At 35.2% G+C, this 72,089-nt stretch overlaps 3 protein-coding genes across 4 annotated transcripts; 1 reads left to right on the forward strand and 2 right to left on the reverse strand.

Moving 5' to 3' along the window:
* The first annotated feature begins 11,454 nt into the window (after positions 1-11,454).
* ARGAH1 (arginase) lies at positions 11,455-19,049 on the forward strand. Its single transcript, XM_088102509.1, has 7 exons — positions 11,455-11,616; positions 13,271-13,413; positions 13,560-13,719; positions 14,193-14,326; positions 15,200-15,409; positions 16,073-16,183; positions 18,529-19,049. Exons 2-7 carry the CDS (start codon positions 13,273-13,275, stop codon positions 18,787-18,789), a joined length of 1,017 nt encoding a protein of 338 aa, XP_087958635.1. The 5' UTR covers positions 11,455-11,616; positions 13,271-13,272; the 3' UTR covers positions 18,790-19,049.
* Positions 19,050-30,477: 11,428 nt separating this feature from the next.
* Positions 30,478-31,128, reverse strand: LOC148191084 (uncharacterized). The gene has a single exon (XM_088101278.1). It carries the CDS (start codon positions 31,126-31,128, stop codon positions 30,478-30,480), a length of 651 nt encoding a protein of 216 aa, XP_087957404.1.
* A 24,631-nt stretch (positions 31,129-55,759) lies between these two features.
* On the reverse strand, positions 55,760-58,929 carry LOC124834395 (uncharacterized). 2 transcript variants are annotated; one of them, XM_088102139.1, is made up of 4 exons: positions 58,167-58,929; positions 56,728-58,068; positions 56,204-56,625; positions 55,760-56,048 (listed from the first exon to the last, which is right to left on the reverse strand). In XM_088102139.1, the coding sequence occupies exons 1-3, from the start codon at positions 58,789-58,791 to the stop codon at positions 56,243-56,245; spliced, it is 2,349 nt and encodes a 782-aa protein (XP_087958265.1). In that variant the 5' UTR covers positions 58,792-58,929; the 3' UTR covers positions 55,760-56,048; positions 56,204-56,242. The 2 variants fall into 2 exon arrangements, with proteins under 2 accessions (XP_087958265.1, XP_087958264.1); XM_088102138.1 differs by having other exon boundaries at positions 55,760-56,625.
* Between the last annotated feature and the right edge of the window lie 13,160 nt (positions 58,930-72,089).

A 72,089-nucleotide genomic window follows, 5' to 3' on the forward strand; every position in this document is an offset into this window, starting at 1 on the left:
CACGATAGACATGGTGAAACTAGATGGAAATAATGAAAAGAATGAAAGATAGAACCCTAAAAGTTGAAGATCAGAGCTTCCGTATCAAAATCCGCCTCCAAGGGGTGAAAGGAGTGTAATTTCGCCTCTTTTTGTCTAAAGATATCAACCCTAGGTCGACTAAACCCTTAAATAGTTTATTAAAATTATAGAAAATTGGCCTAAGCCCAAGTTAACGGCGCTCAGCGGTAAAATGGTGCTGAGCGATGAGTGCGACACTCAAAATTAGCCCTCAACGATGACGCTTAAGCGTGAGACAATGTACTCAACAAGCAAGCTTGGCGCTCAACGGTGAAATTGCGTTGAGCGGTGACTACGATACTTGAATTGTGCACTTTTCCTTCCTATCCTGAGTCCAACTCCTTGCTACTTCAACTTCTTTCATCTAATTCTTCTAAATTCCTTCCAAAACAAAGAAAACCAAGCATAAAACCCATCCAACTCTCTTATTTCCACAACTTAGCAAAAGCATGATTTCAAGCTAAATTCTTAGTCATAAAGGGTGTTTTAGATGTCAAAATTAAGTATAAAAATAACAGTTTTTCAATTGTTATCACAACCCCAAACTTAGAACTTTGCTTGTCCTCAAGCAAACAAGATGTAACTCAGTCTTCCACCAATCAATACAATGGTTCAACACACTCAAAAACTCTTCCTTTCAAGACAAGTAATTACTTAAATAAGCTTATCAAATAAAATTCAGTCAAGATGCACACATGCCTTGATTCACAACTACTCATCACGGTATTCACATAATCACATATTCTCCAACAGATGTTTTTCTCATCAATGATCAATTAACTAAGCATAGATGTAATCAAGTGCTCATGGAATCATTCTACACCAGATAAAGTGTTTCAGTCATTCACACAAGTGTATATAGAGGTCTCTCATTCACTCTACTATCACAATGTCACATGAATCAACTTTGCCTTTCATTTAGCCACCATCAAACACATTCACAAGCAAGCATCATCACAAGGACTTTTCTATGGCTTATAATGTGGCTGGGTTAAGAAGAAAATTGGTTTTTCTAGATCACAAAATCGTTGAGTTAAGAGATTCATTCACAACCATTTTCACTTCTTCCCAACTTTTCCTTGCATTGAGCTTTTCTTTTTCTTTCTTTTTCTTTCCTTTTTCTTTTGCCTTTCATTTGCTCAACACTTAGCTCAATGCGTGTTTATTTTCCCTTTTCAAATTTCCCAACAACCCCAAACTTGAACCTTTATCAATACCACAAATATTCTCAACTTAACTCAAGGTAAAGATTTTCAAAAAGGGTTTTCATATCATGTCCAAGGCTAGAGGTTCAAAGGATAGAACACCTTGTGCTCTCTTTTACTGGGTTAAAATCATATATTGGCTAAAAAGAGATAACAACAAATGGCCTTGATCATATGACACATGCAAGCAATTGATTCAATCATTGAAACCTGGGCAAAGTCATTCATGCTTTCAAAGTAATAGTCATCATTCACAAAAACTCTGGAGTTGAAAACCTCACATATAGGCTCATTTAACATTCCTTATATTACAGATACAAATTCTGCTTAGCATCATAATCACAATCACAACATCATGCATCTGTTCACATAGCTTGTGAACAACCACTTGTATATCAGCATATAGGCTCATTTAACATTCCTTATACCCTAAGCTACGCTTTGGCTTCTCTTTTCAGATTCTTCTCTGAACATACACTCCTACTTACCTTTTCAAAGGTTTTCTACAATTTTTCCCTCATCCATTTTAAGAAAATCTCTTCTCCACTCACTTTCTCACTAGTTTCCCATCTAAGTTTGGGGTTGGAAGAGAGCATCATAGCTTGAAAACATTCTCCATTCATCTAGCATCTCCACCCAAGTAAGTCAAGCATTTTTCATTCTAGGGTTCTTGAGTTTGAATTTGATTGTTAAAGCATGAATTTTTAGGGGTTTTGATTTCTATGCATGATTTGATGATTTAATTGATGTTTGAACCGATTGAACTGGATGATTTTGATCTGGAAAACTGAAAATTGCATGTGGGTGGAGTTAGGACACGTTAAAAATGAATTTTGCAAAAATTTGCAGAGTCACCGCTCAAGGGTAAATTGTCGCTGAGCGGCACTCTGACATACATGCTGTTTTTGCTGAGTTGCGTTCTGGATTGCTGCATTAGTCACGCTGAGGGGTGATTTTGACCCTCAGTAGTGGTTAAGCTTCGAAATAAGGTGTTGTCTGTGTTTTACTAATGCTTAACAACATGTTTTGTGGTTTTTGTATCTGTGTTTGATGTAGGAATGACATCCTCTTCAGGCAAAAGAATGAAGACCATGGCATCCAAAAGAAAAGAAAAGGAACCAGAACAACCCCACTCTAGTAGGTTCCTATCTCGCAAACATGAGAAGCACTTTAAGGTGGTCCAAGATAGGAGACTCCTTATGGAGAGAAAGGTGGGAATGATACCTAACTTTGCTCCTCAATTTGGAGAGCAATTGTTAGGGAATGATTGGGGGAAGCTAGCTACATACCCTACACCTACCAATATAGCTGTGGTGAAAGAATTCTACACCAATGCAAGGAAGATTGGTGATTATCCGGCTGAGAATTACCTAGGCTATGTTAGAGGCCATGCTATTAGGTATGATCCTGATTCCATCAACAACTTCTTGGATACTGTGTGGGCTGGTGAGTAGTGCCAGTTTGCTCTTTGTATGGAAGAAGGCGTTGATTTTGATGATGTGGAGAGAGTTTTATGTGTACTTGGAGGACATTTTCAGAGGAATAGAACTGGCTTTGTGGTGAACATTAGGAGGACTGACTTGACTCCTCTTGCAAAGTATTGGATGGCGTTTTCTCATGCCAACATTCAACCATTGATGAGGCCTATTACAAACAATACTGTAGAGGTGAGGAGGCAGCTCAGCCAGTTCCGCCACGCCGTACTCGTAAAGAAAGAGGGCAAGCACAAAGTCAGGCATCTGCTGAGACACATGAAGCAGAACCTTTCCAAATGAGGGACATGTATATGTCTCTTATAGGTGCACAGTTACAGTCTATCCACAGACTATGGAGGAGTTTCATAATGTGGTAGCTTGGCAAGAATAGCAGGTACAAGGAGGCAGAGCTGGAGCAGCTGAAGCTTCAGCTATGGAGATGGATGACGATGATGATGATGGTGATGACGATGATGCATTTGAGGATGCCGAAGATGAGGAAGAAGAGGAGGATACAGATGACAGCTCAGATTGATGAGGAGCTGAGATAGCATTCACTAATGAATGCTATCATAACTAGAGCAGGATTTATGTTTTTGTTTGGTTTTTTGTTCTGAACTTATTTATTTGTCTTTTTAGAATAGGGTTTGATGTACTCAATTGAAAACTTTGTCTGTTATGATGGTTTGCTTATGCTGATGATTGTTGTTTGATAAGTAATGCTTGATGATGCTTTGATATTGATTGATGATTGAGATGTGCACATTAGGTGCTTATACATGTGATTCACAAGTTGAGAACAAATGCATGATGTTGTGATTGTGGTTGTGATATTAAGCAAGATGTGTATGTCAAATGTGAATGAGCTTATATGTGAGGTTTTGAGCTCCATACTTTTTGTGATTGAATGCTATTACTTTGAAAGCATGAATGACTTTGCCCAGGTTTTCTATGATTGAATTACTTGCTTGTTTGCATCATATGATCATGGCCATTTGTTGGTAACCCTTGTATTACCCAATTTCATGAAATTAGCCACTAAAAGAGAACACTTTGTGTTCTATCCTTTGAATCCCTAGCCTTGAACATGATTTGAAAACCCTTGTTGAAAAGCTTTACCTTGAGTTAAGTAGAAAATATTTTGTGGTATTGACAAATGTTCAAGTTTGGGGTTGTTGGAAAATAGAAAGGGAAATTGAAAGCATTGAGCTAAGAGCTAAGAATTAAGTATGTGAAAAGAGAAAGAAAAAGAAAGAAAAGAAAAGAAAAAGCAAAAGCTCAATGCAAAGGAAAGTTGGGAATAAGTACAAATGGTTATGTTTATATGATTCTCTTAACTCAAGGGTTTTGTGATCTAGAAAAACCAAATTTCTTGTTAGCCCAGCCACATTATAAGCCACAGAAAAGTCCTTGTGATGAAGTTTGCTTGTAAGTGTTATTTGATTGTGGTTAAATGAAAGGAAAAGTCAATTCATGTGACATTGTGATAGTAGAGTGAATGAGTGATTACCTCTTATACACGTGTGTGTGAGTGAAACACTTTACTTAGTGAGGAAATATTCCATGAGCATATGAACATCCATGCTTAGTTGATTGATCATTCATGAAAAATAGCATTTGTTGGATATTAAGTGACTTTGTGAACACTAAAGCATGTGTATGTCTTGATTGAAGTCTTTGTCATGAGCTTAATTGAAGTTTTTACTTATCTTGAAAAGAGGATTTTTGAATGAGTAAACCATTGTATTGATTGGTAGAAGATTGAGTTACATCTTGTTTGCTTGAGGACAAGAAAAGTTCTAAGTTTGGGGTTGTGATAACAGTTGAAAAACTGTTATTTTCAGGCTTAAAATTGATACTAAAAGCAACCTTTAACACTTAGAAACTAGCTTGGAATCATACTTTTGTTCATGTTTTGTGAAATAAGAGAGCTCGACAGGTTTATGCTTGATTTCAGTGTTTTATGCAGGTTTTAAGGTGAATTTGGTGAAAGAAGTGAAGAAGGATAGAGAGGGAATCAGAAAAGACATAAAAAGTGCAAAAGGAGAAGTCGCAGTTACCGCTCAGCGGTAGTTTACCGTTGAGCGGCACTCAGAAACCCACGTTGGCTCCGCTGAGGGGTGAAAAGGCCGCTAAGGGGGAAGAATCAACTCACGCACTTACCGTTGAGCGGCACTATTTTGGGCTTAGGCCTAATTTTCTATAATATTACGAATAGTATATAAGCTTTAGGTGTTCCTAGGGTTTGTATCTTTGGCTGAGACGAAGCAAACACTCACTTTTCTACCCCTTGAAGGAAGATCTTGGATGCTCAGTCTACCTCCTCATCTTTCTAGGGTTCTATCTTTCTTTCATTCATTATTGTTCATCTAGTTTCACCATGAATATGGTGAACTAAACCTTGTATTGTTGTTGGGAAATCAATGTAGTCTTGTGAAACTCTCATATATGGAATTTGTGTTAACATCTTATTTTAAGATACATGCTTTCTTTCATCATTAGTTAGGGTTTTTCCTCTTTGCTTAAAGCTTGCTTTGTTTAACTCATTCAATGCCATGATTATTGATTTTGTCGATATGGGAACATACGGGGAAATCTAGATCCGGGGAAATTCTCCCAATAGCATATTGCCTAGACATAGGAATATGAGGGTTGGTTGTCGTTAAGCTTCTGCACTTCAAAATTAATTATTAGGAATGTTAGGAATTGTATGAACTCGTAATTAAGGATAGGCCTTCTTGCAAGGTGATTTAGAGAGTGGCATTAGCAATTGATGAAAAGAATGATGAATTCCTAAAGTATATGAGAGTGGATAAGATGAAATTGATAACCCCAACAACATACTCATCCATATAATTCATTAAAGTGTTTGTATTCCTCTTTTCCATTGATCAAATTCATGCGTACATGTTTAATTATTGTCTTTTGCATTTAAACCCTACAATCAATTGTTAACAAGTCTTAAATAATCAACAAGTCATATAGCTAACTAGGCCGTGAGTCCTTTGGGAAAACGATACTTGGTCTTACCTAGTTTTATTACTTGATACGATTCGGTCACACTTGCCGATTGTTAAACATGTTTTTGGCGCCGTTTTTCGGTGTTCATAAATTTGTCATCAGCCACCAGGAGACTGTGTGGAGGCGTGTCGATGGCGTGGATGCTTCGACTAGTGTGTGCGGCGTGGAGGGCATGGAGCGCGAAGTGTTCTGTGCTCTAGGATGAGACCAAAAAATGCTCTGCGGAACGAGAGATTGAGATTGGAAGAAACAAAACGGTGAAGAGAAAGAAAAGCTCTACTCGTCGAGTTGGAACAAAAGCAGTGCGAATTGGAAGAAATGAAATGTTTTGTGCTGGACTGCGAGATCGAGAGGGATTTTGCGCATGTTATGATAGGTGTTTTAAAATGTATCATAATATGTTTTTTTCATAATTTCAATTTTGTCACCGCACCCAATTATTATGATAGGTGGTCTTTTACCTATCATAATATATGTATCTTTTATTATGAAAATGTCACCGCTATACTTATTATGATAGGTTTCTTAAAATACATCATAATATATCTTTATTTTATTACAAAATTGTCACCGGTCAATGTATTATGATAGTTGGATTTCACCTATCATAGTAGCCCGTCATGGAATCCTATTTTTCCACTAGTGAATGTAATATATAATTTAGGTTTTAATTTCATAATTCTATTTTAAAAAACATTAATTCTTTGTAAAGGATTTCACCAATTAATTATATTATATGATTTCATAAATTTATCTAAATAAATAAAGTAATTCTTTAATTTAATATTTCATAATAACTTAATTTAATTTTTGAAATATAACATTTCATTTAGGAATGCCAAATAAACTTATTTTTGTACATATTATTCGAATTTATCTCCATTTTGACGAAGAATTCTCACATTGAATGAGTATGATATACATATGAGTAATACTTGATTTCTTATATGGGTATAAAGACGAGAAGGGGTATGTATATATCGACATCGTCCTCGTTCCCCATACCTATCATGATACTTACTTTCTTCCTCATACATCTTTCTATTTAAATTATTAAAATACTTATAGTATATTAAGCAACACTATATATATATATATATATATATATATATATATATTACACACTTTCTATTCACATCTTCGATATACCTTTTTAAAGATCAGAGAGTGCCTAAGTGATTACTGAGGCAAGGTTTTCAAGTCTATTCAATTAGTTTTTGCAAACAAGTAAGTTAGTTTTTGCTCTTTTCACTAGTTTGTGCGTTTTCCCATCCATCTGAGCATTGTTTTGTCACATGTGTCATTTGAGTCTTTTATAAGTATCTTTGTTAACCAGCGGTACCAATTGTATGCCTTGATCATGATTTTGTGATTTGTAGGAGCAAATAAAGTTCCTTGAGCTAAGGGAGTCGTTTTAGGTTTAGTAGAGCATTTTGAGCTTCAAACATGTAAAAGAAGCTAAATACCATTATTCATAAGTTCTAATATGATTAGAATTGTGTGTGCATGTTTGATGGTTTATGATTGATTGAAATTACTGATTTAGTTGATTGGATGACTATTAAAATTTGTTTTGATTCTGATGATGGTGTGTTGTTTGACACACTTGATTTGGTTTACAATTGGTAGTCTACTATAGGGACATTTTATTGTGACTACTTGTTGAAAATGTTCCTGTTGTTGGTTGTTTGAAATGGATGAAATATATAAGTGTTAGTTTGTTAAATTTGGTGTTGAAATATGGTTATTTAGTATGTGGTGTGTTGTTTAAAATTGGTTGAAGTTGGAACTGAGTTAATGGATTGAGTCTCTAGCTAGAGGAGCAAATGGGTATTCACTTTGACATTAAAACATATTTTTGGACTAAATAATGAGTCAGGAATACCAATTTGATCATTTGGATAGGTCATTAGTTCAATTTGATCACAGTTTGAAATGTGCAGGTTTTTGGTACGACGACGCCTAGGGCCAGTTTTTATTGTTGAGTAGCCAAAATGTGAATGGTTTGATGACGAGCGATGATGTGGCACCATTGAGTGTCAGTTACCACTACAGGTTTAAAGTTATTATTTTGTCTTTCGGCGTTGAGCACTTTCTTTTGCGAGAGCTTCTACATTGAGCGTTAGTGTGTTGTTTTGTGATTCTCTGATCTTTACTTATCTAAATTCTTTTTTAGGGATGTTATGTATGTTTAGTGTGAAGTTTACAATGCCTTATGAGTTATATTATGACTATATGTATGTATCAAGTATGAGGTGAAAAGAATTTCAAGGAGAAGTTATTGTATGGTTTCAAGTTGTATGTATTGATGTAAGGATTTCGTATTAAGGGTTATCTTGATGCTCTAATAATCATTCAATCTCAAGTAGAAAATGGTGAAATATGTGGTGAGAGGAGTAAGAGCTCCTAGTCTGGGCTTTACCTTGGCCTAAGGTGTTAACGGACTAACCTTGGGTGTGGTAGGTTGAAACTCATTGGTAATAGCTCTGTAGAATAGTAAAGGCCACCACAAGTGCATAATCCCCCAAAGTTTGACATCAATCATGTATTCAGATGGTCAAGTCTAGAATTAATGTTTATATGCTTAGGATTTGTTTAATTGACTTGTGTTTAATTGTTGTATTCATAACGCAATTGTATGTATGTTTCTTTGGTAAATTAGCTTACCCTTTTATCTTTGTTTGTGTGTTTACTTGTTTTGTTGTTTGCTTTGATCACCTTAATGGTGTGAGCATATGAGGATATTTTTGTAGACCAAGTACAAGATGGTGATGCAGCAAGGAGTGTAGAGTAGGATTTCAAGTTCATGTGTGAGTGTGTGTGTATATATATATATATATATATATATATATATATATATATATATATATATATGTAAGCTTTTGTGAAACTCTAGTATTGCACTTTAGTTTTCAGTGTAATAGAACTCCTAGTAGGATATAACTCTTGTATATAGATTTTGGTGTTATATTTATGTTTAGATAATTATACTAACATTTTATATGCCTTCTTTTAAGTTAATTGTTCTCTTTTTATTGGTTATGTGATGATTTCTATAGTAGTGTCAATACTATTAAAATGAGATTTACATTTTTGGTATTAGAGCAATTATTCCTTATGAAACCTATAGGTTTAGGTGTGCTAAGTTTTTCTTGTGTGCTTTTAGCCTTGTTTGGTTAATATGTTAGTTTCTTTGAGTTAGATTGATAACTTTTATCTATGTGCGTAGAATATGACACCTAGACCACCTCTTCCTCCACCTCCAACATCAAATATGAATGTTAAATTACTCTTGGTTGCACAAAAACAGAACAAACTCAGTTTCCTTACTAATGTAGTTAAGGGATAACCAAGGATTAATCCGTGGACTCAGCTAAAATTAAGCTTAGAAAGTAATGTGAATTGTTTCATTATTTACTACTTAATAACTAGGCAAGGTTGGGAAATCTAAAAAAAAATGAAATTAAAAAGGAAATAATCAAAATAAAATCTCTTTAAAGAAAAAAAGGCCATTTATGGCCTATAAATAGCCAAGGGGGAATTATGCACAAGAAGAAGCGAAAACTAAGTTAGAAAGGAGAAATAAAATTAGGAAGAAAGGAAAGTATGAAAGAATTTGAGTTGAGATTCGGGAAGGTTTCTAGAAAACAATCTTCAATCAAGAAAATAATTCGGGAATAGAGGTAACGGGAGCTAACCTTTATAGGCTTTTAGATTAATGTTCTAATGATGTTGTATAACTATCTATGCTCTTGAATTTCTGTGTGGAAGTTGTTAATAGGTGAGAACTTATATTAAATCTGTGAAATCCATGCTTTGTAATATATGTATAAATATTGTTAATGGAAAATCTATGATCTTCTATTGAATTTGTGAATAAGAAATTCATGAAAACTAGTTGAGGAACACTTTGGCTAAGGAAATACTTGGTACTTAAGTTGTCCATTGGTACTAAGGAGGTCCTAGTCTATGCATCGATTTTGGGCATAGATGTTAATGAACTAACCTTGTGGATGGTAAGGATTGTTGTATTGAAAGTGTATTTGTAAAGAAAAGTTGAGGCCACCATAAGTGCATAACCTCATGTGATCGCACATCAACATCTCATTGAGTGTATTTGCATGATTATTATATATTGTGACGATTAAGTCTACTTTAATTACTGCATGATGATATAATTATTGTTATGTGAAGTAATATAACTAAGCATGATGATATAATTATTGTTATGTTTTATCATTAAGAGTCCATTCGCATTATCTCTTCCTTAATTTTTAATATAACTATCATTTCTTATTATTATTATTATATTCAATAATTATATTTCATTTTAACATTTCTTTTCAGTTATTAGTGTTATTATTACTATTAATAATATTATTATAATTATAATCAACTGTTATATTTTATTTTAATTTCTTTATTTATTAATTTATTTTATTATTATTATTAATTTAAATATTAATTATGTTGTAATTTTCTTGAATTATTAATGTTAATAATATTAATATTATTTATTATTATTATTAAAAAATATAATGTTAATAATATTATTACACTTTCTAAAATTAAACTTATATTTTGCATTTACTTGTAGTCAATTAGATGTGGTTACTTTTAGAGTAAAAGCAATAAAAGACATCATTTTTGTTTTATATAACTTTTTTTTATTTAGGTATCAACCAATGCCATTTTGTTAATATTTCAAAGTCATTAATCAAATACACATCTCAAATTGTTTTAATTGGTTGTAATTGATGCAACGAAATTAAGTGAGAGAATTGTAAATTATAAATATTATAAATATAAAAAAAGAAGTGTACTCCTTTCAGTTATAATTTAAGTTTTTCTTTTCCTTTTTTATTAAGAAAAAAAATAGAAATATAACATTTAAAATTATTTAATTGTTCCAATTATAACAAGTTTTTATTTATTACTAAATTTAATTTAAATTTGTAAAACTTGTTTATTTTAATGTGATGAAATAGAATAGTTAATAACATGTAAAATTATTAATTATTACTTTATCTAAATTTGAATTTTTTAATTTGATTAACTCAATTATCATATATTATTTTAAACAATTAAATAATAAAATATATTTTATTAAAAGAATGTATAAACAACTTAAATATAATAAAAATATTATTATTTAAATAAATAAAATATTTATATTAAATTTTAATTATATTTTCATAAATCTAAATTTATTAAATATATTCTTTCTTTTTTGTAAATCCCGTGCAATTCACGGGTTATAATACTAGTTATAATATTTTACAAAAAAGTAATTACAATTACAAATTTGGGCAACTATTTAAAATATTTTTTCAAATAGTTATAAAGTTTATTTTTTTATCGTGAATAATACTGCATGAAATGAAAGTGATATTTAAAAATATTTGTATATAAAAGCCAAACTGGATGTATTCTTATATTTAAAAGTTGGCTTACTTAATCTTTCTTCTGGCCACTTTTTTATCTACATAAAATAATGTTATTTTTAAGAATTTTCTTAAAAAATGTTCTTAACTCTATTTTTTTTTTCTCCAAAAGAATAAAACTATGTAAAGTTAATAAGTCGTACATAAATATCACATATGATAATTATTTTATAAATAAATAGTGATGAAAACACATGCTATTGCCCATGCTTTTACATCTTTCTATACAATAATAAATACACTTTATCATTCCACTGATGCAAGAACATTGGTAGTGATTTGGCAGATTTGGTTTGGTGTGTGCACACAAAACAAAACACAACCTGGGAAAGAACACATCACAATTTCACTCTATTTAGCAAAAATCAAACCTTCTCAAACTAAAACTACACTTCATCTTCTTCAATAACGGTGAGCGTCTTCTTCTTCTTCTTTTTCTTCTTCTTTTCTCTTTTATCAGCCCTAACTATATTCAATCCCTCATTATGTACCAACATAATTTTCTTTTGTTCCCATTTATATATATATATATATATATATGTAAGACTTAGGAGCACTTTACTTTGAATAAATGAAAAAAAAAAGATAAAGCCTTCAATTGTTGATTCGTTGTTATTTTTTTTGTATAATGTGTGGTACCATGTTCATGTCAGTGAGCAAGCACTGAGACTTTCTTTCATAGATCATTGTCAGGTCATGTTTATTATGTTTGGAACTAACTCAGATTCTGATACCCTTAACAACAACCCTAGTTTTAGGTCTCCTTGAAAAAGTGTGACACTGTAAGAGAACAGACAATGGAACTTACTTGTTGATCATTGTCGAGCCATGTTTATTCTGTTTGTGAGAAAAGTCAGATTCAGATACCCTTTAAAAATCTCATTTTTAGGCTTCCTATGTTCTTTGTACACTCATTCTTGTCTGTTATTGGAACACCTCCCACATCTTCTTTTGAAACAACCCTCACTTGGAAAGGCGTCAGTCCTTGTTCAAGTTGAATCAAATCCTGGGTCAGATGAATGGTTTTATTGTTGAAGGCTAAGTTTATAGGATTCTCTGTGAGAAAAATTCCTACATGATGCGTACAAAAATCTAATGATGTCATGTAAATCTTGAAGAATACTTACATACGTTGGAGTTTGAATTCCTGTACTCTACTGGAAGAAGAGTTCAAGTTAAAGAAATTTTGAGTACTTGTATATAAAACTCTTGGCTCTCGTACATACATGAATTTTTATCACAATTGCAATTGAAAGCCTATGATTTTCTATAATCAATATACTGCATCAACAAAGCAAAAAGAATATTTTTCTAAATCATATTGCTAATACTTCTTGTTTCTACATGTTGGTTTCATATGTATTGCTTGAAGACATGATTCATATGTAATTAATCATTTTTCCTTCCCTGTATTGTTCATTTTTTAGTGTATTTTCCTGCTGCTACATGTGTAGTATAAATGTCAACAACTAAATAAGTAATATGTTTGATTTTAATAATTAACGGAGAAAGAATAAAAGGAAAGCATTCTGATCAACATTGATGTTGAATAGATTCCCTGATGTATGCCAGTGGTTTAAGTCACATGTCTGTGTTTGTGGGTTTAGGACTTTAGGTTGAGAAGAGGTTTGATCAGGGAAAATGTTTTCTGTTGTTATTTGATTTCACCTTTAATTGCATAAATTTCACCACGTTTTCACTTTGTTTCCCATGTTCAAAAGTTTGTACAAGTAACATAACTTATTAATAAGTTGTCTGTTTTTTTGTCTCGTATACAAACTTTTGAGAACAAAAAGTAAAGTGAAAATAAGGTGTTATATTTTATTTTACTGAAATTGCAATTAAAAATGTTCTCTAAAACCGAATGGTCCCTTGATCTACGGATTTCTGTATACTGGATGTGTATAGTGTCATTGGCACTGATACTCTAAAGTCTGCATTGACATTTGCAAATTTCTCTGTTCACTTCTCTTCAATAGAAAAATCCATTTGTATGTAATGAGTAAAATTTACATATATGCTTGGCCTCTAAATATATATTAATTGTTTTATTTGTTTGACACAGAGATGTCGAATATAGTACGCAGAGGCATCCATTACATGCCAGCACTAAATGCAGCAAAAGTATCTGCTGCTATGCTAGAGAAAGGCCAAAGTGGTGTCATAGATGCTTCACTTACACTTATTCGAGAAAGAGCAAAGCTAAAGGCATGTCATATTTATTTTTATCCTTCTTTCCTGAATTTGTGTTTGTTTAGTGTTGTTTCTTTTGTCCCACAATTTTATATTTTATTTCAGTGATTTTGAGCTGTGCATGAAAGTAATGTGAATGCAATTGTTCTCTTTTTCTCCAGGGAGAACTTGTGCGTGCTTTGGGAGGTGCTAAAGCAACTTCAACTCTTCTTGGAGTTCCTTTGGGACATAATTCATCATTCCTACAAGGACCTGCATTTGCACCTCCTCGCATTAGGGAAGCCATTTGGTGTGGTAGCACAAACTCAACAACTGAAGAAGGTATAGTCATATCGTTTTCTTTGGATAGCAGAAATCTTTGGAATTGTTTTTGGTTTTAGCACAGGCTAAAGTTTGCATTGTAAACTCACTCAAATGGTAATTGGTTATTTGCATCAAGTTATCTTAGTAGAAGATTTAAACTAATATCCAATTGGAAATTGAAATAATGGATGTTATTTCTTACGTTGTTAAAAATTCTGGCATTTTATGTTGTTTGGATTTCTGTTACCTCCCTTCTCTTTTGGTTGTATTCTCCTAGAATAGCATGGAGTTGTGTAAGATGCCTGCTCAACCTGTATCTAGTTATCCTTTGTTTGTGAATCTACAGTGTCCATGGAGGCAACTTATTTCATGGGATATAGATCACTGACAATTTTACTTCGCAGTGCCCTCATTATTATCGTTTTTGGCCTGCAATTACTGGTAAATTTTGATAATAAGTAGCTTATAATATGACAATTCTTATTATGCAGGCAAGGAGTTACAAGATGCACGGGTTCTTACTGATGTTGGTGATGTCCCAATTCAAGAAATTCGAGATTGTGGGGTAGATGATCACAGATTAATGAATGTAATTGGTGAATCAGTGAAGTTAGTGATGGATGAGGTAAATTTTAAATTTGTGAACTTGTGCTTTGAATGCTGTCACATTATTTGGAATTATTAAATCACACGACCCACAACTTGCAGTATATGTCATTTCTTTGTTTTTGGTTCGTATTTCCTTATTATTTTAAATGATAGTGATTTACACCCGATAAAGTGTTGAAACAGTGAGGAAATGAAAAACTATTTGAAGTGTTTTATTTTTCTAGTATCAGATTATTTTTTGTTGGTAGCTTGATTGCATCTCCCCCTACTCTTTAAGTAATGGTTTTTTATGCTTCTGTTGGTCTTTTGTTCATGTTATCAATTTTTTGTCGTGAGAAATTTGTAATTAATTAAACTATAATTAGGGAATTGAGTAGAGGATAATTGACACTCCCTTTTCTACATGCTACAGTCGTTTCTATAAGCTGGTCATTCGTAGTGTGAATGCAGGTGTAACTAATTATAAACTATTGTCGTATCTTTTAGGTTTGATACTGGCATTAGTTTTGAAAGCATACTGTCATTAAGGATTGTTTGATCAATGTAATATATTGGTAAGAGAAAACTTCATTTTAAAGGGAGCTAGATACTCTGGTTTTCAATCCTGATTTTCTGAAATGAAGAGTGGCTTCTTGGCAATTGTTGAACGTGAGTAAGGAAGGATCCATGTGTAACATGACAAGAGAAAATCTTTGAAGGTCCTTTTATTTTATATTGGATTTGTTTATCCAAAAAATTGACTTGTTTTTGGTGCTTTTTTGTGAAAATAATAGCATTCTTTCCATCAAATCTACTTTGAATTTTCATATTTTTCTCATATTCTGTTATCTGATAATATTCTCTTTGAACTTCGCTTTGTTTAATTCTCATAGTGTCTACATTATTACAGGATCCATTACGCCCCTTAGTTTTAGGTGGTGATCACTCAATATCATTTCCAGTTATCCGAGCTGTCTCTGAGAAGCTTGGAGGACCTGTTGATGTTCTTCATCTTGATGCGCATCCTGATAACTATGATGCCTTTGAAGGAAACATTTATTCACATGCTTCTTCTTTTGCTCGAGTCATGGAGGGCGACTATGTTCGACGACTTTTGCAGGCAATTATTTGATGTTTGCAGATTTGTTTGTAATATAAATGGTTTAATTTGTTAATACATTGCAATAACTTAAATCTCATTTAGCCTTTATATTCTGTTAATTTGTGCATTTTGGCTGATTATTTTTCATAGAATAGGTGGGATTTTGTTTAGAAGTTAAATATAACTTGATCAGGACTCAGGATGTAATCATCTGGAACCCTTGAAAGAGGACAACCAATTTAGGTGTAGGACATATGGATGATGTGGCTAATCCTTCACGTATCTGATTTCACAAATGAAGGAATCTAATTCCCATTTTATGATTCGTTTTTGCACAGTTATGATCTATTATTCATTATCTGAAACAGTGTGTAACTTGTCCACAAAGTTAATAGAACTGTTAGTTGAATTCCTTAGAACCTTTTACAAAGCAAAACATGCTTTGCTGAAATTACTTCATTATATTCAACCATGCTCTCAAAATGATTTATTCTCTTGGAGTGAATTTATCTGATAAATCTTTGACTTACATCTTAGTCTGCACATTTTTTTGTTAATTTGTTTGGATAGTTAAGTTGATGCAATTTTCCTCATGAATGATAGTAAATATTTCATTCATCTATGTTGTGCGTGACACATTAGTATTCTTCATATTGTTTTTAACTCGTTAATCTATATCAGGTTGGTATAAGATCAATAACAGCTGAAGGGCGTGCACAAGCCAAAAAATTTGGAGTTGAGCAATATGAAATGCGGACATTTTCAAGAGATCGTCACTTCTTAGAAAATCTGGTCTTTCTATCGCTCTTTACCTCTTTTATACAACACAAACACACCTACACATTAATTCATATCTCTCTTCATCTATCAAGCATGAATTATAAACCTTACATATTATATCCATGTTGACTACCTGGTAGGTGTCAAGGCATAGTCATACATGTTAGAATGATTCACTAATCAATACTGTTAGGTTCCTGGGTCTGAAACCTAACTATCAACACTCACATTAAGCAAAAGAACAATGAAAGAATGGGTTTCTGTTATTGATACTTAAAGAAAATACACAGATAGCGCTAATGAAGGCTAATCCCCCTCTTAGTCCTAACAGAGGCCTAATCCCCCTCTTCTGGCCAAAGTCCAGATTTACAAAAGAATATTCAAAAACCTCTCTGACAACATAACAGAGTCCTATTTATACAATTCCTCTGCCTTCTATCCTAAACCCATCTTAAACCCATTACCCATTATGCTATGCCCTACACCCTATAACTTATCATTACACCCCGCTGCCGAACAACCTTGACCTCAAGGTTGGAACCGAAAAGCTTAGTCTCTTGACTCCTCTTCATCATCTTGTTATCATATGAAGGGAACCCTCTGGCAATTGCCCTCCAATTCAGGTCTGGAGGTTTGGGTGGTGGCAATTCCTCCTCCAATGACTTCCATTCTTCTTGGATTTTATTAGCTTCCAACATTCTGGTCACCTCTTTTCCAGAATCATAAACCCTGAGGAAATGGTCTTCGATGTCTTTCAATGCTTCAAACAACTCTCTCCCCTCTGCGGCTGTATCAAGAACGACAAGGCCCTTTTTTTTTCGTTGGTCCACCTCTTCACAGAATCCCTCCTTCTCTCTAGGGCATTGGTTCTTCCATCCACCTTTCCCTCCCCAAGCCTTCATTCTAATTGTAAGACCGTTCCGCCAATGACTGAGAGACCGTTTTGACTATAAGATCGTCCGACCTTTGATTGTAACGGTAAGACCGTTCGGTTCCGGCCGTCCTCTCCCATTTGGATTCGGCGGTTCTCTCCCGTTCGGGTCCAGCAGTTCTCTTCCGTGCGAATCTGGTAGTCCTCTCCTGTTCGGATCTAGCTGTCCTCTCCTGTTTAGATCCGGCAGATTCCGGGTGTTCAGTACTGACTCCACACTCTCAGTGGCTCCCGATCTGCCTGAGTGATTGGCCTCGGACCGCTCGGCAACTCCCGATCTGCCTGGGTGATTGGCCTCGGACCGCTCGGCGACAACCGATCTGCCTAGGTGATTGGCCTCAGACCGTTCGACGACTTCCTGATCGGCCTGGGTCATAGCGATTGGCCTCGGACAGTGTCCCCTCTCCGCTCGTTCGTCCCCAATACGACTGGTCTTCAATGGCCTCGGACCACTCGGCTACTCCCGATCGGCCTGGGTTATAGCGATTGGTCTCGGACTGTGTCACCTCACCGCTCGTTGGTCTCCAATATGACTCGTCTTCTATCCCGCTCCCGTTCTCTACCTTTTCGCCTCCCTGGAATTCTTCAGCATCCCTTGCGATCCGCATCGCCACCATCAAGTCCTGCAGTTCATGCCGTTGGACTTGATTTCGGATGTCCTCTTGCAATTTAACAGTTGTTCGTTTGGCACCCTCTTCGTTCGACCCGCAAATTTCTTGAAGACTTGTACATACTCTTCCACCGTCCCCGTCTCTTTCGATGCCGCCAAACGCTCAAGCATGGTTCCAAACCTTATCACCAGGGCTTCCTTCAAACCATCCCATGAACGATTCTTGGCTTTCTCCTACCAGGCCTAATCCCCTTCTTAGCCTTAACGGAGGCCTATTCCCCCTCTTTTGGCCAAAGTCTAGATTTACGAAAGAATATTCAAAAAACCCCCTCTGACAACATAACAGAGTCCTATTTATACAATTCCTCTACCTTCTATCCTAAACCCATTACCCATTATGCTCTATCACCCTATAACCTATCAAATACTCTATAATGATATTTCCTTAACAGTCAACTTTTGGAAACATCTGAAAATTATAGAAGTTTTTTAGAGAAACCTTTGGACCGGAATCAAATTGTGTTGTGCAAATGAGCAAGGATATCTGTTGACATTGTCTCTGAAATGTCTTTGAATATAAGAAATTTCAATCATTTTACTTGGCTGAACTACTTTTTATTTGATGATAAAAAGTCATAACTATCATTGGAGAGTTGACTTTTCTGCATTTCTGTATCCTATGAATGCATTTGTTTCAGCAGGGAAGGGAATGAGATTCTGTTGAAGCAAAAAAGTTGTGTCTGATGGAATTTAATATCTTTTGTTCTGAGATTTGGTGCTTTTGTGATATGTAAACCTGGGGATTTTCTTTTGCAGAAACTAGGGGAAGGTGTTAAAGGTGTATACATCTCAATAGATGTGGATTGTCTAGATCCAGCCTTTGCTCCTGGAGTGTCTCACATAGAGCCAGGAGGTCTTTCTTTCCGTGATGTTCTCAACATCCTGCACAATCTTCAAGGTGATGTTGTCGCCGGAGACGTGGTCGAATTAAACCCTCAACGTGATACTGTCGATGGAATGACTGCCATGGTAGCTGCTAAGCTGGTGAGAGAACTGGCTGCAAAGATTTCCAAGTGATGATCTTCAGCCTCAACCCTCTCAATAACTAAAATGCACCTGGAGGCTGGAAGGTTAATTCTTCAGAGTGGCATTCAATTTTACCATGCCTTATTTCCAGTATTCATAGAACATGGTCAATGATTCAAAGGTTTTTCTTAAGGATTATTGGTTTTCTATTTAGTTGTAGTTCAACTGTTGGTTTTCTATTTAGTTGTAGTTCAACTGTTGGTTTCTTAACAGGACAGACACTCAAAGAACGGCACCTTTTTGAATCTTTATCTTGATTCTTAACAAGTGTGTTGAAAAAGAACTTTCTTTCTCTAAAAAAAGGAATAAGCTGTTTCACCACTGCATTATTTGTAGGCAATGATATAACGAAATTAAGACGAGGGGTGAATTGTTTTAACGTGAAAAATTTTATTTTCAAAACTTTTGAGCTATTCAAAACTTGTTTTTAATAAATCTTAGGTTTATTTTAAGCTTTGTTTGCTAATATCATAGTATTAGATCTTTGGAAAGTTTATAAAAATTTAATCTTGCAAAACAATGATAGAGTAAAGAGAGTAAGAAATTGAGAAAGTTACACAATTTTTATATTTAATTCATTGGTCAAAACTTTTACCTAGATCTACAAGATGGTTGATGATGTGAATGAATTTCTTGTGCACATCATAAATATTTTCTCTTTGTTGCGTTAGAACATTTTATACTCTTGGATTAGAGTGTTTTTTTAGTTCCTTTGACATCATTTGTGGCCTCATAGATAACTTCAATAATTTTTCACATTTCTTTGACACTTTTACATATAGAGATTTTGTAACTCTTACATAGGAAATAAGAATATCCAATTAACTCTTTTATTTTCTTGTGTTATCTTATTTATTTCTAACTTGTAAATTTAACAAAATACCTTTTATTTGTTGCAATGCAATGCCTCTACCAATAATATGTGAACTTTAAAGAACATAATTTTAAACTCTAGCTCGGTTGAGTGATTTTAAATAGTTTAGGTTCATAGTGTAACAACCCTTGAGTGTCTATTTGTAGTATAATGAAGTTATCAAGGATAATACTATTACTTTCTTACACCATGTAGTTTCTTCTAATACCTTCATTGGATGTGGAAAAAGCCTTAATTGCACCCAATAGTTTCTTTTTTTGTTTAAAATTTTTATTTTAAAACAAAATTTTTAATAAATTACTTTTAAAATGAATTATAATTCAAGAATATATAACCTATTATAATAAAAGAAAGTGTCAACATATAATTCATTAAAATTGTGTTAGGATTGAAATGATGTCATCGACCCGCCATGACATTCTATCGACATGAACATCTCGGTTGTAGTAGCAACGCATACCTTGACCATGTTGGATTCTCAAAGAAAGGTTAGTATGTCTGATAAAAGGATTAGAGAATAAAATGCATTAGCAAAACCCTAAATTGTCTAAGAAAGGTATCCAACTTGAGCGTTAATTTTTACTTATTCATCCAGGTCCATCCAGGTAAACTGTTCACGAGATAATTTTTACTTATTCATTTTAACATTTATTATTGTCTTAGCACATACCTAACTTGAGCGTTAAAGTATCTTTGTAGGCATCTTGGATGTTCAACCATTGAAGAGTTCATAGGAGGTACATCTTAGACTTACACTAATGAAGTACAAGATTGAGGAGTGTTTCTTACGGAGACTAGTAAATATATTTCGGCTTTGCAAGATCAAAAACATTACTAATAAAGGTAACTCTTATAAATTTTTACTTATTCATCTAGGTCCATCCAGGTAAACTGTTCACGAGATAATTTTTACTTATTCATTTTAACATTTATTATTGTCTTAGCACATACCTAACTTGAGCGTTAAAGTATCTTTGTAGGCATCTTGGATGTTCAACCGTTGAAGAGTTCATAAGAGGTACATCTTAGACTTACACTAATGAAGTAGAAGATTGAGGAGTGTGTGTTTCTTACGGAGACTAGTAAATATATTTCGGCTTTGCAAGATCAAAAATATTACTAATAAAGGTAACTCTTATAAATTTTTTTGAAAATATTAATCTTAATATGTAAAAAAATTCATACAAATAATTAAATCAATAGTAAAAATTGAAGTAAATAATTAATAATTGATCCAAGAGAACATAAGAAAATAAATAAAAAATGCAATATTAAAACAAAAGTTAGAGGAATTGATTCGTAAAGATAAAAATTAGTTGAATCTTAGTTTGGAAATTGAAAAGGAAATAATTGTGAATATAAGTCTAAGAACCATTATGTAAAGGAGTATGAAAATTGGCAATAATTTGTAGAAAAGAGACGGGGTAATAGAATAAAAAGAATCAAACCTATTGGACCTTATAAATAAATGACAAAGACTAAATTGTGAATCTTAAATGACATTGATTACTTGAAATTGAAGAATGTAAAAAGTTAAAAATGAGAATCCCATAAATTAATTTTAAATCCAAGTTAAGATGAACTTATGAATTCCGTGATTTGTGGCAACTTTTGCTATTTTTTACGATTTTTATGAAGAAACTATGCTTGTTAAGGTTGGGCTTAATGTTCTGGCTCGAAATTACCATGCTTGAAAAATTTAAGAGTGGACGTGACATAATTCACAATGTGAGGAGCAAGAAGGGCTGGCCAAGAAGACCTAAGAACTAGGTTGACACTGTGTAAGACTCAATTAAATATAATTTTAAGTTTAGTAGAATAAATAAATAAGGTGAAACTCTTCTTAATATTATTAAAATTGAACTATGATCAAACAGTGTTTGTAACCCAGTTGGTTAGAAATTGTTAGCAAGAAAATTTAAGACTTTAATTTTCACCTAGAACACTTACTGACTATTACTTTAACATTTAAAGGAGATTTTGTGTGCTAAGCATGAATTAGGAGTTGACCAATTCTATATTTTATTTTGCATTCAGAATTATCTTATGCATAATAATATTTGTTGGTATGAGAATTTTTATTTATACGATAGTGTTTTTATAGAATAATAAATATATTAGTTCATGCTTTATAATGTATAAAACAAAAGATTAATGGTGGTGCTAAAACAAAAAGAAAAAAAATGGATACATATTTGTTATAGAAATAATATTTTATTAACATATGTGGATGTTTTCTTTTGTTAAAGTTAAATAATAGGAATATATATTACATATGCTATTAGAAATATGGATTTTTCATCTCACACATAATATGTATAATAGTCCATTTATTAGGATTTCACCTTAATTTATGTAACTAGAGACAACAAAGTTCAGAATATCAAAAAACATTTACAGAAGAATTATGTAACATCCCAGAAATATAGCTTAAAACTATATAAAGGAGTTAACATATAATAATATGATAGGACAGTTAAAAGATTTACAATACGAGTTCTAGGTAACCTAAAATACTGAAATATTTAAGACTTTACAGTGAAATACAAGGTCTAGTGCAAAATGTAATAATAAACCGAACGGTTCCAAAATTTCAAGCTTAAACTGAACGGCTATACCAAAATACTACTAATTTTATTGACCGAACGGTCCTAGGGTCCAGCTTCATTATTCTCTCCTTCCAAAGCTTCTTCCAGCGAACCCTCGTCCACTTCTGCTCACATCCATAGGCATTGCAATAGGAAGTATGACAGAACGAACAACAAAGACAAGACAGGAAAGTAGGGTAAGCTTATATAATTTAATTAATCATAAAAACCGAACAGATTCACGTATATCATAAAATCATCACACATGCAATTTCATAAAATATTAACAACAATTTACATGCAATGATCGACCATTTTTACTCTAACTGTCCAGACTGTATGAATTATGTAGCTACGACGTTTGTGCACCCAGATGGTGTAGTAGTTGGGATTCCCTCAACAGCTGCCACTTGAGGTTAGTCCGTTATACCTCGCCTAACACTAGTGCAGAATTAGCCTTTAACGTCAGCCAATAGACATCCGTCCATGAAAACACCAACGTAAATAATTGACCGGTGGCATATTCGTAAATAAGTGGTACTCTAGACGTCCGTTGTGGGGGGCCCCGACGTCTATAATATTATAGACGTCGAAGCCCCCCCACAACGGACGTTTATCTTGCTGACAGGGTAGTTGAAGAGTTAACTTTTTCAGCCACTTAAACGTCCGTTAGAGGGCCCCAACGTCTATAATATTATAGACGTCCGTCCCCCCACAACGGACGTTTATGTTGCTGAAAGAGGGTAGTTGAAGAGTTAACTTTTCCAGCCACTTAAACATCCGTTAGAGGGGCCCCGACGTCTATAATATTATAGACGTCCGTCCCCCCCCACAACGGACGTTTAACGGGCTGACAGGGTAGTTGAAGAGTTATATTTTTCAGCCACTTAAACGTCCGTTGTGGGGGGCCCCGATGTCTATAATATTATAGACGTCGGGGCCCCTCTAACGGACGTCTAAACCCCCCCTCCCCGCGAATATGAATATTTAAATCCAGAAGACATCATATTAGTTATGGCCCCGACGTCTATAATATTATAAACGTTGGGGCACACTCATAACGGATGTCTAATTCCATTTATACCAATTACACGAACCCGCGAGAAGTTACGCTCACTGTTCATCGTCTTCCCCACGAATTCTCTCTACGACATTGCATTTTCAAGTGCGGTTTCTCTCTTTTGGACCGTTTAAATTTACTTTTGAACCGATTAAATTATTCTGTGATGAAATATCTTTGATTTGAACCGATTAAAAATCGTTTTCGATGCGTTTTGGTGCAGTTTCTTGCGTGTTCTTGGGCGAAGTTTTTGACGGTTTTTGGCCTACGTTTTAGGTCGTGCACTCCTCCTTTTCCCTCCATTTGATTTGGAATCTGCTAAAAAGGTTAGCTTCTTTGTTGATAATTTTTTTGTATGCATGTTATTGGGTTTTGTGTATGCATGTTTTTGACTTTATGGTCTGCATGTGTTATTTCCTTTTGAATATGCATGTATTAGTTGTGTTATTATAATTGACATGTTAGATTATAAGTATCAAATTATTGAGTGAAACTTAGTTCCCGTTTGAAATTTAATACAAACGATTAATCTTTTAATCGTTTGTATTAAATTTGAATTGTCCGATTGGATAGTTTGAGAAAATTATTTTTCATAATTTGCAATAGCATGTAAGTTGGAGTTTATGGATAAGATTGATAAAATTTCGGTTCAGTATTTGTGTTGTTCTCCGGATGCATATTTGATTGTGGTCATCCTTGACTACTCTCATTTCGTGTATTTCGGAGACCAATGCGAATGCCGAAATCTTATCAATTTTATGATGTAGACTTCTTTGCGCATGTCTTAGCAAATTATTAAAAATAATTTTTTTTGAATGGATAGGGCCTAACCTTGTGAGAGTTAAAAAACTTATATTGATGATTTTACGAACATAGTATGGATCGAAGCTGGATGAATGAATGTCGCATTAGTGAAGAATATGATAAGGGTGTTTCGAAGTTCTTGCAATACGTTGAACAAAATGCTAAGTGTGTGAACGGGACATATTTTTGTCCTTGTGTTCGTTGTCTTAATCAAATACGGCAAGACTTGCAACATGAAAATCCATGTCAGCATTATACCTTCACAGAGGAGGAGTTGATACAATTTCGTGCATCTAGAGAGTCTGACGAATGGAAGGTATGTTTCTTAACATCTGAAAAGTCTTTCATTGAGTTCTTATGATTTTACACTTATTTATATACATGGTTTCATAGGGTAAAAGGTTAGCCGCCCAAGAAAGACAAAAGCTAAACGATGCACCACACTTCTTATCACGAGGTGGTTATGCAAAACTGGAAAAGAAAATTAGAAAGTCTAGAGCGGATGCCTTGGGACTGGAGTCGCCGGACCTTGCACCTGCACCTGCTAGGTACGAGCTGTGGAAGGCTGCTCAGACTAAATCTGATGGGAACATGACATCTTCCTCAGCTGCCTTGATCTCACAAAGAATTGTAAGTTCAAATTCTAAACATTGTTTGATTGTGTATCTATGAATGCATGTCTTCTAAGTAACTTGGTTTTTTATGTGCAAGATGAGTTGGTTGAGCAGCAGAATCAGTGAACATTTGCTGGCCAAGGTAGGGACGACATTCTAACAACGACCATTGGAAAGCCTGAGCACCCAGGACGTGTACTTGGAGTTCTTGGGGCGATTGGTCTTCGTGACTACTTTGGCCCTACACAGAAAACCACTCAATCAATGAGTCAGGAGGCACTGAGGCAGATGGATCTTTAGTGGGAGGAAAGACTCAACCAAAGCATGAGATCAATGGAGCAACGATTCATGGAGCAACTACAAGAACAAAAAGAAATACAAAGAGCGCTTGAAGATAAGCTGCATTCCATGACGCAAGGCAACTTCGCCCCCGTTGAAACTCCCACACCACCTCGTGTCAGCACTAGAGGATCATGCTCTGCTGTAGAACCTACTCAGTATAGCGGTCAATATGAGTTGTTGGTTGATGGGGATCCCCACGCATTGTGGCTGTGGGACGAGTGCTTGAGGAAGGGCAGACTATTCATGGTGTTCCCATATTACCCCACCACGTGTGTGTGACGATTGACGAGATTCGAGATCCCCAGGCTCAGGTGCTTGTACCCACTCCAGAAATTAATTTTGTGGGGGAGGCCATAGGATCATTTATAGCATGGCCTAGAGCATTGATCATGTCACACATCGCTACTCCACAGGTATAATGTCTTTTTTATTAGTATTTCTATGTGAAGTTTAAAAATATTTGTTGATAACTCTTTGATGAAATTTTATCTTCAGTTCACACGTCCTCTAAAGCGGCTGATTCATGATACAGTCATACATGAAGATGATGACATGATTGAAGCAGAGGATGATCCTCTATCAAAGCTAATGACAAGATTACCCAGGTTGAAGAAAGCACCATTAGAACTATACTGGGATTTGAGAGTATTTGGTCTTCCCCCCCTTGTGCCAGTATATATCACATTGCCTGATGCATTGGAGGTTATTAGGGGAGACATGATGTTGAATATTTCCATCATTCAACTGTGGTTCATGTAAGATAGTTAATTTTGTCTTTCATATTACTTTTATTTAGATTCCTATAGTTTCTAACAACTTAACTTTGTTGTTTTAGGTACATGGACACAATCGTTGTAGACCAAGGTCGGGCTTCCATGTACGGATTTGTTGAACCTCAGACCATTCAACCTTCTGGTAACACACTTGAAAACAGACAACATTATTTGCAAACATGGATGGATGAGTCAAAAAGAGACATATACCTGGTGCCATACATTGATGGGTAGGTGTTGTTATATGTAAAAGTTCATTATTAAAGTTTCCTTAATTAGTTAAATAACTATTTGTCCTTCGTGATAGGTCGCACTGGTAGCTGATGGTCATCATTCCCAAACAATGTAAAATTATATGGTTTTGTTCGTTGCACAGGAAGATGAAAAATGACTTGAGAACAATGCTTCAAGGGTAAGTGTTTCTCCAAAAATGACTTTGAATTTAATGTTCACCTTAAACTTTTATGATAAATATAGTTATATTAATTTTACTTTGTGTTTTCAATCTGTACAGAGTTATTGGTAAATCTCGAGGTCAACTAGTTCAAATTTTGTATCGAAAGGTTGTAAGTCATTTATAGTTCTAATTCATTTTCTAAGTTATTGAATGATCTAAATTCTTAACTATTTAGTTTGTCATTTTAGTGTAACCAGCAACTAGATTCATGGGAATGTGGCTTCTATGTCATGTGTTGGATTAACACCATCATTTGAGTTGTCATTACAGATGACTGGAATGAGGTAATGATGTATACCTTGAATACATTACAAATCAAATTCATCTTCAAACATATATGAAACCATAATGAATCTTTCTTCAATTTTCCAGCGCTTCAAGAGTACATCTCCTATACCAAAGGACAGAATTAGGCAGATAAGGCAGGAGTGGACAACTTATCTTCTGCAAAGATGGAGTTAGGAGTAGTTTTATTTGTTGTTGAACATTGCTTAGTTTTAGTTTAAGTTTATATTTTGATAGTTTTGGCAGTGGATTATTTTTTACATTAAGCAGAACTTTTTTTATATGAAACGCATATATATATATATATATATATATATATATATATATATATATATATATATATATATATATATATATATATATATATATATATATATATATATATATATATATATATATATATATAATTATACTATATTGTTCTGGAACAATTTTCTGCTTTTCAGGTGTGGTTTTATTCGAAAAATAAATTAATTTTTTTAAAAAAAATACCCAATAGATGTTCGTTAGTGCACTAACTGACGTCTATAGACGTCTGGCAGTGCACAAACCAACGTCCAACCCCAAAAACCGTTCAGTCATATGGACGCCGGGGGATACACCTCGGACGTCTACATAGACGTCGGGGATGACCACCACAGACGTCTATGAAGACATCGGGGCTGATACAACGGACGTCTATGAAGACATCGAGGCTGACACAACGGACGTCTATTAAGACGTCGGGGCTGACACAACAGACGCCTATATAGACGTCCGACCTCCCTCCCGACGTCTGACTTACATCACCCATAAAGACGTCGGGGGGAGGTCGGACGTCAAAAAGCCAAAAGAACAGACATCTAAAGCCCTTTCTGCACTAGTGCAAGTTCACCTTATGGACTATGACCTCCTGTCATTCTCACACATGAGTTACTCCTCTCTACTTGAGAATGAGTAATCACATAATATCAGGATAAACGCCAGCTAAGCATAACCACATTCATACTTTACCATTCAATAACAAACCACGAGATATGCCTCCTTGGAATACTCTTTCATATCCATACTTATTCAATTCATATCACACTTTGAATGTCATTATTCTTAATCATTAATATAGTCAAACCGAACAATAAAATAAGATCCCATCCTTGAACAAAACCGAAAGAGATATCATCATTCCTATAAGCAAGGCCGAACCGGAAGAACACTTCTCAAAAGCTAACATGACCGAACGGTATAACCAGGCTAAACACTTTAGTTGAACCGAATACTTATTATAAGGCTAAACGTTTTCTCACTAATCAAAAGCTATGACCGAATGGTCTTTACTAGATATAACCCAAAGAATTTATTGAATACTATAGAACACCTATATTTAGACATGAACGAATACTAAAAGCTTTTAACCGAAACCTAAAAGCTAGGACCGAACACTACGAGCTTAGGTCGAACACTCTTAGTTTCAAATACAAGTACATAATTGAGTATTATGACGAGACCAAGCGCTTGGATCAAGATCAAGCTCACTAAGACCGAGCACTACTGAAACCGAGCGCTTGGTTCAAGACCGAGCACTACTAAGCTTATACAAAATGAATAAATAGATTCTCTTGTATAACCACGAATACTTATTTACAACTGAGGATAAGTATAGTATCTAAGACTTAAGTCATATCGAGTATCTTAACTAAGCTGATTACTAAGAAGAAATACGAAATTATACTTAAACCGAACGCTCATTTTCAAGTATTCTAATAGGAAACCGATTGGTCATTAACTAAAATTCTTTACAAAAGAAGAATCCAGTCCAGACCAAATGCCCAATAGAAAACCGAACGGTCACTGATGGACAAATTTATGATCACCAAAATATGATGTCACAAACTTGTTGAACAATCGGCAAGTATGACCGAATCGTTTCAAGTAATAAACTCGGTAAGACCAAGTATCGTTCTCCCAAAGGACTCACGGCCTAGTTTAGTTATATGATTTGTTGATTAGCTAAGACTTAAGAACAAAATAATTGGATTTTACTATGCAAAAGACGAAAATAAACATGTATGCATGAGGTTGATCAATGGCTAAAACAAAATACAAACACTTTCAATGGATTATATGAATGAATATGTTGTTGGGGTTTATCAAATTCATCTTATCCACTCTCATATATTTTAGGAATTCAACATTCAATTCATCATTGTTAATGCCACTCTCTAAATTACCTTTCAAGAAGGCTTCTCCCTAATTACAAGTTCATACGATTCCTAGCATTCCTAATAATTAGTTTATTTAGCACAGGAGCTTAAGGCAACCAATATACTTATTGGGAGAAATTCCCCGGATCTAGACTTCCCCGTTCGTTCCCGTATCGACAAAATCAATAATCATGCATTGAATGAGTTAAACAAAGCAAGCATTAAGCAAAGAGAAAAAACCCTAACTAATGATGAAAGAAAGCATAAATCTTAGATTAAGATGCAAGCACAAATTCCATATATGAGAGCTTCAAAAGATTACATTGATTCCCCAACAAACATAGAAGGTTTAGTTCACCATATTCATGGTGAACCTAGATGAACAATAATGAAAGAATGAAAGATAAAACCCTAGAAAGGTGAAGAGGTAGCCTGAGCATCCAAGATCCTCCTTCAAAGGGGTGGAAGAGAGAGTGTTTGCTTCGTTTCTGCCAAAGATACCAAACCCTAAGACATCTAGGTCTTTAAATAGGACATAAAAATAATAGAAAACGGGTCCAAGCCCAAACAGATCATAAAATTGCAGAAAACTGGCCCAAAACTCATATGGTTGACTTTTTCCGTATTCTGGTTGACTGGTTGACTTTTTGGTTGACTGATTGACTTTTCTAGTTGACTGGTTGACTTTTCTGGTTTCTGGTTGACTTTTCTGATTCCATCTCTCTCCTTCTTTACTTCTTTCACTAAATTCACCTTAAAACCTGCACAAAAACACTGAAATCAAGCATAAACCTGTCCAGCTCTCTTATTTATGAAAATATGGATAAAAGCATGATTTCAAGCTAGTTTCTAAGTGTAAAGGTTGCTTTTTGTGTCAATTTTAAGCATGAAAATAACAGTTTTTCAACTGTTATCAGTCACTAATGACGCTCGACAACAATTACAGAATTTCTCAAAATAATGCAGACTTAAGATCAAACCCTATTCCTACCCAGTTCACACCATTTATAATTGATCAGCACATACAAATGAACATACAATAACATCGATAGTTCATATCAACCAAATAACTAAACAGAACATCATTCAAACATGCAACCATTCAAGACATAGAATCATAATTAAATTACAAGCTTCCCTTACCTATTCACTTAGTCGAACGCTCACGGTTGTAGTAAATAGCTCACCACTACAAATCTTATAAACCTATGGTTCACCGATTTATGAAACAAAACCAAACAACAGACCAAAAATGTGATCAAAGGTTAATAAGAGGAGATAATAAACTCTTGCAACCAAAAACTTGGCTTGCATGTGCCAGAAAATAGCCGTTCTAAGAAGAGAATGAACTTACCAGCTCAAACCCTCAACTTAATCGGTGCAAAGTGAAGCCCTTGACACCAGGAAGACTCAGGCGTGCCTGATTGATGATCGGAAGAGGAAGAAAGTGAGAATTTGTAGAAAGAAGGAAGAGAATTGTAGAGAGAAGGAGGAGAAAAAGAAGAACTCAGAAGGTTGAAGAGAATGAGTGCATGCAGAAAGTGGCACGAACATTTGAAAAATTTGCTTATATACTATCGTCAAAACTGATCGTCCACTCAACAGCCTACACCTGTCTTACATTTTGTGAATTTTAGGAACCCTTGCACCTACACCTGGCTTCCACTAACACAGACTTTAAGGGTCCTGACATTCTCCCTGACTACAAACATTTTCGTCCTCGAAAATTAAACTTACCAGAGAACAGGTGAGGATATAACTCCCTTATGACGTCTTCCAATTCCCAGGTAGAGTCTTCTGTCCTCTTGTCCCAGACTACTTTAACTAAATTGATGGTTTTGTCCCTGAGTTGTTTGGTTTGGCTTCCTTCTATGTTGACAGGCTTCAACTCAACCGAACGGTCTTCTTTGATCTGAACATCTTCTACTTCCATCACATGAGAAGGATCTGCTACATACTTTCTGATTTGAGAGACATGGAAGACTGGATTAAGGTTGGATAGTTGAGGTGGTAAAGCCATCTCATAGGAAATTGGTCCTATACGCTTTAAGATTTGGTATGGACCGATCAACTTATGAGATAGCTTCTTAGGCCGAACGACTCTCCCAATACCTGTGGTCGGATTCAGCCTAAGGAAAACATGATCTCTTGTAGCAAACTCCAGAGGTCTTCTTCTTCTATCAGCGTACGACTTCTGCCTACTCTGAAATGTTTTCAACCTATCTTGGATCAACTTCACCTTTTCAGTCGTCTGTTGGATTACTTCCGGTCTAGTTAACACTATTTCTCCCTCTTGAAACCAACATAGTGGAGTTCTACATTTCCTTCCATAAAGAGCTTCGAAAGGTGTCATTCCAATGTTGGACTGAAAGTTGTTGTTGTAGGTGAATTCAACTAACAGCAATACTTCATCCCAAACTCACAAATGATCTAAGACGCACGTTCTTAGCAAGTCTTCAAGTGTCTGGATTGTTCTTTCAGACTGATCGTCCGTCCCTAATCTAAAATCCTTTCCTTGATCTGAACCAATCAATCCTTTCATCTTTTTCAAGTCAACGTCAGCTGATTGCTTCAATTTGATTTAGTCCAACAAATCACTTGACAACTTGATATTGCAAAACTTTATACCGCTCGGTTCCAATTCAAACTGCAACCTTAAGTCTGTAAAACTCTCAACCAGACTTAACTCTCTCATCATCATTGCCGAGTAATGAACTGCCTTTCTGCTCAACGCATTAGCCACCACATTAGCCTTCCCTAGGTGATAAAGGAGTTCAAACTCATAATCTTTCAAGAACTCTAACCACCTTCGCTGCCTCATATTTAATTCTTTTTTATCAAAGAGATACTTGAGACTCTTGTGATCTGATAACAGTTGAAAAACTGTTATTTTTATACTTAAATTTGACATAAAAAACAACCTTTATGACTTAGAAACTAGCTTGGAATCATGCTTTTGCTTATGTTTTTGAAATAAGAGATTTGGATGGGTTTTATGCTTGGTTTTCCTTGTTTTTGCAGGTTTTAAGATGAATTGAATGAAAGAAGTGAAGTAGCAAGGAGTTGGATTCATAAAAGGAAGCAATATAAGGCTTTAGTCGAATTAGGGTTAATATCTTTTGGCAGAACGAAGCAAAATCACACTTTCTTCACCCCTTGAAGGAGGATTTTGGATGCTCAAGCTCCACTCTTCAAATTCTAGGGTTCTATCTTTCATTCTTTCATTATTTTTCATCTAGTTTCACCATGAATATGGTGAACTAAACCTTCGTTGTTGTTGGGGAATCACTGTAATCCTTTGAAGCTCTCATGTATTGAATTGGTTCTTTAATCCATATGCTTTCTTTCATTAATTGTTAGGGTTTTTCTTCTATACTCTATGCATGCTTTGTTTAACTCATTCAATTGCATGATCATTGATTTTATTTGTATGGACACATATAGTTAAATCTAGACATGAAGAAATTGTCCCAATAGTAATATTGCCTAGACATAGGGATAGGAGGATTGGTTGCCTTTAAGCTTCTGTACGAATGTAATGCATGAATAATTGCTAGGGAGAGAAGACATTTTAAACTAGTGATTAGGAGTAGGCTTTCTTTACCAAGACATTGGGTTTAAGGTAAATTAGAAAGTGACATTAACATTAATGAAGAAGATGAATTCTATAATACATGAGAGTGGATAGGATGAATTGAAAACCCCCAACAACATCATCATTCCATATATTTCAATCACGTTTTGCTTCTTTTGTTCAATTGATCAATACATGCATTCATATTTACTTTTTAGTATTTGCATTTAAATCTACAAAACTTTGTTCACAAGTCTAATTTAATCAACAAATCACATAACTGTTTAGACCGTGAGTCCTTTGGGAAACGATACTTCGTCTTACCATTTATTATTATTTGATACGATTCGGTTACACTTGTCGAGGGTTAACATGATCGTTGAACACTTGGAATTGAGCTCCATAAAGATAGTGCCTCCAAATCTTTAAAGAAAAAACCACAACTGCCAATTCAAGATCATGTATAGGGTAGTTCTTCTCATGAACCTTCAATTGCCGAGAAGCATAAGCAACCACCCTTCTCTCTTGCATAAGCACACAACCCAATCCTTTGTGAGAGGCATCACAAAAGACTTCAAAAGGTTTGTCGATGTCGGGAATAACGAATACTGGAGCACTCGTCAACTTTTGCTTTAGTTCTTGAAAACTGGCTTCACACCGATCGGTCCAAGCAAAAGGATGATCTTTCTTGGTCAGCTGAGTTAACGGCGCTACCATCTTAGAGAATCCTTCAATGAATCGTCTATAGTAACCCGCCAATCCAACAAAATTTCTGACTTTAGTGACCGAACGGGGTCTTTCCCATTGAAGCATAGCCTTCACCTTTGCAGGATCCACAGAAATACCGCTCTCTGATATTACGTGCCCCAAAAACTGTACTTCTTCTATCCAAAATTCACACTTGGACAGTTTGGCATAAAGCTTCTTTTCTCTTAACACACCGAGCACTATCCTCAAATGTTCTTCATGCTCCTCGCGACTCTTGGATTAAATAAGAATATTATCAATAAAGACGACCACAAACTTATCCAGGAAGGGTCTACAAATGTGATTCATATAGTCCATGAATATGGCTAGAGCATTGGTAACACCGAACGACATTACTACATACTCATAATGACCATACCGAGACCTGAATGCAGTTTTCTAGACGTCTCCTTCCTTAACCAAAATTTGATGATATCCTGACCTGAGGTCTATCTTAGAAAATACAGTAGCCACATGCAATTGATCCAACAAATCATCAATTATGGGCAAAGGGTACTTATTCTTAATTGTCAACTTGTTCAGCTACCTATATTTCGCACAAAGCCGAGAACTGTCATCCTTCTTCCTAACCAGTAACACTGGAGCACCACACGGTGACACACTTGGCCGAATGAACTGCTTATCCATTAACTCTTCAATCTGCTTCTTGAGTTCGGCTAGCTCTGTTGGAGCCATTCGGTATGGTGCAATTGATAGCGACCCTGCTTCGAACACCAGGTCAATAGAGAATTCAACTTCTCTTGGAGGAGGTAATCCTAGCACCTCTTCAGGAAAAACATCTGGAAATTCCCCTTACAACCGAACGGTTCTCAACCTTCTCGTCTTGCACCAAACGGTCTAAACGTTGCTCTCCTTCAACCACTTCCAAATGAGACAATACCAGAAAGCAACTAGCGCCTTCCATGATATCTTCCCTTAGTTGACCGATTGATAACGACAAATTTTCCTCTTCATTGGGAAATACTAACTTCTTCCCACCACAATCTATAAGAATGTGATTGATAGTCAACCAATCCATTCCTAAAATTACCTCTAAGCCTTGAAGAGGTAAGCAAATAAGATTGACTTTAAACCGACGCCCCTCAACTTCAATTGGACATCTAATACATACAGTAGACTTCTTAATCTCACCAGCTGCTGGGGTTGACACCACCAGATCAAACTGCATCTTACTCTCAGATAACCCCAACTTCTCAACACATGCCTTTGAGATAAAGGAATGTGTTGCCCCCGAATCAAACAGCACATCACAAGGCAATCAATACAATAAACAAGAACTGGTGATAAGATTACCTGAGTTTGCTACTTCAACTCCTGTTATAGCATACACTCGTCCCATTGCTTGGGCTCGACCACCACCTCTTTGTTGAGACCTCCCAGCATTTGGTGGCCTTAAGACTGCTCTTCTTCCCATATTGCATTCATTCTCCAAATGCCCATTCTTCCTGCACCGAGTGCAATACTTCACTCCTACTAGTTGATGACATGCAGACTTGTAATGAGGTCCTCCACAATTAAAACAAGCCACAAATCCTTGCTGCTCATACTGACTGACTGAACCCGAGGATTGAGAAGAAGAACCACCAGAGTTTGAAGAAGGCGAAGGCCGAGTATACGGGGTTTTTAGTTTTTACAATAAGGATATACAGAGACAAATTATCAAATATAAAATACCTCTCTAACTAAATCAATCTAATATAACAAATACAACCTGCATAAGAACAATCCTCTTCACTACAACAACCCTTTGAGACCCTTCTCAAAGTAACAAGAACCTCATGTTCTTCTTCCTAAACAGTGCATAGGGAAACAACAATCTACTTGATTGTAAAACAAAGTCTGATCAGAACAAAAAACACCTGAGTAGTGCAAAATTTGATCAGCCAGTAAGCGCTCTACTTTGTTCTTCTAGAATCCTTTAAGAGTATCACTTTCTATGAATCTTGATTCTTGGAGCAATTTCGTGCACCTGCAAAATCTCTCTAAAACTCTTTGATATCAAATATGAAAGTTCTCAAATGATTAAAGTGTTAAAAGTTCTTAATACAGAGCACAATGCGTTATTATATAGTTTTTCTCATATCAGACACATTTTAATCGATTGCGTAAGTAGTATAATCGGTTACACTATTTAACTGTTGTAACAAAATTACAATTAAAACAGTTCTAATTGATTATGCATTTAATGTAATCGATTGCTATTTAATGCAAGTCAAAACATTTGAAAATATGATCGTTATTCTGTTATGACTTAGCTTGAAAATAGTTTTCAAAGAATAACAAACTTAATTGATTACATAAACAATGTAATCGATTAAGGTATACACTTAGATAAATTTTGAAAACTTTTTCACCTCAAAACTCATCTCAGCACATTTCAAAAAGATGTTTGCAAAGACACGAGTTTTAATCGATTATACGTTTAATATAATCGGTTAAAACTTGTTATTTTGCCACAATTTTAAACATAAGCTATCTGATGAAGTTAATTAATTACAACATCACTGTAATCGATTATTTCATATAGAGTTTCCTTGTGCACAAGGATTTATCATATGACAACATGAGTATGCATACAGAGGATATAAACACAATTATGATCACAATAAGTATGCAGATCAATCAATATATCATCATATGTGTCAATCATAAAGAAACACTTCTTGTACTGTCATGAAAACATATATGTAATGTTATCATCAATGTGTTGTCATCATCAAAAACCAAACACATCAAGGATTGGGTTTAGCACTTATATTGCTCCCCCTATCAACAATCTCCCCCTTTTTTGATGATGCACAACCATGATGTACAATGCACAACCAGAAATTGTTCAAACAATTATTCTCAGTCACATATATTTCATCTATCAATCCAGCACTAATAATATCAACTATCTCTACTATTAATCCAACAGTATTAATCAAACAATACACTACAAGAAATGTGGGTTTTTCCGGCAGCATTTTACCGACGGCCTATGACCCCTCGGTAATGCAGTGGTGGAATAAAATACCGAAGGCTTATGGGCCCTCGGTAATGTCTTCGAAGTATTTTGGCCAAAATCAAGCTATTCCCTCTCTACAATTCATTTTCCAGTAGCCCAAGTTTCGTCGTCCAAAACCCTTCCTCAGAAACCCTTCCTCTTTGCTCCTCCAAAACGTCATCTTCCTCTCCTCTCCAACGAGAACACCAAACCCCAAGACCTAATATTCCTCTCCTCTGCCCAAATTTGGAATCCCCCTAATCTTCCTCTCCTCTGCCCAAATTTGGAATCCCTCTCTCCCCAAATTACCAAAATTTTGTCCCGCGGTTGCCTTGAGCCAAGCATAAGAAGGTGGAGGTCCATTTCTGGTCACCCTAAGGCGTTCTCCCGCAGAACTGTGGTCGTTGGTGGCTGGTGTTTTGCGGTTTGTGTGGGTGGGTTCGTGGTGTTTCCGGCAGGGTGGTGGGTCGTGGTAGTTGGCGTTTGTGGTAGTGGTGGGGAGTCATCGGGTTGGCTTGATGACGATGTTGGGGTGAAGTGGACTTGTTAAGTTCGTAGGGGTCGTGGTCTGTAAAGGCTGGCATCGTCGACCATTTTGCTTTCGAGGTAAGTTTTGTTTTCAAAATTGAATGGTTCTCGAGAAGAAGTTGTACTTCAATGATGCCTTCTTTCTTTCTTTTTTTTCGTTTTAATTTTGTTTTGTCTCTGTCATTGTATGTGTGGCAGAAATTGTGTTGTTTATGTATGACCTTAGAGTTTTTGAGGTAGTCGGTTTGTGGCAAAAATTGTTGTGGTTTTTTGCCTCAGTATGTTATAGTGGTTACAACTGTTGATGTAATGAAATTTATCTTTGTTTGTGTGGTGTGTGGTGTGTGGTGTGTGGAGTGTGGAGTGTACAACTCGATCACCCTTTTGAAAGAGTTAAATTAGAGGTAAAGAAGAGACTAGCTCTTTCTGTCTTGGCAATTGTGGTATTGTTGGTGACTTCACCTACTGCAACATAATAGCAGTTTGATAAGAAACTATGTGTGTCTACACTGATGTTATAGGATAACCAAATGAAAAACAACTTATCGTGCTGTAAATGAACATAAATGGCTAGTATTCTCATAATCATGGAAATAATAAAAGAAAGTAATTAGAAAAGCTTTTTCTGTGATCTCCAAACCTATGACAAATCCTTGGGAGCTTGGGATATAAAATCTTCAACATATCTAACACTTCACGTAATCAATCGTAAGCTTTAGCTGCAACCTCTAGGTTTTTAATGCTTTTTCTCCCATTACATAGTCAGCATATGAAGTATCGTTTGAGGAGATCAAATTTGCTAATTAAATTATGAACTTACTAAATTTGAATATTGCCTCCACCAAATCTCATGAACCTAAACGCCACACCACTTAGTCTATGAAAACACAAACTTAACTCCAAAGATATGAACAAGAAACTTGAATAACTAGTCCTTTATGACCAACAACAACAATCTAGCCTTCTTTGTGTACGTGAGCTTGCTTACTGGAACAAACAACATAATGATTTACCATACATCATGTCTACTAGAGATCTTCAATCAATAAGAGAGATATGAAATTATATTATATAAGTGAAGAACAATCCTATACAAGCAAGTTTTTTGGAACTGATTAAGTTCCAATCTTACATTTTAAGATAGTATAAGAGTCTATCTTTGCAACTATTACTGGGTCTATCATATTACTTGCTATCAAACTACTATTGAACCACTTTTAAAATATCTAGTCCCACACTCAAGATACCTATTTTTTAGCAAAATAAGATGTGTTTAAGATTTCATATTAAAAATATAATAAAATGATGATATATATCAATTATCTCTCCCCCTTTAGGCATTAGCAAAAAAGGTATAGAAATGGTATTTGAAGCAAGATACAGTATGTCAAAGATCTATCAAAATGTATATTTTCACAATAATGTCAAACATTGATGCTCCCCCTATCATTTTGTATAAGAGCTGACAATAATGAATTTAACAGAGTAAAAGTTCTAGATATAGTTTCAAGCATATTTCAGAGTACAACAATCAGTGCTTGAAGCCAATATATTTGTATCTACAACAATCAGAATATACATGTTGATTCACAATGGATGTAAAATGATGAGTATTAGAAAGTATGAACACATGTATCATTAGAATGAGTGGTTCAGAATAAGTGACTTAACAAACAGAAAGTTCAAACCACATTCACGTAATTTAATTGATTTCATGCTTTTGTAGTCGATTAAATTCTGCATAACAACTCATATTCCATATCAGATCAGTGCTAATTTCTGTAGACACTTTTTGTATGATCATAGACCTGCATATCACATACTTCTCAATCTTTGTTGAGTGTTAGTACAGATTAAGTATAAATGTGAAATAACATAATAATCAAATTTAGTATGATTATTATGCAAAGAAATATGTATGACAATGAATAATACATTTTGCATACATACAACAAATACAATCATTTAATGTCAATCCAACACACAATTGATTAACATAGGATGTAATTCAAAATATATATTCATTTCATTGATATCAGCAAATCGAGTACAAGAAGAGGTTCAAAATATGAATGGCTTAATAGCCAATTTTACATTCATTCATGAAAAACATTAGAAAACAGACATAAGACATCAAATCATATCTCTCAACAATATATCATCATCACTTTCGTCTGCTGCACTCTCCTCTTCACTCTCCCCACTGTCATAATCAGATTCACTAATATGCAACTTCCCTTTGATAGCAGCCACATCTTGATTAATCGATTGACAGAGAATGGTTAGAGAGTTCATTTGCCTAACCATGTGATTTTCAAATTTAGAACGAGGTATGAAGGGTGCATATGATGATCCAGCAACACCTTCTTCTTTAGCTATATGCTTATCTTTAAAGAGCCACCCATCAGGACCATGTTGTAAACCCATGTGATGCAGTGCAGTTTTGTCAATAAGATTGCTCTTCCCATATGATTCACAAGATTCATCAACACAATCTACACCAAAAATGAAGTAGCACCTTTGAGATGAATACTGAATACGGTAAGCTTGCATATTCAAGTCTTGTAGTCTTAAGCATATTATCGAATATGGTAGCAGCCCAATCAATCTGGATATTTTCCTTAAGAGCATGAAGAAGACACAAGTCTTCAATGGTTACCTGAGCATGATTGCTACCTCTTGGCAAAAGAATCCATGTAATAATGAAGGCACATAAACGGTCATCCTTTTTCATTCTGCCAGTTCTGTAATGTGATTATTGCTGTGGCTTATTTGGATTTCTTAAGCAGCCTTGATAGACAGTAAATTTGTGGAATCCTTCTACCCTCAAATGGCACTTTTCATCACCTGGTTGGAATCCAACAATACTTGACCAAATCTCGTCAATCGGTTTAATATCTACTCCTTTCACCCTTGAACATAGTGTTTAGTCACTAATTTTCAAATTTGAGTAGAATACCCTTACCAATTCAGGATACCATGGGTCAGCCATTTCAACAAACTTCTTCAAACCCTATCTCTTGAGCCAGTTCTAGAATGTAAATCCTTCTCTCCTGAAGAATTTTAGTTTCACATACTTATGAGGAATAATTTTCCTTAGTCTACAATTGTCGATGAAGTTGGTTTGGGCACTATCATCTCTTATTCAGCCCTCAAGATTTTGACCACGATACATATTCTTCTTTCTGATAGTCTTTACTCTTTTCCTTTGAGAAGAAGATGATGCCATGACATAGTGTATGTAGAGAGATGAATTTCAGAATGCCTTAGAGAGTAAGAGTGATAGTGTAGCAGAGAAAGTGTGAGGAATACTTTGTTGAGATTAGAGTTTTTGATTCATAAATTGTATTTGGAGGGAAAACGAGAGATCAGATTTTTCAGACAATAGTGCTTCAATCGATTTCACTGATTTCATATCCGATTAATTATTTTGCTATACATCAACAGAAGTCAAAAATGGATATTAATTGATTTAATTAGTTATTTAATTGATTAAGGTAAGGCCAGTCTCATATTTTTGAAAAATAGAGAAATACTGAGAACAACTTAATCGATTACATTACCAATATAATCAGTTAAAATTCGTGAAAACATTTTTCAATCAATTCAATGTCGGAAAGCAGATATCATTCACACACATAAATACACATATCACTGTTTTACGAGAGATCAAATTTTTCAGACAATAGTGCTTCAATCGATTTCACTAATTTCATATCCGATTAATTATTTTTCTATACATCAACAGAAGTCAAAAATGGATATTAATTGATTTAATTAGTTATTTAATCGATTAAGGTAAGGTCAGTCTCATATTTTTGAAAAATAGAGAAATACTGAGAACAACTTAATCGATTACATTACCAATATAATCGGTTAAAAGTCGTGAAAACATTTTTCAATCAATTCAATGCAGGCAAGCATATATCATTCATACACATAAATACACATGTCACAGTTTTAACATGATGCACGAATTTCATATCTAAAACAATTGTTACCAACATGATACTCAAGTGATTTTTGATATTTCCTTTGTAATTCCTCCTTGAGTGCTTGTCTGCCACCAGCTCAATTTATTTTCCTGTAAAAATCTCAAATGGTTTGGAGGCTGGTACCCAAATAAATTTGGGGCCTTTGATGTTAGTCATAGAAGTTGGTTCTTTAGGAATCCATTTAAACTTTCCTTTTGGAACACCAACTTTCTTATAGTAACAAGATCTAACATTATGACAATTGAATTGCAATAGAAACATGTAATATTTAAAGGTTTACTCAAATAAGTAAATTTCTTTGAATTAACTCTTTCACTTTTAGCCTTATAACCTTGCTTGTTTATTACTCTTCTTTATGATCCTAGAACAACTTCTAGGTTAGATCTACCAAGAGTAAATTTAGCCAGTGTATTGGTTAGATATTCAATCTTGTCAAGCAGGGCAATCTTTGCAATCTTTCTCAACAATTTTAATTTCAAATTTAGCATTTAGAGCAGATTGTAAAGCCTTTTCAAGATCAATCTTCAATTTATCATTATCTTCAACAATGTTATTGATTCTGTATTCATAGTCTTTTCTTTCAGAGTTTAATCGATTAACCTTATATTGAAGTTTCATTGCTTCAGCATGGAGTTCCTGAAACACATCCAGCAGTTGATAATATTTGTCCTCGATGGGCTCATCTCCGAAATTGTTGTTACTGCTTTCTGAGTTGACGGATCTAGCCATGAGACATAAGTTTGTCTCCTCCTCTGGACTTTGGTTATCTTCATCACTTGAAGAACCTCCTAAATCACAGTCTTCCCATGCTATGTAGGCTTTCATTTGCTTATTCTTCCATGCTTATCAGCTTTCTGCTTCATCTTCAAGTCTGGACAGTCAGGTTTGATGTGACCCTCCTTTCTACATTCATAACAGGTAAAAGTTGCAACCTTTCCTTTTCTTTTTCCTTCTCTTAAGTTACCTGCAAAATCAGATGTAGTATTTCTAGATTTCATGAATTTAGTTAACTTATTTACCATCATGTTTAACACTTCCTTCTCTGGCACATCTGTATCAGAATCAACATTAGACTCATTTCTCCTTGAGACTTTCTTGTTGGTTGCTTTGAGAGCTATGAAGTGTTTCTGTTCAGATTCCTCTTCCTCTTTCAGTCTTCCAAGCTCCAATTCAGGTTCTCTAAGTTTTCCAAAGAGTGTAGCCATATTCATTATAGTAAGATCCCTTGATTCTGATATTGTTGTTACCTTTGGTTGCCAACTCCTATTCAAGATTTTTAGAATCTTTATATTGATCTCCTCCTTCTCAAATGATTTTCCAAGGGCAATCAGATGATTTACAATGTGAGGGAACCTTTTCTGGACTTCGTAAATGTTTTCCCCAGACTTCATCTAAACATTTCATATTCCTGTATTAGAGAATTCTTTCTAGCCCTTTTTACCTCATCAGTTCCTTCATGAGTTACCTCTAGAACTTCCCACATTTCTTTTGCAGTCTTGAATGTTGATACCTTGAAAAACTCATCAATAGTAAGTGCAGAGGAAATAATATTTCTAGCTTTGATATCATATTGTGCACGTTTATTCTCATCTTGATTCCATTCAGAAAAAATTTTCAAAACAGTTTTTCCATCAATAGTTTTTTTAGGCTCAAATGGACCATTAATTATAGCATCCCAAATTCCTTTATCAACAGTCTAAGAAAATTCTCATTCTAATTTTCCAAAGGGATAGTTTTCTCCTACAAACAGAGGGGGTTTGTTTGTAGAAGCACCTTCTTCAAAGGTTTGAGAAACTGTAGCCATCAAGATCAATTAATCGATTTCACAAAAAGCGTAGTCGATTAGTTTTAAAATAATTTTTGAAAAACCAGCTTTGGTGCCAATTGTAATAATAGATATGGCTTGTTTCTCTTACCAAGAAGGGGGCAGGGGTTGAATTGGTATTTGATAAAAACTCTTTCTGAAAACTTAAGATGATCTTTACATGTGCACAACATAATTATGAAAAATAAAGCAATAGAGAGATGAAGGAAAAAAAGCAAACACAATCTTTTTATCCTGGTTCGGCCTTAACGCCTACATCTAGTCTCTTTTAATCAACCTAAGATTGAAAGACTTTCCAGTATAAAGATTTTAGTTTTTACAACAAGAATTTACAGAGACCACTTCACAAATGTAAAATACCTCTCTAACTAAACCAATCTTATATAACAAATACAACCTGTAGAAGAACAATCCTCTTCACTACAGCAACCCTTTGAGACCCTTCTCAAAGTAACAAGAACCTCACATTCTTCTTCCTGGCTAGTGCACAGGGAAAACACAATCCACTTGATTGTAAAACAAAGTCTGATCAAAACAGAAAACACCTGAGTAGGGCAGAATTTGATCAGCCAGTAAGTGTTATACTTTGTTCTTCAAGAATCCTTCAAGAGTATCACTTTTTAACATGAAAAAAATATAATAATGAAAGTAAAAACAAAAAATAGTCACTTCTATAATAACAAACCCAAACCCAACTTGAACTGCATAGTAGAAATAACTTTGTAGAGAAACATATGGCAATTGAAGGATTATGTTAGTGATCAAATGCTGAAACAAAAAATATGAGAAGTATGAGAAGAAGTTGATGGACAACTGGATTAGGATGAGAAGTATGAGAAGAGGTCAAAGAAGTAGGGTTTGGTGACAAAACTTGAAGGGAATATAATTGGGCCTCATGGTCTGAACGTATAACCCTTTTTAATTGATGGATAGATATAGAAGAGGAAATTTGGCCAGAATCTTCCTTGAGCTCAATTAATTGGTTACGATGGAAGAATTTCATGGTTAGGGCTTGATAATCCATAAGAATTGGGCCTAGATGTTTCAACCATTATGCTCCCAAAACTACATCAGAACCCCCCATATCAAGAACAAAGAGATCCACCAAGAATTTATGGCCTTGTATCGTTAACTCTACACCATGACAACATTGGTTACAAGCCAATTCCTCCCCGTTACCCATTAATACCTTCAATGGGGTAGTAGGACTCTAGGTCAGGCCCAAAAGATGTTCAACCTTTTGTTGGATAAAATTGTGAGTGCTCCCTCTATCTACAAGTACACGTACTTGGTATTGGGCTATAAGACCCAAAATACGTAATGTTTTTGGTAGAAAGGGCATTAAGGCTTAATTGGGCTGGCAAGCAAGACGTGTCTAATACTTCCTCAGTGTTTGCACCAAACTAGGCAAATATGCCCTCTTTATTACCAAAATGGGCAAATTTTGACCCAAAGTGAAGTCGTGGGGGACCAAAACGACTTCAATTGAAGAAGTCGTGTCCCCCCTACACGACTTCACACTGTTCATATGCACAGTGTTGAAGTCGTGCACCCCAAAAACAACTTCTGGGTATGGTAATCGATTATCACATGTTGTAATCGATTACCATACCGTTTTTAATAAAAGAATATAAAAAAAAATTGAAATCGTAGGAGGGTTCATGACTTCAATAAGAGAAGTCGTGCACCCCCAACACAACTTTACTTTCTTTTAATTTTTAACTTTTATTAATTAAAATTATTTATAATTTCTAAAAAATATAACTAATTAATAATAAAAAATTTCAATATTATTAAATAAATAAGAAACACAGAAGAAAAAGAAAAGAGATTTTATCCCAAATTGGATGAACATCTGCAAGGTTAAAAAGGTAAAACAACATAGGAGATGGTGGGAGCTTATATACAACATAAATTAAAAAAACAAGTCAGGCTTAGTTTTAGGGAGAATTCTTTCCTTGCAGATCTTGTAAAAAATGTCATTTATTTAGTCTAGCAACAAAAAATATTTGGTAGTAAGAAACAATATGTTTATTTTATCATAAGCTGTTATCATTATTAACTCTTTTTTAAAATCTTATCAAATAGTAGAAATTCATAAGAAATATCCATGTTGCAACTAAGGTGTGCATTTATAAATTGCCTGGAAATGAGAGGCAAATGTTTCTTGTGTTATGCGTTGCTGATTTTAGCTTGAACAAGTGGTTCCTAGATTGCTGATTTTAGGTTGAACAAGATGTCTTCAACCTATTAGTTATGATAAAGAGAAATGACTACAATCTGGAAAACAATTCCTCACAAGAAACCCTCTGAATGAAATATCTATTTTAATTCCCTTTGTTTACTTGACAGGTTAATCAATGTTGAAGTATATAGTTTTTTAAAGTTACACTCTACTGAGGAAGTTTTATTTTCTTACATAGACTTATTTTCATTTTTGTCTATCTAATTTATGTTCTCTCAATCAAAAAACTTTAAAACGGGTTCTTATTGTTATTAACTATTTATGGAATGAAAATGTAGGTGTTGGAGCTGCTTGGAATATTGCCAGTGTGCATTCTGGTTCATCAGTGGCTGTTTTGGTCTTGGAGCTGTTGGGTTAGCTGTAAGTTTTTCTTCTTCTTCCAACATCTTTGGTTTCACTGTAATTTGCTTAAAGCTGAAATTACTTTTAGTAATTTGCTTAAACTTGCAATAAGACTCACTTTTTTCTTCTTATGTTCATATATATCTTCAATCAAACCAAAAAAAAAAACTCATATAGTAAAAGTGATGGCTAAAGGAGTAAGAATCATAAAAAAAAACACTAATGTTGTAAGTTTGTTTATTTTGTTCTCTTCTGATTAGGTTTAAGCCTTAGTAATATATGAAACAAAAAACAAAATCTAAGGATGATGTTGGTTTTAAATTGGACTGAATCTAGGTTGCAGAAGGGGCACGAGCCAGAGGTGCTTTCAGAATAATAGGTGTCGACATCAACCCTGATAAATTCATCAAAGGTTAACTTCATCAAAGTAACCTTTTAAAGTTTTATTTGAAGTCTTAAACTTCCTCTGTTTTCCCTTTCTGTAAAATGTCACTATGCACACTTTTTCAATTTTTAATTTTAACAAAGAAATCTTTAAAATCTCAATTTCATAATAAAAAATTATCCCTTTCTTAAAATTATTATAATATTAATTAATTTTTCTTCTCAATTATTAAATTTCACTTAATCATTACGAGCTTATGATCGGTTATTATTTTTATATCTCATATTTAAGAAATAAATAAATTATATCTATTAGTTTTTTCAAACGATGGTTTCTCAATAAGCATTTGTGATTATCTATTAGTTTATAATATCTATTTTAATTGTAATGGATGCAGGGGCAATGCTGGTTTCTCAAGTCAAATTTGCATTTGTATCTAGCAATAATCATTTTATTCATACAAGTAGAAATATCACTTAGATTTTTTAAATTACTGTTTGGTGACATGTTCCAAGTTCAACTTAAACATTTCCTCGGTGTTATAATTTGGTCAGATATAATTGTTCTCTCTCATTCATTTGGACCAGCTGGTTTAGTCTTACCTTTTCTTTTTCTTAAAATTTGCACTCAGTTTTGGAATTGACGCCACGGTGTAATCTTTATTTATTGTTGTAATCTTTATTTATTGTTGCAGGTAGAAGATGCTCGAACATCTGTTTTGTAAATTCAGTATCCAAAATGGCCTATAGATAATGTAGTACTTGTTAGGGTAACACTTTGATTTGGTCCTTTTTCTTGCAGGAAGCTTAAAAAGTTAACATAAAACATGTAGCATTGGAGATTGGCATTTCACCATATACATTAAATGCAAATACAAATGTAACAAGTGGAATTTGTCATGCTTTCTTTTTGGAAAATTATCATTCTTAGTATAATATTAGTTTATTAATTTTATGTCCCAATCCTTTTTCTTGCAGGAAGCTTATATGGCCCTAATGTCTGACATAAAATAGTCAATTGGCTAAAAGACCTGTATATTCTGGTGCATTTCAGAAGGGTTTAAAGGTCAATACCTTCACACTTTCAATATGTATAATTAAAATATAATGCTTTCTTAAACTTTCTTTTTCTTTATATTGTTCCACTGTTTTGTTTTTTTACTCTAACCCTTTTGCATATATAGAATCAACATTTGGTGCTTTTTTATAATTTTATTTCTACCTCCAATTTAAAGGTCTAATGGAAGTGGAAAAGTGGGTGATAAGAGACTGGTTTGAGCTATTAACATGGCTGCATTTGAGCTTGATCTACTAGAAGAATATGATTCACGTTTTAAGAAGCTGAGTCTAGGTGATAAATTGCCCATCAAATTCTCCAAGTGATTAATTGTTAGAAAGACAAGTTATTGAATTGTAGACAATGTAATTGTTAATTTTTTAAGTTGGATTACAAATAATGTAATTTTCAATTTCTATGTATAACCGTTTCTAGATGATTAGATGTTTCAATATTACATGTTGAGTTGAGGAGCTATTTTATGGGTAATTATGTTATGTAAATATATTTAGGGACTTTGTTAGGTAAATATTACATTGAAGAACTATTTTGATGTGTTAATAATAGAAACGATATTGATTATTTTTGTTGTTATGGATTATCTAGACTGTATTATGGAATTGAATTTTATGTAGATCTGAATATGGATAGTGGCACATATAAATCAAATATTCAAAAACAAAATGTCACTTTTATACATGTTGAAGCACAACAGGAATAAAATGTTTTATTCTTTGTACATGATATAATAGTGTCAGGTATAAAAGTCAGATTCTTTTATACCTGTTGTGGAAACATCAAGTATAAAAGAGTAGGTTTTTCTGATATTTTTTTATACCTGCTCCCGGAATGGCAGGTATTAATACCAGCTTTTAAATCTGTTATTGACAAAACTGGTGTAAAAAGTTGAACTTTTTACACCGGTTTTAGAACCGGTGTGAAAAATTGAAAACTTTCTATATCCGTCGCTTCTATACCTACTCGAAAGTAGGTATAAAAAGCCTTTTTTAATAGGTATAAAAAACATTTTTTGCACTAATGTTAACTTTAGTATTAGTCCCAAACTGTTTTTCAGATTTTTCTCCTTCAACTTTTTAGCCAGTTGGCCAACCTGTATCTCTAAATTCCTTATGGCAGCTTTTATGATTGGAGATAGACACTTGCATGAATTGTTGGAGTGTCTCTTCTAACTTTGCAGTTCTTTCATATAGTGAAACTTGTTGTTGCAATTGTTGTTGTTGTGGCCTTTTGAATTGCTTGACATACCTTGGCGAAATTGATTACCTTGACCCATAAAATTGACTTCCTCTTGGGTCAATTCCGGCATAGCACATTGACCATTAATATGATTACAACCACACAACTCATGAAGTTGCTGTTGAACTTGAGAAACGTTGTGCAACTCCCTTGGCAATTGAGAGATTTTCTTTATTAGAGTCTCCAATTGTTGAGTCATAATCTTATTATGTGCCAGCAAAGCATCCTGAGACTGTAATTGTAGAACTCCTTTTTGTTGAAGTTGAGTTCTTTCACTGTGCATCTCATTATCATTAGTAGCCATATTTTCAATCAAATCATAAGCTTCCTCTGGAGTCTTGCACTTGATATTACCTCCAGCTGAGGCATCTAGCATCAATTTAGTCTGTGGCTTAGACCTCCAAGGAATAGAATGACTATTGTAGGTTCATCAAAACCATGAGTGAGCGTCTTTCTCAACAAGCCTTTAAACTAGTCCCATGCTTGACCTAATGTTTCATCCATGCCCTGCATGAAAGAAGAAATTTCCTGCTTACCTTTGTTTAGTTGTGATTGTAGGAAGTATCAGAAACTTTGCAACCACAGTTTCCCACTTAGTAAAACTCTTTTCTGGAAAAGAGTTCAATCACATATTAGCATTGCCTCCCAAAGAGAAAGGAAACAAGCTTAGTCTAATAGTTTCATCTGGCACACCATTGATCTTCACAGTATTCCATATCTCGTTGAATGTGGTCATATGTTCATATAGATTTTCATGTGATAATCCATTGAATTGGTTGCTCTTCACCAATTGAATCAACGCAGGCTTCATCTCCATGTTAGCAGCATTAACCCTCGGCCTTGCAATGCTATTCAAATGATGAGGGCCAATGACTGTTGCATAATCTGCTAGGGTACGTCTACCAGTATGCTCTTAAGCCATATTTTCAGTTTCATGGTCAGATCTTTGAGGTGAAGGCTGTAAAAGAGTCTCAGGAGAAGGGAAAAGTTCTCTGGACGTCTTGTTTCTCCTTTGTCTTCTACTATTCTCTAGACCTGCAAGAAGAGGTTTAGAGACTTTTGAGCTCCTAGTCCGAATTGTACCCTGCATACACTACAGAAAAAAACACTAGAACACCCAATTAGCGCTAAAAGATTAGAAAAAAAGATAAAAAATAAAAAGATAAAATTAAAGATAAAGTCTAATCGGTTAAGAATCACACAAAAATATAGTTTAAACCACGAGTCCCCAACAACGGCACCAAAAAATTTTTAAGACTTCGGCAAGTGTACCGAATCGTATCAAGTAATAATAAAATGGTAAGACCAAGTATCGTTTCCCAAAGGACTCATGACACTGTTAACACTTCAGCAAGTGTACTGAATCCTATCAAGTAATAATAATTGGTAAGACCAAGTATCGTTTCCCTAGAGACTCACGGCCTAAACATTCATATGGTTTCTTGATTAATGAGGACTTGTAAACGAAATCATTGTGTTTATATTGCGGAAAATAAATATGAATGCAAGTGTTGATCAATTGGATTGAAAGATGCAAAGGTGATCGATATAAAATATGGAATGATTATGTTGTTGGGGTTTCCGACTTATCCTATCCACTCTCATGTATTTATGAATTCTTCTTCTTCATTAATGTTAATGTCACTTTCTAATTTACCTTAAACCCGATGTCTCGGTGAAGAAAGCCTACTCCTAATTACTAGTTCACAATGTCTTGTATCTCTAGCAATTAATCAAACATTTCATTCGCACAGAAGCTTAAAGGCAACCAACCCTCCTATCCCTATGTCTAGGTAATATTGCTTTTGGGAGAATTTTTCCAGTTCTAGATTTTCCCATATGTGTCCATAGTGACAAAACCAAGAATCATGCAATTGAATGAGTTAAACAAAGCATGCATAGAGCGTAAAGTAAAAACCTTAACAATTAATCAAGTAAAGCATTTTATAACAAGAATCAATTCAATACATGAGAGTTTCAAAGGATTACATCGTTTCCCCAACAACAATGGAGGTTTAGTTCACCATAGACATGGTGAAACTAGATGAAAATAATGAAAAGAATGAAAGATAAAACCCTAAAAGTTGAAGATCAGAGCTTATTTTCGCCTCCAAGGGGTGAAAGGAGCGTATTTTCACCCCTTTCTGTCAAAAGATCTGAACCCTAGAACGTCCAAAACCTTAAATAGTTCATTAAAAATATAGAAAAATAGCCCAAGCCCACGTCATCAGCTCTCAATGCCCCAAAAGGGTGCTCAGCGGTAGCTGTGACACTCTTTTGACCCTCAACGGTGGCGCCCAAGCGTGAAACAGTGCTTTCAAAACCAAACTGGCGCTCAGCGGTGGCGCCCAAGCGTGAAATAGTGCTTTCAAAACTAAGTTGGCACTCAACGGTGGCGCCGAGGCGTGAAACAGTGGTTGCACTTCCAGATTGGCGCTCAGCGGTGGCGCCTAGGCGTGAAACAGTGGTTCTTCTATATGCCACTTTTCACGCCTTTCATGACTCCAGCTCCTTGCTACTTCAACTTCTTCATCCATATCATCTTAGTTCTTGTCAAAACAAGGAAAAACAAGCATGAAACCCATTCAACACTCTTATTCCTCCAACTTAATCAAAAGCGTGATTTCAAGCTAGTTTCTAAGTCATAAAGGGTGTTTTTAATATCAAAGTTAAGTATAAAAATAACGTTTTTTCAACCGTTATCTGATGGACAAATTTGTAAGCACCAAAATATGATGTCACAAACTTGTTTCACAATCGGCAAGTATGACCGAATCGTTTCAAGTAATAAACTTGGTAAGACCAAGTATCGTTCTCCCAAAGGACTCACGGCCTAGTTTAGTTATGTGATTTGTTGATTAGCTAAGACTTAAGAACACAATAATTGAAGTTTAATATGCAAAGACGAAAATTAAATATGTATGCATGAATTGATCAATGACAAAGACAAAAGATAAACACTTTCAAGGAAATATATGAATGAATATGTTGTTGGGGGTCAATTTCATCTCATCCACTCTCATATATTTTAGGAATTCAACATTCAAATCATCATTGTTAATGCCACTCTCTAATGTACCATTCTAGATGGCTTCTCCCTAATCAAATAGTTCATACAATTCCTAGCATTCCTAATGATTAGTTCATGAGTGCAGGAGCTTAAAGGCAACCAATATAATATTGTCAGTATAATATTGGGAGAAATTCCCCGGATCTAGATTTCCCCGTACGTGTCCGTATCAACAAAACCAATAATCATGCATTAGAATGAGTTAAACAATGCAAGCATTGAGCAAAGAGGAAAAACCCTAACTAATGATGAAAGAAAGCATATGTCTTAATTCAAAGATGTACTCAACAAATCCATATATGAGAGCTTCAAGAGATTACTTTGACTCCCCAACAAACATACAAGGTTTAGTTCACCATATTCATGGTGAACCTAGATGAATTACAATGAAAGTATGAAAGAATAAACCCAATAAAGGTGAAGAGGTAGCCTGAGCATCCAAGATCCTCCTTCAAAGGGGTGAAAGAGAGAGTGTTTGCCTCGTTTCTGCCAAAGATGCCTAACTATAGGACGTGCAAGCCCTTATATACTAATCTAGAGTTACAAAAGATTACAAAAGTCCAAGCCCAAAAAGTGCCGCTCAGCGGTATTTACCGCTCAGCGGTGATTGCGCGTCTTCTTTCTTCCCCTCAGCGGCCATTTTGCCCCTCAGCGGTTCCAACGTCACCTCTTGAGTGCCGCTCAGCGGTAGTTTGCCGCTGAGCGGTGCCTTCGACTTCTCCTTTTTGCACTCTTTCTTGTCTTTTCTAATGTCCTCTCTCTTATTCTTCACTTCTTTCACCAAATTCACCTCAAAACCTGCACAAGAACACTTAAATCAAGCATAAACCTGTCCAGCTCTCTTATTTCTGAAAATATAAACAAAAGGCATGATTTCAAGCTAGTTTCTAAGTCTAAAGGTTGCTTTTAGTATCAACTTTAAGCATGAAAATAACAGTTTTTCAACTGTTATCATTATCACATTAAACAGTTATGTGATTACCCAACTAATTAAGACTATTAAAGAACAATTTAGTGGTTCTGAATGCAAACGCTATAGAAATAAACATGAATGAAATTTTGACCAATTGAAAGAAAAACACAAAGGTGACTGGATGAAATATGAGATGAATATGTTGTTGGGGTTTAGATTTCACCAAGTTTCCTCTCATGCATGTATGAATTCGTCTTCTTCATTAATGTTAATATCACTTTCTAAATTACTTAAAACCCGATGTCTCGATGAAGAAAGTCTATCCTTAATTACTAGTTTACAATGTATTGTCTCCCTAGCAATTAATTCTGCATTATAAACGCACATAAACTTAAGATAACCAAAACTCATACCTCTATGTCTAGGCAATACTGCTTTTGGGAGAAATTCTCAAGATCTAGGTTTCCCCTATGTGTCCATATCACAAAAACCAATAATCATGCCATGAATGATTTAAACATAACAAGCATTGAGCAAAGAATAACAACCCTAACAATTAATAAAAGAAGCATAAAAATATTAGAATCAATTCAAATACATGAGAGTTCACAAGGTTACTAATAACAGTTGAATTTACTGTTATTTGATACTAAAAACACCCTTTTTTACTTAGAAACTAGCTTGAAATCATGGTTTTGATGAATAAGAGAGTTGAAGGTGAATTTTATGGCTTTGTGCTAGATTTCAGTGTTTTCAACAAGAATTAAGATGATTTGGAAGAAGAGTTGAAAGTAGTAAAGAGTTGGAACTCAGGAAGAGATTGAAAAGAATAAAAGAAAGGACCGCAGCAGCGTTGAGCGCCACTTTAGGGGCCCTCAGTACCAGAGTACGTTGTCTCACGCTTGGCTACCTTTTTCTGGATGAGGGAACTGTGCAATTGAAAGACCAAGATGAAGAGGTAACTTTTAATGTCTTTGATAAGGTGCAACCAATACAAGTAACAAAGACTAGTCTAAAAGCTAAAGACGAAGTTCTATCAGTGACTAGTCTACTTGATAAAGCTGTCAAGTCGGTCAAGAGGAATCATAGTTGTTGCTTTCCAAGGTTGAAGGAAGATGATGGAGATAAGGAAGAAAAACTCGTTCACCATGACTCTGTGATGGAAAATAATGAACCCTACCTTGGCAAACCAGTGAAATTCAAGAACAAGTTATGGGTTATCAATGATATAAAGGCAAATGGAGTTCTTGAGATTGAGGCTCCTTACTCTAGAAGAGTCAAGTTGGTGACAAGAAAGATGCTGAGATTATGCTGGTGTCATGAAAGGAAGAAGCACATTAACATTGAAAATCAAACTCGAGCTTTATTGGGTCAAGCTAGTGACGTTAAAGAAACGCTTACTGGGAGGCAACCCAGTTTTCTAAACTTATCGTTTTAATTTATGTTCATCTTTATGTTATTAGTATAGGATTTGATGTACTTTGGCTTAGACTTTATTTGTGTGCAATGGTTTGATGATGATGATGTTTATGATGAGTGTTGCTTCATGACGTTGATTACATTGATTGATGTTGAGATGATGCATGATGCTGATATACAGGTGGTTGCTCATAATATTGGGAAATAAATGCATGATGATTTGTGATTGTGTTACTGAGCAGGATGTTTATCTGAATTGTGGAACTTGAATTAGCTTATGTGAGGATTGGACTCCAGAGTTTTTGTGAATAATTGCTATTACTTTGAAAGCATGAATGACTTTGCCCAAGTTTCTATGATTGAATCACTTGTTTGTATGTTTCATATGATCAAGGTCATCTGTTGTTATCCCTTTTTAGCCAATGCATGATTTTTAGCCCAATAAAAGAGAGCACAATGTGTTTTACCCTTTGAACCTTTAGCCTTATACAGGATATGAAAACCCCTTTTGAAAATCTTTACCTTGAGTTAAGTTAAGAATATTTTGTGTGGTATTGATAAAGGTTCAAGTTTGGGGTTGTTAGGAAATTTGGAAAAGAAAATAAGATTGAGCTAGGTCTTGAGCAAATGAAAAAGAAAAAGAAAAACAAAAGAAAAGAAAGAAAAGAAAGAAAAGAAAGAAAAGAAAGAAAAGAAAAGCTCAATGCAAGGAAAAGTTGGGAAGAAGTGAGAATGGTTTCTTGAAAAGTGAGAGAGTGTGTTTAAATGATGAATTTATGAATGATTCTCTTAACTCAAGGATTTTGTGATCCGGAAAAACCAATTTTCTTCTTAGCCCAACCACATTACAAGCCATAGAAAAGCCCTTGTGATGATACTTGCTTGTGAGTGTGTTTGATTGTGGTTAAATGAAAGGCAAAGTTGATTCATGTGACATTGTGAACGTACGGGGAAATCTAGATCCGGGGAATTTCTCCCAATAGCATATTGGTTGCCGTTAAGCTTCTGCACTTCAGAATTAATTATTAGGGATGCTAGGAATTGTATGAACTCGTAATTAAGGATAGACCTTCTTGCAAGGTGATTTAGAGAGTGGCATTAGCAATAGATGAAAAGAATGATGAATTCCTAAAAGTATATGAGAGTGGATAAGATGAAATTGATAACCCCAACAACATACGGATCCATCTAACTCATTAAAGTGTTTGTATTCCTCTTTTCCATTGATCAAATTCATGCATACATGTTTAATTATTGTCTTTTGCATTTAAACCTACAATCAATTGTTCACAAGTATTAAATAATCAACAAATCATATAACTAACTAGGCTGTGAGTCCTTTGGGAAAACTATACTTAGTCTTACCTAATTTTATTACTTGATACGATTCGGTCACACTTGCCGATTATTAAACAAGTTTTTGACGTCGTTTTTCGGTGTTCATAAATTTATCATCAGATGTTACATTGTTTAACAAGATACATGGCTTAAAATTATTATTTGACTTCTCGATAAATAATTTTTTGACTTCTTGTTGAATTATTATTAATCAAGACATGACTTAAAATTGATTATTTGACTTTTCGTTGAATACAGTGCAATCAAAACAATAATTTTTAATTTTAGAAAGAAAAAAAAAGACAAATGTTATAAGAACCAAAACCAAAACTACTAATTACAAAAAAAATAGTCATTCTAGTTCTAAAAATGAGTTAACTCAACAATTTATTTATTGATAGATTAGAAATTTTATAATCTAACTTATTTATCACGAGTTAATAGATTAAGTAAATTGACTCACTTAAGTTTGATTTCATTTTTCAACTTATTTTATATATTTATTGTACTACAACTAAAGTAAATTAACCTTACTCATCTATTCCTAACTGTACAATCAGAATGTTCACAACACATTAATATAAATATATAAGTGAAAATAAAATTATCAATAGTAAAACAAATAAATCACACATCTAAATCATTTAAACATTCTTTAACAACACTCTAATTTTAAAAAAAATCAAATTGTCAACCTACATTACTTAAAAGTAGTAAATAATTATAATGAAAAACTGATTAAAAAATGTTAAAAGGTTATCAGTAGATTACATATCGATCAACGCACCTCTAACATGGTAGTTTAAATTGTGAATTAAGTAAGTTGGGTTTAATTTTATCATATTTAAACAAATTATGTTTTTTTTTCAAGTTAACCCAACTTGAACCTAGGATAACTTAGATTGACTCATAGGTTTGAACCCATTTTGACACCTTTAAAACTTATACTAGTATGATGAGAAAATTTGTGAAGTAAAAAAATATAATTATATATAAAAAATAATGAAAATGGTGTAGTGATTTTAAACATTAACTAATGCTAATAATCACTCGATTATAATTTTAAAATATATTAGGTTTAATTTAATAACAGGTCAAAATGAACCATCAACTTTGTCATAATTTATTACTCTACTTCAATTTCTAATCAAAATAAAGGTGAAGTAGCTTGATTATTTGTTGGGAGATAGATAATTGCACTCTTCACAATATCATACAAAAATCATGCTATAAAGAAACAAAAGTAAACCAAAAAAAGGGTGAAGATAATGTAAACTCAAAAATACAAAAAAATGCATTTTCTGCATTCAAGCGAGGAAAATTTCTTACTTGTTCTTGATATGCAAAGTCTTATCACATACCTTAACTTTTACTCGTTAGAGTTCATTCTTGACACTTGGAAGAAAGGTAACCTGTGTATGAACTCATCAATTGATGGATCAAAATATAAAATAAACTATCCCTTTTCGTGTATTGATATACCAAAAGCATGCACCGATTGTGGAAAAAAAGTCACGAAGCTTTAAAAAGAGGATATTGTGCCCATTTGCAAAAGTTTTGGATGTATTAAACCTGAAATTTTATTATGAGAAAGGTGAACGATTCCATGATCAGTCACAATATAAACAAATAAAGGTAACCAAAATAGCAAAGAAATTATTAATGTAAACTATAAAAAAACAACAATGACCTAAATTTGTTGCATTTAGTGAAGGATAATTTCTTACAAAACATTGTTACTTCCCATAACGTTGGCTCATTAGAGTTCATTCTTGAAACTTGGATGAAAGATGAAATATGTCTTGGCTCATCACTTGATGGATGGAAACTTCATGGAAAGGCAAATCTAATGGCAATGTAAAACTAAAGAGTTTCTCAATCACTTGTTGCATTGATGGCCTCAAGTTTGGTTTGGAGCACAAACATGATAATCCTACATTTATCATAAGATTTACATCTTTAGCATCTTTCTCAAGAGGAAGAGGGAGACGTGAATCCAAGAGATCTTTCACCAACATATTTTGAGTTATTGGGTTTGATAAAGTTGAGATTAACTCTCTAGGATGTTTTCCCATTAATGTCTCCAAAGTCACTATCCCAAAACTATAAACATCACATTTTTCTGTCACAGTCAATGTATAAGCAAACTCTGTTGTGGACAAAGAAATGAAGAAAGTTAACTAACTTATCAAAATATATTATTACAACATTTATAAAAAATAGTGGTTTTGTAATAGAAAATGACATTCACCTGGGGCAATGTAGCCATAAGTGCCAACTACCAAGGTTTGATTTGAAGAATCAGGATCCAGGAGTCTAGCTGTACCAAAGTCTGAGACACAAGCCTCTAATTGTGAGTTTAATAGAACATTACTACTTGTTACATCTCGATGAACCATTGGTGTGGTACAATCATGATGCATGTAGCTTAAAGCTTGTGCCATCCCTTTAATGACATTTACCCTTTTACTCCAATTCAACTCATGAGCTTCCATATCGTTATTCAAAATATAAAATAAACTACCTCTTTCCATGTATTGATATATAAGAAACATGAATTGATTGTGGAGGCAAAAGCCATGAAGCTTTACAATGTTTCTATGACGAATTGCTGTTAACATTTTCACCTCATTGTGGAAACTTTTGTTGAAAGATGGATTTTGAGATTCCATTCGATGAAGCTTTTTTAATGCTACAACGTTACCACTGGGTAATTGTGCTCTATAAACACTACCATATCCGCCTGTCCCAATACAGTACTTGAGGTCAAAGTCTTCAGTTGCTTCAATGATATCCTCAAATGCAATTTTACCATCATAATTGAATATAGAAAACAAGTCTCCATTCTTTGTTGATATTCGTCCACAATTTTTCTTAGGAATACATCTTGAGAAATATATTAATGGAAGGAGTACAAAAAGATTGAAGAAAATTATAGGAAGAATAATTAACATGATCATGGGATTACTTTTTCTAGTTTGAGGATTCGTGTGGTTCAATAAGTGGCAATATGTGAAATTTAGCATGTGATTATCATCAATTAACGAGTCTTCCTTGAAAAAACAATAGTCTGGTACCTTCAATTTTGAGTCAAGGTCTTGTGAGAAGTCCAAGGAATTGTATGCAAGGTTTATGTATGATAGACTAGAAAGTTCCTGGTGTACTTTACCTGAAAGATTATTATAACTGAGATCCAATCGTCTAAGTTCGGAGCTCCATGTAAAAGGAGATGGAATCTCACCAACAAGAAAATTGTGACTAAGATTAAGGTCATTTACACAACCAATTTGAGAGGTTATATTTCCATTAAACAAGTTATGACTCAAATCAACTATTGTAGCAAAGGGACATCTCATGGTTTTTAATGGGATTGAACCACATAATTGATTGGACGAGAGATTTAAAGAGGACATTTTGTCCATTTGCAAAAGTTTGGGAGGTAATAAACCCGAAATTTTGTTATGAGATAGTTGCAAAGCTTCTAATTTGGACAAATTTCCTAAATGCTCGGGTATGTGACCTTCTAGTTGATTAGAATGAAGGCAGAGATGTACCAAGTTCTCCAATCGACCTAAAGTTGGAGGGATTGAACCTGCAATTAGATGAGAACAAGAAAGAGATTATTATATTCTCCTTTATTGACAGAATTAGTAAGGGATAACACAATCAAGAGAATTGCAATAAACTTACCTTGGAGACCATTGTTGGACAAATCAAGAGAGGTAAGGTATGTAAGAGAACCTATATCTGTGGGGATGGTTCCTCTAAGACCCATTCCAGATAGATGCAGAGAGACTAAATTGGGGAAGGCACTGACGTTCAACTTCTCAATCCAAAGCAATTCTTTTGATGAAGGAATCTTGATGGACCCACTGTCAATAGTAGCAACACTTCTTAGAGTTTCATTGCAAAAGATACCCGGCCAATAACAATGATCTGAGATATTTCGGTAGTCTGAGATATTTAGGTAATCATTCCACCAACCACTGTGGAGCAAAGCCTGTCGTTCCTCAATGAGGGAAGGAGGCATGGCGCGACAAATCACAGATAATACCTCACTCATCATATAGAACGCCATAACTCTTCTCGATGGAAACATCCTTTCAAAATTCTTCCCAATCTTTTTCGGTGAAAAAATGGAAAACGCAGTTTTTCCAGAAAAATTATAGTAGGAATTGTTGAAGGGGTCCATATTTGTGGAAAGAGATGGAGAAAACTTTTGTGGTGTGCATTGCATGTGGAATCTGTATGAGAAAGAGCAGTGTTGACTCATAGACTTTCTGCCCCTTTCAGCAAGTTCATTCCATGCCTTCATTAAAACGTTGTCCTTTGTACATCTCTATTCACCAATGTGGAGTGGATTCTGCTTCTGCTTCAGATCTTTTACTGTGGATTTTGGTTAAATATCACGAGATTGATAAATTTTGTTAATTTTTTTATTTTTACTTTTAAGCTGAATGATAAACGAAGTTATATTAAATTGATGGATTTGTTATTGTTTTATTTGTGTTCAAGAATTGGTCAGAGAAAATTGGATTGAGACCTGTGTCACAGACTATTCAAAATATTTCTCTAGAAAACAAAAACGCTTAAAAAAAGTCACATAACACTTCTAAAACATTCCATCACTGAATATTACAACACACATTTAAATTCGTAAATCTCAGGGAACCAAAGTTGGCTTGCATATAATGATTTTGTTTATTCTTTTACTGGTTCAGTAACCAATCTAACAAATTATACATGAATGGTTTATGGATTATGGTATGAGGGAGGACCAAGTGGCCAAAACACATACAAAAATTGGAAAGTAAAATTTAGTCCCACATGCATCGGGAAGTTTAATAATTTTGTATTGATCTAACTTCAAAGTTTTCGTAGCAAACTGCAGACAATTACAAAGGTTGGTTATTCCTTTACCAATTTTGTCAAGCTGGGCAAGGGTAAAGTCGTAGTATGATCCGAAACAACAATTACTACTTTAATCGTTAATCAAAATGTTAGTAAAGTAAAATGACATTTTTAAAGGTTAATTTAGGAAAATATCCTATTGCGAGGCTTGAAACAATGAGGCTAGTAATTGTTGTGGCTAGCTGGAGAATTGGAAAATATGCCAATTAGATGTGAAATCAACATTCCAAAATGGTCCTCTAGAAGAGTAATTATACGTGAGGTAGTCACCGGGTTTTGAAGTGAAAGGAGAAGAGATGAAAGTGTACAGGTTAAGAAAGGCTTTATATGGCCTTAGGCAAGCACATTGGGCTTGGAATAGGCTCATTAACTCATTTCTTTGTGAGTAGGGATTTGTCAAGAGCAAGGTTGAATTTGGTATATGTAAAAGAAAATTCTCATCAGAAATTGTTAAAAGTGTGCCTCTATGTGGATGACCTGATTGAAACAGGTGAAACACAGGTTGATATTGAGCAATTTAAGGAGAAAATGATTTTAGTATTTGAGATGACCGATTTAGGTACACTGAGCTATTTCTTGGGACTGCAATTTGTGCACACTGACAGAGGCATTTTTCTGCATCAGAATAAATACATTCGCAAGGTCCTGAAGAAGTTCAACATGACAAATTGCAATGCAATTCCAGTACCAATAATTGCAAACTTAAAGTTGACTAAAGAATTGGGTGAGAAGGGAATAGATGCAACACTTTATAAACAAATAGTTGGATCTCTTAGATATATGTCTGCAATAACAGACGTGATATAGCTTTCGGAGTTGCACTACAAAAATTATTAATATTATCGACGGATTTTACCGATGGATACATTTTCGTCGCTAAATTTTCATTACCACGGATTTTGAATTTTATTTACTGACGGCCAAAAGTCTTCGGTAAATCCGTCGGTAACTGACATACACATTACCGTCGGTAATGTCAATGTAACTTACCGATGGATTTACCGAAGGCTTTTGACCGTCGGTAAAAAAAGCGGGAATTTTCCCGCCCAAATTCTGGCTCCAATGTCAATATATGTGGCACAGACGCTCATTTCTCCTCATTTTCTTTACCAACTCAGTTTCACACCACCACTACTTATTTCTCCTTACCGTCTTGTGGCTTCAGCTCTCTACCATTGCGGGTTGCTCTCCACCATCGCAGGATAGTCTCCACCATCACGGGATGCTCTCAACTTTTCCGACGAGCTCCACTTTTCCAGCAAGCTCAAGTTTTTTGGTGGGTTGTTGTAGAGTTTATTTGTGCAACATCACCGGTGCTAAAATTTTCCGGCGAGCTCAACTCTGCATGATAAAATGACACAACATCACCGGTCCTAAATTTTTTCGGCGAGCTTAACTCTCTATGATAAAATGACACAACATCACCGGTCCTAAACTTTTCCGGCGAGCTCAACTCTTCATGATTCGCGTGATGCCGTTTTGGTGGCGGAGTTCGTGGAAATGAAGAAAAAAATTGACACATGGTAATTACCGAAGGCTTTACCGACGGCCAAAAGTCTTCGGTAATTACCGACGGACGAAAGATCCATCGGTAAAGTTTACCGACAACGTTTTTACCGACGGTATGTTGGCCGTCGGTAAGCTGTCGATAAATGCTAATTACCGACGGATTTTATACATTACCGACGAATTATGACCGTCGGTAATCTCAATCATTCTTGTAGTGTTGGTCTGCTCAGCAGGTTCGTGAATAATCCCAGAAAATCACACATGACAATTGTGTGTTCTCAACTGATATTTGCTTGGAATAATTGTATTAACTGATGTGAAACAATTTGGTAGGTCAGATATAATTTCTTGGTTGGTCAGATATAGTTGACATATAGTTGTTTGGTTGGAATAATTGTATTAACTGACATGCTGCAGTTGTACAAAGTTGTTGTTTTACATATATACTTGTAAAGACATGAGTGTAAAAAACCAGTGCAGTTGCTTGTAGATAATAAATCTGCAATCAGTTTATCCAAGAACCCAGTTTTGCTTGGTAGCAACAAGCATATAGAGACAAAATTCCACTTTCTCAAAGATCAAGTGGGTAAAGGCAGGTTGGAACTGGTGTACTGCTTTTCTGAAGAACAAATTATTGATGTTTTCACCAAGTCTCTTAGACAAAATAGATTCAAGAAACTTATAAATTTATTGGGATTGAAGTTGCTAGATAATTCGGATTAAGGGAGTGTGTTATGTGAACTCATATTCTAATAACTGATGGACAAATTTGTAAGCACCAAAATATGATGTCACAAACTTGTTTCACAATCGGCAAGTATGACCGAATCGTTCAAGTAATAAAACTTGGTAAGACCAAGTATCGTTCTTCCCAAAGGACTCACGGCCTAGTTTAGTTATGTGGTTTCTTGATTAACTACGACTTACAAACGAAATATTTGGGTTTAAAATGCAAGACAGAAAATAAACATGTATGCATGAATTTTGATCAATGGCAAAGACAAAAGATAAACACTTTCAATGGAATATATGAATGAATATGTTGTTGGGGGTCAATTTCATCTCATCCACTCTCATATATTTTAGGAATTCAACATTCAAATCATCATTGTTAATGCCACTCTCTAAAGTACCATTCTAGATGGCTTCTCCCTAATCAAATAGTTCATACAATTCCTAGCATTCCTAATGATTAGTTTATTTTGCGCAGGAGCTTAAAGGCAACCAATATAATATTGTCAGTATAATATTGGGAGAAATTCCCCGGATCTAGATTTCCCTGTACGTGTCCGTATCAACAAAACCAATAATCATGCATTAGAATGAGTTAAACAATGCAAGCATTGAGCAAAGAGGAAAAACCCTAACTAATGATGAAAGAAAGCATATGTCTTAATTCAAAGATGTACTCAACAAATCCATATATGAGAGCTTCAAGAGATTACTTTGACTCCCCAACAAACATACAAGGTTTAGTTCACCATATTCATGGTGAACCTAGATGAATTACAATGAAAGTATGAAAGAATAAACCCAATAAAGGTGAAGAGGTAGCCTGAGCATCCAAGATCCTCCTTCAAAGGGGTGAAAGAGAGAGTGTTTGCCTCGTTTCTGCCAAAGATACCTAACTATAGGACGTGCAAGCCCTTATATACTAATCTAGAGTTACAAAAGATTACAAAAGTCCAAGCCCAAAAAGTGCCGCTCAGCGGTCTTTACCGCTCAGCGGTGATTGCGCGTCTTCTTTCTTCCCCTCAGCGGCCATTTTGCCCCTCAGCGGTTCCAACGTCACCTCTTGAGTGCCGCTCAGCGGTAGTTTGCCGCTGAGCGGTGCCTTCGACTTCTCCTTTTTGCACTCTTTCTTGTCTTTTCTAATGTCCTCTCTCTTATTCTTCACTTCTTTCACCAAATTCACCTCAAAACCTGCACAAGAACACTTAAATCAAGCATAAACCTGTCCAGCTCTCTTATTTCTGAAAATATAAACAAAAGGCATGATTTCAAGCTAGTTTCTAAGTCTAAAGGTTGCTTTTAGTATCAACTTTAAGCATGAAAATAACAGTTTTTCAACTGTTATCAATAACATAGTTGTTTGGTTGGTATAATTGTATTAACTGACATGTTGCAGTTGAACAAAGTTGTTGTATTACCTATATACTTGTAAAGACATATTGTTACGTACCTGAGTACGTGAACTTGTGATGGACAAATTTATGAACACTAAAATATGATGTCACAAACTTGTTTTTCAATCGGCAAGTATGACCGAATCGTTCAAGTAATAAACTTGGTAAGACCAAGTATCGTTCTTCCCAAAGGACTCACGGCCTAGTTTAGTTATGTGGTTTCTTGATTAGCTAAGACTTAAAGAAGAAATATTTGGAGTTTAATATGCAAGACAGAAAATAAACATGTATGCATGAAGTTTTGATCAATGGCAAAAAGCAAAAGATAAACACTTTCAATGAAATTTATGTATGAATATGTTGTTGGGGGTCAATTTCATCTTATCCACTCTCATATATTTTAGGAATTCAACATTCAAATCATCATTGTTAATGCCACTCTCTAAAGTACCTTTCTAGAAGGCTTCTCCCTAATCACGAGTTCATACAATTCCTAGCATTCCTAATGATCAGTTCATAAGTGCAGGAGCTTAACGACAACCAATATCATATTGGGAGAAATTCCCCGGATCTAGACTTCCCCGTACGTGCCCGTATCAACAAAACCAATAATCATGCATCGAATGAGTTAAACAATGCAAGCATTAAGCAAAGAGGAAAAACCCTAACTAATGATGAAAGAAAGCATAAGTCTTAATTAAAAGATGTAAAAACAGATTCCATATATGAGAGCTTCAAAAGATTACATTGATTCCCCAACAAACATACAAGGTTTAGTTCACCATATTCATGGTGAACCTAGATGAACAATAATGAAAGAATGAAAGAGATAGAAAAACCCGTGAAAGAGAAGAGGAGAGCTGTCACCATCTCCCAATCTACCCCAAGGGGTGGAAGAGAGAGTGTTTGCTTCGTTTCTGCCAAAGATACCTAACCCTAGGAAACCCTAAAGCTTAAATACCATTCGTAAATTACAAAAAATTAGGTCCAAGCCCATTAAAGTGCCGCTCAGCGGTAAAATACCGCTCAGCGGTAAGTGCGTGTCTTGTTTTCTCCCCTCAGCGGCCATTTTGCCCCTCAGCGGATCTCCCGTGAGTGCCTGAGTGCCGCTCAACGGTAAACTGCCGCTGAGCGATGACTTCGGCTTCTCCTTTTGCACTTTTTGATGTCTTTTCTGATTTCATCTCTCTCCTTCTTCACTTCTTTCACTAAATTCACCTTAAAACCTGCACAAAAACACTGAAATCAAGCATAAACCTGTCCAGCTCTCTTATTTCTAAAAATATGAAGAAAAGCATGATTTCAAGCTAGTTTCTAAGTATAAAGGTTGCTTTTAGTATCAATTTTAAGTATAAAATTAACAGTTTTTCAACTGTTATCACAACCCCAAACTTAAAACTTTGCTTGTCCTCAAGCAAATAAGATGTAACTCAATCTTCAACCAATTCATATGATGGTTCACTTCATTCACAAATCCTCTTTTTAGATAAGTAAAAACTTCAATCAACTTATGACCAAGAGTTCAATCAAGATGTGCACATGCTTTAGTGTTCACAAAGTCATTTAAATTCCAACAAATGCTATTTTCATGAATGATCAATCAATTAAGCATGGATGTCCATGTGTTCATGGAATATTTCCTCACTAAGTCAAGTGTTTTACTCACACACAAGTGTATAAGAGGTAATCACTCATTCACTCTACTATCACAATGTCACATGAATCAACTTTGCCTTTCATTTTACCACAATCAAACACATTCACAAGCATGCATCATCACAAGGACTTTTCTATGGCTTATAACGTGGCTGGGCTAACAAGAAAATTGGTTTTTCTAGATCACAAAACCCTTGAGTTAAGAGAATCATACAACACAATCATCTTATTCTTTCCCAACTTTCTTTTGCCTTCGCATTGAGCTTTGCTTCTTTTTCTTTTTCTTTTCTTTTTCTTTGCATATTCTTACTTTTTGGCTCTTAGCTCAATGCTTTTCATGTTTTCCCAACAACCCCAAACTTGAACATTTAACAATACCACACAAGATCTTCTACTTAACTCAAGGTAAAGATTTTCAATCAAGGGTTTCAGTGTATGTTCAAGGCTAAGGGTTCAAAGGATAGAACAATAAGTGTTCTCTTTTAGTGGGTTAACTTTATGAATTTGGCCAATAAAAAGGGTTACCAACAAATGGCCTTGATCATATGATGCAAAACAAGCAATTGATTCAATCATAGAAAACCTGGGCAAAATCATTCATGCTTTCAAAGTAATAGCAATCAACAATAACAACTCTAGAGCTCAAAATCTTACATATAAGCTCATTCACATTTGACATACACATCCTGCTAAATTTCACAATCACAATCATGATATCCTGCATTTGTTCACAAAGCTTGTGAATCACCTGTATAAGCATTTTAATGTGCACATCATCTCAACATCAATCAATCAATAAGCATCCTTCAGCATTACTTATCACACAATCACAGTTAATAGCAAACCATCACAAGAAAACAGGTGTTCAATAGAGTACATCAAACCCTAATCTAAAAACAAAAGCAAATAAGTTCAGAAAACTTAAACCACAAAAGCATAATCATATGATAGCATTTATCAGTAAATGTTATCTCAGCTCCTCATCAGTCTGAGCTGTCCTCTGTATCTTCCTCTTCCTCTTCATCTTCATCATCTTCAAATGCATCCTCCTCATCAGCTTCATCTTCTTCCATATCTCTAGCTGAAGCTTCAGCTGCTCCAGCTCCTCCTCCATGCACTGGTTCTTCTGGCCAAGCTACCACATTATGGAATTCATCCATAGTCCACCTGTGGGCTGGAGGTGTATCATACATCTCCACAATCATCTCAGCAGTGGCCACCTGCCCTCTGTGAATGGACTGTAACTGAGCACCTATAAGAGACATATACATGTCCCTCATCTGGAATGGTTCTGCTTCATGTGTATCAGCAGATGTCTGGCTCTGTGCTGGCCCTCTCTCTCTACGAGCACGGCGTGGTGGAACTGGCTGAGCTGCATCCTCACCTCCACAGTACTGTCTGTAATAGGCCTCATCAATAGCTTTTCTTGGCCTCTCAAATGGTGGAGCAGAAGTGTCCACCCCGGCTATCTTGCAAAGGTGCGTGATCAAAGAAGGATGTCCTAGTGGTGCTTTGTTGTTTGAAGTATTGGCGCACACACTAATCTCATCAGCTATCACCTACCGAATATTAACATTCAAGTTTCTGATAGCACAGTAAATGAAGAATGCCCTACTGAGAGTAATATCTGACACATGTGAACATGGCTGAATGTTGGCATGAGAAAACGCCATCCAATACTTTGCAAGAGGAGTCAAATCCGTCCTCCTAATGTTAACCACTGAGCCAGATCTATTCCTTTGGAAGTGTCCTCCAGGTATACACAATACTCTCTCCACATCCTCATAATCAGCACCTTCCTCCATGCAAAGAGCAAACTGGCACTGCTCACCAGCCCATACAGTGTCCAGGAAGTTATTAATAGAATCAGGATCATACCTGATAGCATGGCCTCTGACATAGCCCAAATAATTCTCAGCTGGATAATCACCAATCTTCTTTGCATTGGTGTAAAATTCCTTTACCACAGCTATGTTGGCAGGTGCAGGATAAGTGGCTAGCTTTCCCCAATCATTCCCTAACACTTGCTCTCCAAATTGAGGAGCAAAGTTAGGTATCATTCCAACCTTTCTCTCCATTAGAAGTCTCCTGTCCTGAACCACTTTAAAATGCTTCTCGTGTTTCCTAGAGAGGAACCTGCTAGAGTGGGGTTACTCTGGTTCCTTTTCCTTTCTCTTAGTTGCCATAGTTTTCAATCTTTTTCCTGATGAGGATGCCATTCCTACATTCAAAACACAAACAAAACCACAGAACATGATGTTAATCATTAGTAAAACAAAGAACACAACTCCTTTCGAAGCTAAACCACCGCTGAGGGCCAGAATTTCCCCTCAGCGCCACCAGTACCACATTCCAGATCACAAAAAACCAGAAAAACCAAATCTGGCAGAGTGCCGCTTAGCGGCAGTTTACCCCTCAGCGGTAACTCTGCAGATTTTTGAAAAACCTGTTTTAGAGCTTTCCTAACTCCACCCAAATGCAATTTTCAGTTTTCCAATTCATAATCATGCAGTTTAATCGGTTCAAAAATCAAATATATCATCAAATCATGCAAAGAAATCAAAACCCCTAAATCTTCATGCTTTGACAGTCATATTCAAAATCAAAAACCCTAGAATGAACAAAATGCATTTTACTTACTTGGATGGAGATACTAGATGCAATAAGAATGCTTCCAAGCTAGAATGCTCTCTTCCAACCCCAAACTTTGATGGCACACTAGTGAAAAAGTGAGTGGAAGAGAAATTTTCTTAAGAGGGAAGAGTGAAAAGATGTGGAAAACCTTGGAAAAGGTATGTGGGAGTGTTTGTGCAGAGAAAAATCTGAAAGTGTGAAAGAATACGCAGCTTAGGATTTAAAAATACCCTAATTGGCTCGGGTCCCGCTAAGGGGAACTAAAACCCATTCTGCGAGAGTACCGCTCAGCGGTAAAGTACCGCTCAACGGCACTTTCATGATGTGTTCTTCTCCTTCTTTTCTTAACCTACGTGCCTCCCATACATGCCCCTCACTGATTCCCTGCAATTCAATGTTTAAAATGCTTATGCAAACCCTAACTAAATTAAACAAACAGAAATATTCAATCAACTGGGTTGCCTCCCAGGTAGCGCTTGTTTAACGTCACGAGCCTGACCCAAAATCCACCAACACCCATCAGTAGGTGCAAAATTTTCTTACCAACACCCATCAGTCGGTGTTACATCCATAGTATCCTTCAGTAGATACTTAACCACCTAGCATCCTTCAGTAGATGCTATCTCCAACAAAATAATTACAAAACTAATGTTCACAAATTAAAAATTACAAAACCAAAATAAAATCAAAAGTTCTTAAATCACTGGGTTGCCTCCCAGCAAGCGCTCTTTTAACGTCATTAGCTTGACCCAAGCTCAAGTTCCTTCTTCTTTTTCTTCTTTCTACTGAACTTCTTCAAAAATTTGATCAAACCAGGAACCTGTTGCAATGTCTCAATCATAGGAACTTTAATCTCCAATTTCTTGAAGATTTCCATAAAGCACTTGAATTTCTTTTCCTTCCTATGATTCTTCTTTAGATGAGGATGGGATTTTTCATATGATTCCTTCTTCTTTCCTCTCATCTTCTTTTTCTTACGCTTTCTCTCCTCAAATTTTCTCTTTTTCTTTTCTTTTATTTTTTTCTTCCCTTCTCTTTTTCTCCTCAACTTCTTTATTTTCACACAAATTTTCTTTCTCTCTTCTCTCTCAACCGCCTCTTTTTCTTTTTCTTCATCTTTATCTTTCTCACTCAACTCTTCTTTCTCTTTTCTCTCTACCCTTTCCTCATCTCCCTCTAATTTTTCCTCATCAAGAATCTTGTCACTTTCAGTGATAATGACTTGCCCTTCCTCCTTAAGGTTAACTTCAGTATTAACATCATCATTCAATCTCCGATTGATGTAACGAAGTTGCATCTCCATTCTTTTACATGATTCTTCAATGCTTTTCTGAGTAGAGTCGGAATTTTTCAAAAATCGTTGAAGGGTGTCCTCCAACCTATCCAAACTTCCTGATAGAAAGGGTTGTTGCTGCCATTGTTGTTGTGGTTGGTTCTCAAATTGTCCGGCAGCTTGCCAAAATTGGCTTTGATCCATGCTTGAGTCATGTTCCCACCAATGGTTGAGATTATTTTGGTAGAATTGAGTGCTCATATAGTTAAATTCTTGACCAAATTGCATTCTGCAGACATTAGGCACAAAACCCTAAAAACAATTGTTAGCACAAAAAGATAGAGAAAAAAAATCAAAGGATATAATTGAAAAGATAAGAAGATAGGAAATAAAAACAGAAAAATAAAAACAGAAAAATAAAATAAAAATAAAAACAGAAAATAAGATAAAATAAAAACAGAAAATAAAATAAAATAAAATAAATTAAAATAAAATAAAATAATAACAAAAAAAAATAAAAACAGAAAATAAAAACAGAAATTCAAAATTAAAGTCAAAGATAATCAATAATCACACAAATTAACCAGTTAAACCACGAGTCCCCGGCAACGGCGCCAAAAACTTGATGGACAAATTTATGAACACCAAAATATGATGTCACAAACTTGTTTTTCAATCGGCAAGTATGACCGAATCGTTCAAGTAATAAACTTGGTAAGACCAAGTATCGTTCTTCCCAAAGGACTCACGGCCTAGTTTAGTTATGTGGTTTCTTGATTAGCTAAGACTTAAAGAAGAAATATTTGGAGTTTAATATGCAAGACAGAAAATAAACATGTATGCATGAAGTTTTGATCAATGGCAAAAAGCAAAAGATAAACACTTTCAATGAAATTTATGTATGAATATGTTGTTGGGGGTCAATTTCATCTTATCCACTCTCATATATTTTAGGAATTCAACATTCAAATCATCATTGTTAATGCCACTCTCTAAAGTACCTTTCTAGAAGGCTTCTCCCTAATCACGAGTTCATACAATTCCTAGCATTCCTAATGATCAGTTCATAAGTGCAGGAGCTTAACGACAACCAATATCATATTGGGAGAAATTCCCCGGATCTAGACTTCCCCGTACGTGCCCGTATCGACAAAACCAATAATCATGCATCGAATGAGTTAAACAATGCAAGCATTAAGCAAAGAGGAAAAACCCTAACTAATGATGAAAGAAAGCATAAGTCTTAATTAAAAGATGTAAAAACAGATTCCATATATGAGAGCTTCAAAAGATTACATTGATTCCCCAACAAACATACAAGGTTTAGTTCACCATATTCATGGTGAACCTAGATGAACAATAATGAAAGAATGAAAGAGATAGAAAAACCCGTGAAAGAGAAGAGGAGAGCTGTCACCATCTCCCAATCTACCCCAAGGGGTGGAAGAGAGAGTGTTTGCTTCGTTTCTGCTAAAGATACCTAACCCTAGGAAACCCTAAAGCTTAAATACCATTCGTAAATTACAAAAAATTAGGTCCAAGCCCATTAAAGTGCCGCTCAGCGGTAAAATACCGCTCAGCGGTAAGTGCGTGTCTTGTTTTCTCCCCTCAGCGGCCATTTTGCCCCTCAGCGGATCTCCCGTGAGTGCTTGAGTGCCGCTCAGCGGTAAACTGCCGCTGAGCGGTGACTTCGGCTTCTCCTTTTGCACTTTTTGATGTCTTTTCTGATTTCATCTCTCTCCTTCTTCACTTCTTTCACCAAATTCACCTTAAAACCTGCACAAAAACACTGAAATCAAGCATAAACCTGTCCAGCTCTCTTATTTCTAAAAATATGAAGAAAAACATGATTTCAAGCTAGTTTCTAAGTATAAAGGTTGCTTTTAGTATCAATTTTAAGTATAAAAATAACAGTTTTTCAACTGTTATCAACTTGCTACTCACCACCTTTCACACTCCCACAGGCAATAAACAATAGAATTTGACAAAGTAAACCTCTTTATTAAATGGAAATATCGGTATCACAAAAACAACCAATAAGTGGGAGCAGGGTCTCCTTCAGTTACGTGAGAGCCTAACCTCTCTTACAAAATTCCGTAATAAAAAAAACCTTCCCCTAACCCTAGATTCCTCCTTTATTAATACTAATTACCCCTTCCTGAAAAGGTAAAGAATAATAGTAATTATGCCTATTTATTATAATTATCTGGTAAGAATATTTCTATCCTTATTTACTATATTTACTTCTATGTAATAATATCCTGAGGTGTGTCCTTAATTTCCAATGACTTTCTCGTCCATCCCAACTGTTGTCAGTTAGGACGCTCGTCGTTGCTCCCACTCGTTCAACCCTCTTTTTCTCTTCCTCCTACCGTTCGGTCATCGTGCTCCCCCTTTCAACTGTTCGGCCCTCGTGTTTCCCTTTTCCACCGTTCGGTCATCGTGCTCCTCCCTTTCAACCGTTCGGCCCTCGTGTTTACCCCTTTCAGCCATTCGGCTCTTGTGCTCCCCCTTTTCCACCGTTCGGTCATTGTGCTCCCCCCTTTCAACTGTTCGGCCCTCGTCCTCTACCGTACGGACCCCTTCTCTCGTAAACTCGCCAGCCCCTAACATTACCCACCTCCTGAAGATCAACCTTGCCCTCGAGGTTGAAGTCTGGATATTGATCTCGGATGGTTATGGCGTCTTCCCATGTTGCCCCGTTCGATCCTCCCTCTTGTCATTCGATCAACACTTCCTGTCGCCCGTCCTCTCCTTATTGCACCTGCCTTTTATCCAGAACTCTGATCGACCAGGAAGACGGTCCCTCCATCTCTAAGTCTATGGGTAACGCTTTCTCCACACAGTTCTCCCCCACGGCCTTCTTTAATTGCGACACATGGAACACTGGATGTATCCGTGCGGCTTCGGGTAGTTGCAACTTAAATGCCACTTCTCCTATCTATTATATGACCGGGAAAGGTCCAAAATACCGAGCGACTAGTTTAGAATGCAGTGTGGACGACATCGACGTCTGTCGGTGGGGTCTGATCTTTAAATACACCCAATCTCCCACCTCCACATTGCATGGTCTTCTTGCCTTGTTGGCCTGCCTCACCATAAGTTGTTGCGCCCTGGCTAGATGGAATTTGAGCTGGTTGAGTGCCTCATCCCTCGTTTGTAACTCCTAGCCGACGGCTTCCACTAAGGTTTCCCCCGGAACGAACCTGTGCAGTGAAGGAGGAGACCTCTCATATACTGTTTCAAATGGGGTGCATCTCGTCGATTCTTGACAGCTGGTATTATACCAATATTCCGCCCAGGGTAGTACTATGCTCCATCCCTTTGGTTGTTTAGAGCAGAAGCATCTCAAATAACCCTCCAATACCCTATTCACGACCTCAGTATGTCCATCGGATTCAGGATGATAGGCGGTGCTCATCTTCAGTTGAGTTCCCTATAATTTAAACAACTCCTTCCAAAAATTACTCAAGAACAGTGGATCCCTATCACTCACGATAAATA

Source organism: Vigna umbellata, chromosome 11 (genome assembly GCF_029865625.1).
Source record: "Vigna umbellata cultivar VRB3 chromosome 11, Vumbellata_1.0, whole genome shotgun sequence".
NCBI lineage: Eukaryota > Viridiplantae > Streptophyta > Magnoliopsida > Fabales > Fabaceae > Vigna > Vigna umbellata.

Coding starts and splice junctions, on each gene's coding strand:
- ARGAH1 (XM_088102509.1), top strand. CDS start 13,273: ATGTCGAATATAGTACGCAGAGGCATCCATTACATGCCAGCACTAAAT. Junction 13,414..13,559: donor GAGAAAGAGCAAAGCTAAAG/GCATGTCATATT, acceptor CTTTTTCTCCAG/GGAGAACTTGTGCGTGCTTT. Junction 15,410..16,072: donor ATGTTCGACGACTTTTGCAG/GCAATTATTTGA, acceptor AATCTATATCAG/GTTGGTATAAGATCAATAAC.
- LOC148191084 (XM_088101278.1), bottom strand. CDS start 31,128: ATGACACCTTTCGAAGCTCTTTATGGAAGGAAATGTAGAACTCCACTA.
- LOC124834395 (XM_088102139.1), bottom strand. CDS start 58,791: ATGAAGGCATGGAATGAACTTGCTGAAAGGGGCAGAAAGTCTATGAGT. Junction 58,069..58,166: donor GTCCAACAATGGTCTCCAAG/GTAAGTTTATTG, acceptor ATCTAATTGCAG/GTTCAATCCCTCCAACTTTA. Junction 56,626..56,727: donor TTATGGCTACATTGCCCCAG/GTGAATGTCATT, acceptor TGTCCACAACAG/AGTTTGCTTATACATTGACT.